We start from the raw sequence: 72,089 nt of genomic DNA on the forward strand, positions 1-72,089 counted from the left end.
GTGAGTTCTGCCCTGAGGGTGTAAATAGGGGAAAGAGGAGAGTCATTGCCCAGGGAACCTGTGAAGGTGCCAGGTTTTCCTAGGAATGCTGGCTCTACCAGTGTCACACAAGCATTCTGCCCTTCACTGGACCACTCAAACATACCAGGTAATGAGGTTTAGAAAGGCAACACTGCTGCAGTAGGAAACACAGGAATCGTTTCATACTGACCCCACAGAATGGATTCTTTGTACCTTGGCCAGGAGTAGAAAAGCCCTGCACAAGCCTTCTTAACACACACATGCTGGAAAACCTGTGGCAGGCTGGGAGAGCACTATAAAACAGGAGAAGCTGCCAGTGTCAGATATCATGGATATCACAGAGACAGAAGGACTGGAGACTGATTTAAGGTCAAATTGCAGCATAGCCTGCTAGGAACACAAAGGAAAAAGTGGATTTAAAGTATTCCTGATTTCCCACATGAACATGTGTCCTGCTTCTGCAGCCCATTGGAACAGCTCAGAAATGCAGGTCTCTGCCCAAGGTGGGCAGCCAACAGCCCCTCTGCCTCTGCCACAGGCACAAGGCACTCCCATGTAAGGACTGTGCTGGAGAGCCCACAGCTCATCCTTGCATGAACAGTGCTGGTATATCTCAAAGTTTGCTCTTTCCAAGCTCTTCACAGCTTCTGTCTCCTCCAGCGAGTATCATGGGATAGTGAGGGGGACTTATGCTGAACTTCTGGTTGCTTTGCCACAAGACTATAATTCTCCCTATCTTTTTAAGCTCCTCTGTCACCAAATAAACTATTTTGTTCTGTCTTATACCTAAAACCAAAAAAAATGTCAAACTAACAAAACCAGGCTAGTAGAAATGGAATTAAATAAAGTGTCACTCTGGCACTGTTTTAATGTCCAGTTATCTCACAACACAGAAGAAATCCTGGGCTTTCATTTCTTTGATGGCTAATTTGACTTGGCTAGGGCAGGCTTATCAGATGCTCAAAATGGCCTGACTGTCTAAAGTGTAAAGTTTCAAGAGGGCAAATGTGGAAAGAAACACTGAACCCGTAGTTTGCTGATGTATGTTAAGCAGGACTATCTCTTGCTCTAAAACAGAACTGAAGGTTGCAGCACATCACATTTCACTTTAAGCTGGCTGAGAGTAAGCTTTGAAAACCCAAACCCCCTGATATACTCCTGTTAATCATTGATACACTCTTTGATCTCTTCTCAGTTCTGTGTAGCTGATTGACTCATCCCCACTTTTTTTTACCAGCTTTCCATTTGTGTGTTTTTTCTCTCAATGGATCTGTTCTCCATCACAGTTTGAGCAAGCAAAAGAAGCCATAATAGCAAGGGTATTTTTATAGTATTTCTGATCAAATGGTATATGCATCTGTGCAAAATTTCTAGTACCATTCCAGAAGACAAAAAGGATTTGGGGTAATATCTGAGCTGCCTAAACTCCCCTTCTCTGCAGTTATTTCCAGCTCCTCTGTGGCTTCAGATAACATTTGCAGGAGAGGCCTCTTACAACTACTCAGTATGGGATTTCTCAAACACATCCCTCTGAAGGCTGGCAGAAAAGCACCATGGCTTCAGGGCTGAAAGGAGTGTGAGGGAACATGACTCAGGCACAAATTTCTCCCTCTCTTTTTCACCACAAAGCTTTCAGCCAAGCCTGCTTGGATTGTTCTATGGGCCCTCAGTTCATCATGCCATAAGCTGGGGCTCCAGGAATAGGTATCTTTAAGAGGGATGCCTGAAGATGATGTGACTCTGCCACCCTGCCAGATTTGGGGGGGCTGGAAGAGTTTGCTGCTGTGCTCTGTCTTTGAGGGCAGTGGCAAGGGCATCAGCTCCTATGAAACCCAGCTTGTGAAAACATGCAAAAATGCATCATATCTTAGTTTTACTAGTGATTTTGGTGATGGTCTCAAGTGTCCACCCTAGGTCAAATTTCTCTGATTTTTTCATAGAACTCAGAAATAGCTTTTGAGTTGTACTGGATGGGTGCTACCTGGCTTGTCACCTGCCATCATGCTTACCATTTCTCATTACACTGGTGCTGCAGACTGTCCCCGCATACTCTGCTGTGGTACTCCAGATAAATTATTCCATGCCATCCCATTCCACCCACTTGACTGTGTATGTGGGTGAACACCCCTTTGGCCCTGTACTCTTCTCTCACACAGGCTCTCCACAAGCTTTTCTGCTTGATGAAACACTTTCAAGTGCAGGAAATGGAAAATTAACATAAAAGTTTGTAAAAAAGTTTGAACCAAATAGCTGGGAAAAACACTGTCTCCTGGACCATGTTTCTTGCTCACTTCTGGTACCATGGCACAAAGATGGATAATGAATGAAGCTGGTCTGTTTGGCTTCTTCTGCTCATCAGAAATTAGCTGTCTGCTCTTCCCTGTATAAGATGGAATACAAATTAGGGGTTCAGGTTTATGTCCATTTATGTGGAGGGCAGTGAAAACACTAAAAAAAACCTCAGCATGGAAAGACCATCACAGAGACTGAGCAATCGGTGGCTTTAAATACCCTCAATTCAGCTCAGATTCTCTGTGGCTGCAGCTGAAGTGAGAAAGGGCTGTTAGAGACACTCGTACATTCCCTGATAAAGCAAATGTTTACCAGACACAGGAACCAGTCTTCCTCTTGTCCTCTTTAGATTAAATTGCCTGATAGAGCAGAAGACGGAGTTAACTCTCTGTGCTATGACCAGGACAGAAAGCTCTTGACAAAATTAAATTACTCAATTCACCGCAGAGAAAACTGCTTGATCATTTCATGTGTATGGGAGGCACAAATCTCAAATTGCGTGTTTGGCAACATATGAGGGCTATATACATATATAGTCAGTTGATGTTGTTATTTTCATTAAATGAGGTCTCTTCTTTTCTCTATTTTCGGTGCTGTTCTCCAGGGAGATTAATTTGTATGAAAGTAGAGCGCTAATTGCACAAAACAAGCTGGGGTACTGCAGGAGCATAATTAAATTAAAAAAAAAAAAAAAAAAAGTAGTGTTAATACAATTGTGGTGCTAATTAAATAAAATTGGTGACAAGTGTCTAAGGCAGACCAAGTGTAAGGAGAAAAACTGACAAAATGATCAATTTAAAAATTCTCGCAGATATTATAGTTCACTGGTAACCGAGCCGAATTAAAAGTAATTGTACACAAAGTGCTGCGCGAGCGCTGGATCTTGCTCTCAGCAAAGCGGGACTTTTGCCAATTCAGACTCTAATGTTCCATAAATTGCTGATAGGAAAGTGATAGGCTTATTTTATTTCTGCGTGTGTTTAAGAGGGGGCTAATTCAGGGCCGGTCAAACGCACTGTGGCAACAGCTCCCTCAACATTTGCGGTTGTGGCTGCAGAAAACTCACCATTCCCTGCTTCAGTAGGAATTTCTGGTGGTCCATGTGCCAGGGGGACTTGGAGAAAGCATGGAGTGGGCTGTGCCAGTGGCACACTGTGGCTTTGACCTCACCAGCCACCAGCTTTCTAGACCTTCACAGACCAAGGGTGCATCATTAGACTCCCTCTTCCGCCCTCCAGGGAGCAGGGGGGCCCTTAATCAGCATCCTGGCTCAGCTCCCTTCCTCTTTGGCATTTATTAGAGGCTCAGAGGAATTGTACGACGCCTACTGCAGCCCCGGCTTCCTCTCCAAACTTGGCTGTCCCCTGCATTTTCCTGTGCAATGCCCTATGATCTGGTTCCCACCTTCTCCAGAAGGTCACTCCCACTACCCAGCTGCCCTAGGGACAGTTTGCCAGCTGCACCTGTCACCCTGGAGCTCTGGTTTCCAGCCTTGGTGCCCATGGGGAGCCCTGGCAAGAGCCCTGATGGCCTTCCACTGCCCTGAGGCACTGGAAAGCTACTTGTCATGTTCTCTGATTTTCCTCACAATTTGTGTTGAAGGAGGAAACCTCCCACTCCTCCTTCCACCCACAAACCAACAACTCCAAGCCATTTCTAGCCTGTGTGGTCCTGAAACAAATAAAAAAGTCCTTTCAGATAGGAAACAAAGCAGCCTTGTCTGCCTGAGTCAGCAGCCTAAAACAATAGCTGTGAGCACTCACCTCAGAGCAATTTCTACCCTCTCTGGGGTCACGTTGTAATACAGTAGACCCCCAACTGTGGTTTTAAAAATGCATTGGCTTGTTTTGGGAACTGACTGGAACAACTTCACTGAGCTTGCAAGAAATTAGTTGTGATCCTTTATACAATGAGAATTTTGCCTTTGACTTTGCTGAGAGCAAGATCAGGACCTTAATGCCTACAGAAGAATTGCCAGCTCTTGCTTGCTGGAGCAGAGGAAGCTTGGGAGATAAGTGATTTCTCTGTGTAGGTGTATCAGCTGAGAAAAAAGTAGAAAGGAAAAAAAGTTTCCTTTTGGCTCATATTTTATGGCTGGGATTGCTGGTCACTGCCCTATGGTATTGCTGGCCAGAATGAAAAGCTGAACACCCAAATGGATGTCCCAATTTTTTCCTGTTCTTACATTTTATTGATAAGCCTCAGAGAGTGCTCCTAATCTGGGATGTGATGCCTCTGCCCTTTTTTGAGGGGGTTTGCTTTGAGCAGGGTCTGCGAGACTCTACCATCCATTGCAGCTTCTGATTTTGCTGGTGACTAACCCTGCCCTGCTATCTGTTCTCCACATGAGCACTGCTGGGCTGCAGGGGGTGTGTCATTCTGTGTAAACATGTTTTTAATCCCAATTTCAGTTTCAGAATAAACAAGAATAAAATTGCTGCTGAATTTCAGCCTGCTGCTTTTTATTCACTTTCCTGAGTCTGAGTTTGTCATCCTTCCTGTCTTCATTAGTGTGGCTCTCGCTTTGTCTCTGTGCTCTCTGCATAATAGCCAACCCATTTCCTCACCTTCATCTGGAAAGCAGAGCTCAGTGCTGTGTGTTAAACACCTCTGGGTTGCTCAGCTCAGTCCTCAGCATTTGGAAAGGCAAGACATGACTGAAGGAAAAAAAGCCCGGAAGGACCCAGAAAAATAGAATTGGCACAAAGTTGTTATTTTCCTAAAAGTGTTTGTCTCAATGGTTATATCATCCACAAGGGTGTGTTCCTCCTTCACAAGAACAGTGTTGGCTCTAGTGTCTGGTTTAGTTTACAGTAAGACTAAGGCCTTTTCTTTGCTGTTTTCTTCCCTTAGGGTGTGTTGTGCCCATTAATTGCCCCAAGGTAGAACATACCAGTAAGACTGGACTGAGATTAGCTTCAACTCAGTGTCTGGGACAGATGTTCTCTGAACATTACACTGGGGCTTGCCCCTGTAGCACAGGAACACAGAACAGCTTCTCTCATGGGAACCAGGCTCAGCTTCTCCACATCACACACAGGCAAATGCAGTCCAGAAACAGCCTCTCTAGCTGGAGTGATCTGTCTAAGTCAGAAGCAATATCCACAGACGTTCTTTTCCACTATCACTGTGCAGCTATAAACATATGAGATGCAGGCTGTGCCTTTAGGCTATGTGTGCAAATTTACCAGAGGGGGAAGCTTTCCATCCTGGCCCTGATCTGCACTTGATGCCCAGAGTGACCCTTGCCTGTGCCATGTGTGGTAAAAATTCAACTTCTCTGTACCTGCCCAAGTTTTGGGCTTGAAAAGGAGGGATTGTGGTAGTGCTGGTGCCCCAGGAGGTGCTTTGCAGCAGGAGGGTGTCCTGAGGTGGCAGTGCTGGTGGAAGAGGTGGGTGAGCAGGGCTGGGGGCTGAGGTGGCTGGTGAAGCTTTTCCAGAAGACAGGGGGTACCAGGTGAGGATATGTTGGTCCTAAATTGATTCTACTAATTTCTAAGGCAAGCTCTGGGTCCAGGCAGGGTCCTGGGTGCTATGGGCTACTTCTGTAGAGAGAAAACTCCCAGCCATCATGCTCACATCCTTTACCGCTACATTTCTGAGAATTCAAGGCAAGAACAAGTGTAAGTGAAGTCTGTGTGTTCAGCAGGAGCTTTGTGAATTCACACTAACAGCTGAGGATGCCTTATAACCTTTCTGACACTGTGAATTATTGGATAAACAGGAAAAATGTAAGTGATGACATATCATAATATTGACTTTTATTCCCCTTATTTCTACAGCTGCAGTTCTGTGTACTCACAACTGAAACAGCAATGCATTGTAGCATATTTATATGTTACATTTCTAAACAAACCAATATTTATGTATACTATGTGAATATAGGTACTAAATATATACATGGTCTGATATAGACAGACTAGATGTATGTGCTTCATTATAATATATGTATGATTGTAATATATTTATGTGGGAAAAAGTACTGAAAGTATAGCTAAATGGGACAGAACTGCAGGATGACTCTTTCTCTAAAATTCTGGGTAAAGATGAATAGCTTCTAGTAGTGCAAAATGTCTGTTATAAATGTGATATTTATGGTTATATTTTGACTGCTGAAGTCAAACAGCAGTAAGCACTGAGTGTCTTTTAGATCCAGGCTCTCTTGTTATAGCAATAAACTATGAAAATTTTATTAATTCAAAACTTTACTCTCTAAAATGAAACTTGATCCACTTTCTTAGTACAGAGACTTGATCACGACTCAGAGGCATTTTGCCATTTTGGGATTAACATGAAAGTTTCTATCTGGTAAGTGAGAAAATAAGGGGAGGCAAAAATTAGGAAAACTTCCAAAACTAACTCCCCAGTTCTCTATTTTCAGTTTATTTTCCAAAGGTGAAGGATTGCCCCAGAGCTGGAAGACCACATAGACATCTGAGTAGGAGACACTGCAAAAGATAAGGTGATGTGAGTCTGAAGCTTACTTCACTTGAATCTCTAGTGAAAAAACATATAAACTCTCACTGTTACCACAGCAAGGCTCCTGAGAGGACTAGTCTTCCAGGTTTTCTAGGGAAGGAGCTGTACAAAAAAAATGGCCAGCATAATTATAAAAAAGCACTAGCAAGAATTTGCTGCTCAAAGTCCTCACTCAGTTCCAATATTTTGACATAGCGGCTCTAATTTATTTATTTTTTTCCCTAAATATACAGTTTTCTAAACAGGGAGATAAATCAAACTGCCAGCAGTTCAGCAGATGTTAGCTAATCATTTTCTGGGAATCCTTTACCATTTAAACAAATACTTCCCTGAGACTGATCACTGATGCATTGCTTTCATCACTCCAGCGACTCAACTCGCTAGATGCAGGGTAGGGAGGCAGCAGCTCTTCCATCAATATGCCTTAGGCCTGGTCGAGGCAGATCATCTAGACTGACAAAAGGAGAAAATTTATGGTGTCCTTTCCAATTAAATCCTCAGTGTCTCTGCTAAGATGGCTTGGGTTGCCAGTGGTATTTTTAATAGTGCAAACAGCTGCTACCTAAAAAGCCTAACAACCAACTCGTGGCCATGAATAAGTGCTGTGTGGTGACTGTGCTTGATAAGGTCCAGGTTCAGAACAATAACCTCACCAGTGAAAGGCTCTCCAGGCTATTTCCATCACCCATATATACCTCTTTCCCGAGAGGTAAATATATACCTCTTTCCTTTCCTCTTGTCTAGTGCTGTCTTTGCCCCTGCTCCCCCACCAGGGAGGATAGGGGATTTTTCAGCCAAGTTGACTGAGTTGAAATGAGATTCACTATCTCTGTGTCTTTTCTCTTGGGGGCAGGAGGGGAAGCAGGAGCCTTTGCTGGTGATGCTGAGGCCATCCAGCCTGCGATTGCTTTTGTCCACAGCATAGAAATGCACATCTGTACAAAACACTGCCAGGTCTCCTTGGTCAGAGCTGCAGTGAGTGTGTGACCTGGGAAGGTCCTTGTTGCCCAGATGAGCCTGAGTGGGCTGCTCTGTGTGTGCTGGCAGGGCAGAGAGTGCTTTCTATTGGTTGGTGTGATGTCATGGTCAGTCTGCAGTGTGTGAACACACCATTTCCTGACTTTCTGGGTTATTGCACATGGCTTGTTGGAAGAAGATCCTATTCAGAAGTGGGACAGAGAAGTAAATATGCAGCCTAACTAACTAAATAAATTTCTATAAATGCACTGGCATTGTGCCTGCTACCAGGTTGGAAAACCGCTCTATATGTCTCTAACAGCTTCTATGTGCCACATGGGCTCCTTCCAAGTGCTGCAGTGTTAAATGTGTTCAGCAGTGACTCAAAAGAAAGCTGTCTGGCAGGTGTATTCTCTATGGTCCTTTCCATCCCTGGGCTCTCTGCTCAGCCTGCCAGCCCCCTGAGTCATGGCAAGGGCCATGTCAGTAGCTCAGGTCTGCATCTTAAATTTGTCTGACTCTGCTTCATAAAACACCCCAATGGCTGATGCAAATCCTAAAGCCCCCAGATGTGCCTAACCCTGATGGACAACAAGATGCCCTGTGAGAGGTGGTGGTTTGAAGCAAAGCGGGGTTGCCTGGATCAAACACCTGTGTGCATGCACAGAGTTGTGTCATTCTCTTGTTTTTCTTACTTGGATGAAACTTTATTTCTCATCCATTTATTTATTTCAAAATTTAGGCCAGGGCCTAAATTTGGTGATCTAATGTCTTGAGTCTCTCTTTTGTCTTCATGGGACATGAGCTGCCTCAAAAGAGCTTTGATAAATTGCCCCAGCCAGTCATTAGTGTTACACATCCACATTATCCTCCTGCCAGCAGGCAGTGGGCTCTGGGAGCTGCATCCCTGGCTGCCCTGGGGAGAGGGTGGCACAGTGCAGCAGGAACACATGTGCAGGGGCACGCTCTCCCCCGCCTTGTGCTGGCAGGACTGGGCCCCTGGCAACACTACAAAGTTGCCCTTCTTCCCAGGGCCCCCAGGGGATAAGACACCTGTCTGGAACAAGAAGAGGCTGAAAAAATGCTGGCCCCAGTCCCTTCATCCTTACTGAGAGAGGCAGTCCACCTAGCTCAGTGTCCAGTCTCTGCACAGCCTACACGGATGCAGCTGGAGTACTTGGCCAGCAGATTGTGTCACGTGTGCACAGCTTCAGTTCAGTGGCCAGCAATTTGTGACTCAAGGACTGCCTCACCAAGGACAAATATAACCATAACTCTTAGCTTGCCATGCATGTCTTGGCTATTGATTTCCCTGGTTGTCTCTTGAACCCCTACCAACCCCTGGTGCCCACAGCATCTCCTGACAAGGAATTTCCCTGCTCCAGCATTAATGGATGATCTGCGGGTACCATATTGTCCAATGTGTGTTAGTGCTTCATCTGTCTTCTGGAGAAGGACCGATGCATCCAAAATGATGCTACAGGGGAGGCAGAGGAGACAACCTGGCTCTCAAGCCTGCCCCTCCTCAGCTGATGCCAAACAAAACAGCTTGGTACTGTGCACCTGCAGCAGAACCTACAGGTAGATTCTGGGTACAGAAGAGTTACATAACACAAGAGAAGAAAGTGGGACAGTCCACGGGCTGAATCCCTGTTCAGAAGATGTGACAGCATCTCAGACAGGGGAGCTCTAGGAGGTGTCAGGTCATGTCAGGAGTGACTTGGTTCACTTCATGCCATGTGTCATGAAGTCTGCTTATCAAAAAATGAAGAAAAAATGGGGGAAATGGAAGAATAATGAGAATATTACTTGCAAGAATACACTCTGGGGTGATGAGTGGCCCTCTGATGTTGGCACAGCCTTTGCTTCTTCCAAAACATGCTGCAGCCAGTGCCGCATGTCACATCCCAATGAAAGAAGGAGTCATCTTCCCAGGGGGGCTTGCTCTGCCACTTCAGCCTGCTTTGTTTTCCCTTCCCTTGCTTGCCACGAGCCTACCAGTGCTTGCTGCTTGTGCTGAGTGACAGACAGCACTGACAGCAGCAACTTCTGTGGCAGCAGGACATGCTGAGCATGGTGTTCTGGCACATGGAGTTTTGTGAGGCAGCAGGCAATGAGGGCATGGGGTCTGCTGAGCAGAGATACTGCATTTTGGAAGCCAGGGCCCTGTCTTACAATGAAGATCAGAGAAAACAAACTGAGTAAGGGTGTGCTATGGCCACAGGGGCTGGTTTTTATGGGGACAAGGAGAGAAGGCTCAAATCCAGGATACTTATATGCCTTCCATCATGTTATTCCTGGGCCAGCTGTGCCATCAATTCCCTGCATGTCCTTGGCTGAGCTGCCCAACCCCTCATGCCCCATTCTCCTTGCCCATATTGGTCTGTTCTCTGGCAGGAGTTGTGCTTGCAGACATGGACTTAACCAGCTCAGAGGCCTCCATTCATCCCTGTCTCTTTCTCTCCTGCTGTGGTGCTGACAACTCATATATTCCCAGCACCGCTCTGTGGTTTCTCTCCAGCTTTGGGAGACCATGTGCCAAATACTGTTGATCAGCCTGCTGACCAGCTACATCTGCTGTATCCAAAGGCAGCCAGAGGCTTTGGAGCGTATGCTCCTCTGTGATGGCTGCCTGTCGCTTGTTGCAGCCTGCAGGTTGGACTGGCACAGGGCAGAGCCTTGCTCCACACTCACATCCTGCTCCATGCTTGCAACCCATGCCCAGTGAGCAAACCGACCCTGATGTGGGGATCAGCTCTTCAGCTGAGGGGTTCACACTGCTCTCTGCCCACACCTGGCACAGCAAAGACTCACAGAAATGGGAGGGTATACGTAGAGCTTTCTTTGCAGACTTCTGCTTTGTCCTGAATGCAGTGTGGCAAACTGGGGAGTTGTCTGGAGAGGTTGATACTGAACTGGGTATATCCATGTCCGATTACAAAGCCAGGGTTAAGCACAGGCCTTCTTTGCTTTTTGACTCTGTGCTGATCTAAACTCTGTAGTAAGCAGCCAGAGAAATTTCTGTACCTGTTCCAAAGCCCACAGTGATGGACGTGACATTTCCATGATCGTACACTGGGCAGAGCATACTGGGGCAAAGGGATGTACTGACCTGTTTTCCTAGACTGTGCTGCTAGTAATTAAGCAACAGATGATGTACCTCAGACTTTGATCACCCATTAATGATGATCATGTGGGTCAACTGAAACAGAAGCTGAAATGTTTTTCAAAAGGCTCCTTAGAAGTTGTTTCAGGAAAGGAAATGTGATCGTTGAGGTGGGCATGATGCTGAGTGATTTAACAGGAGGATTGGACCTGTGGAGTGGAGAAAAGGTCTTCAATACCTCAGAAGGATCTCAGTATCATGAAGAAATGGCAGTACATAAACAGGTTGTTTATTGTATATATTGTTGCTGTTTAGATAGATTAATTTATTGATCTGCTGAAAGCCAAGATTATTAATTGCTTCAGTTTTCTTGTATTTCTGAGACCAGCTGTAATAATCCTCCTGTATGTTAGACTGAAATTCTGGAGAGAAAAACCTTTTCATGTAACTGGAGGTCTTGTCCTGTGAGCCCAGGACAGCTGGGAAGGCCCCTTTCCAGGATAGGGTCTGCAGGCAGAGTGTGTTCCAGAGGGTCCCAGGAATGATGCTGTGCTGGAGGCTGTCCAGGGAAGCCAGAGGCACATGGACATGCTGAATGCAGCAGCAGCAGCCCTACCAGGGCTCTGGAACATGTAAATCACTTCAGTGACAGTAATGTCATCCCTGCTCACGTGCATGCTGTTCTTTATGTATATATGTGTATATATTATGTGTATATGTTCTTTATGTCACTTGGCATGCTTCTGAAGGAACATTTATTTTTTTATGTGTTGACTCTCTGGAGAATTGTACCTTGAGCTGAGTAGAGGAAAAATTGAGGAAATACCATATCCCTCCTCACACCTCAGAATCCTGCACTCCTTAGCCCAACAACCCACCCATTTACCAGACTTAGCTGCTAGTAAGTGAAGAGGGCAGAGCAGCTGCAGTGAATTAATTGGTAACTTCCAGAGCTGGGGTATTACCTGCAAAGCCTTAGAGAGCAGTCACACACAACTCTGTGAGCACAAGCAGACCAGTGTCATCTGCTGCAAAGGGGAAAGCTGGCACAGATGCCTGGCCTGTTGTTTCTACAGCTCTTGAAGAGAAAAAGGAGGCAAATACCCTGGTACAATGACTCTCACTACTGCCCTGGGGTCCTGTGGGGGACTTGCAGGCTTCTGGCATGGGGGCAGTGGGATGCAGCTGCCCTGGAGTGAGCTGAGCTGGAGCTGCTGAAGCCCTGCATTACCATAGAGGGCTACAGTCATTTCTGTGTTCTTCAAGTTCTTCTTGTTGATTTTAGATGCTGGTACTGCAAAAGTGTTATCAGTCTAATTTGGGTGGGGTCGTCATATTCCATAGCCAGCTATGACTGCAATGCATTAGAACTACAATAGGAACATTGATTTAAAACCAAACAAATCAAACCCCTGTCAATAAGGGTTATTTGGTCTAGGTGTTCTTAATTGTTAGAAATCTGATTGATTTTACAGAACTGAAGTGACATCTGGGGATAATTCTTTATCTTCTTCTATGTAATGTAGGAGTGTGCCAGCTTCATTAAATGGATGCACCAGCTATTCCTGTGTCAGAAATACTGAGAAAGTGATGTAGGTGATAAGCTTGCCTGGAAATCATATGTTTCTTTAAATATGGTCAATAAAGGGATTTATCCTCACTGTTAAGTATCTTAAGAGTACTCAGAGTACTGTCAGTACTGTCTGACAGTCTACAGGACCCTTTATCAGTAAATGAGACCTGGGAACTTAAACCCCATAAGATGTCTTGATGGCTTCTCATATTTTTCTCATAAACTGCTACTGCAAAAATAATTTTGGAAGGGCTAGGAGACTCTTGCATGTGCTCTTTGGTTTCATTTTTTTGGAGCCATAATTACTACTTTGGCCTGCACTGCTACTTAGTCAGTTTTCTGTGTGAAGTCACAACCTAGCTCTGGAATGGGCTGGAACTCATTAAATCTGAGCAGGATGTTCAGTTCTGTAGATTTCATTTGAAAATCAGTTGGTGATTCTCATATATTATTACAAATTTACAGTTGTCCCTGGTTGGTAATTAAGTTTTAAGTCTGTCCCTCATATTAATCTGAGTGCATACTTTAGAGTCCTGCCATGGCTTTGCTTTAAGTAAATTACTTACAGGAATGACACATTCGTTGCTAATCCTCCAGCCTCTTATAGCCAAATTCTGTAATTCTCTTCCAGACTGATAATTCTTTCTTATGCAAGCAGACCTACTGACTTCACATTTATTCACCCAGTTTGGACCACCTCTTAAGCACAGGGTTAATTGTAAACATGTGTTTAGGTCCTGTGGACTTCTGTGAGGCTTAAGTGCTGTCTTGAATAGGCATTCTTTTCCAAATCAGAGCCGGAAAATTAAATTTGTCCCCCTATATAAAAGATCAATTCAACTGCTATGCCTCCAATAGAAAGCTGAAAGTTCTGTTGGATTAAGGCAGGATATACACTTAACATGTAATAACTGTTGCTGAAGACCCTGTCAAGTAAACTCCTATTCTGAAAGGAGCATTCACATTCAGAGATGGTAAGGGATAGCTATTTTTCATGCTATCTCTGTATGGATACAAAATGCATCTTAACTATATGTGGAAGATAATATTTTGATTTGTGTCATTATTTGAAGTGATGTGTAACTGGGATGACACTAAGGAATGTAGAGAATATGAAATTTAAGGCTAGCACAAGCAATGCTTTTATCAAGTAAAATAAAATCATTGTATTTTATTTAGAGTGAGTCTCTGCACACACTATCCCTGATGCAAGTCACGATACTGGAGCCACTGGCCTGTCAATTTTCATTAGAAAAAGGAATAGAAAGAGGCCCAAGTTCTGGCTTCCTATTTGCATGGACACATCCTGCAAATTCTGAAGGAGCAGCAGCGTGGTTTCCCTCTTCTTTTAGCTCCATTTTGGTCTGACACTGGAAGCAGAGGTGGGCAAAGGTGAATGTGGGCACCTCCCTTTGCATCCCTTCCTCTGTGTATGTCTTGTGCAAGACAAGTGAGCTGCAAGCAACATCAGAGGGTAGCCTGGTGGGGGGACCTTGCCAGGACAGCACTCGTCCCATCATTTTCATGTTAGGGTCATACAGAGCATGATCCACGTGCTTCTGGTTTAATCCAACTTCAGGATATCAAGTAGTTCTCCCATGGTGTGAACAAGAGTGACCATGCCCTAGGGACGCTGGTAGGCCTGGCTATTAAGGACCCCTTGGGGTTAGTGTGAACTGGAAGGCTCTCGATGGCTTTGCAGTAGACAATGAGTGCTCAGAGAGGAGGACAGCTCTGGCTGATGCGCTGCTGTGTTCAGGGTGCTGGATAGACAGCTTTAGATCGATCTATAAAATGGGAATGAGAACCTTTAGGTAGGGAAACAGGTTAACTGCAAGCAGTAAGTCCAAGGGATCATACTTCTGGCACAAAACCAGTGGGAAGTAAAAGGAGTAAAAGAAAAGGTTAACCTTTGAAAACATTTTCACCAATTACTTGACTTTCCCATGACATCAGTCCTCTCAGTTTCTGTAGTCCGTTGAAGAACAACATTGCTAATAACTAACCTCATGTCTTTCATATAAATCCTAAATTTTCCTTTGAGCCTTCAAGGAAAATCACAATTTCCCCTGTGCAAAACTTTGCTTTGAATTTGGAGTCTGAAATTTTATATTTAGGATAATGTGAGGGAGTCCTGGGAGACCAAAAAATATTTGCAAAACACTTGGCATTAGTTGTGTGGATAACATTTTAAGTGTTCACCAGCACTGCAGATTTATGCACACATGTGATGTGTGTCATGGGCACAATGTGTGGGGATGTACCTAAATATTCAGGTGTATTGTTTTTAATGCACAAGCAGAAAGCATACATCTAGGCTGTATGACAGACTCCTGCAGTTCGGAGGTGCTGAGAAATATGATATTTGCACACAGATTTGCCCTTCTCCCAGCAGCCTGCTTTTAGATATCAGTCATATTTAACTCACTTTTAAAACATCCAGAGGTTTAAGAATACTTCTGTGAGTAGCTGCAGAACGTTACACTCTGCTGGAGTAACCTTGGTAAGAAATGGGGGGGCCTTATCTGAAGAAGGACAACAACACACTCCTTACTTAAGAATAACCTGGATCTATTGTGTCCAGTAAATGCTGAGATGTGGTTGGTGACTGAACCTCGAGCATCCGGGAGTGCTCGAGATGTACCTGAAAGAAGGGCCATGTGAACACGGGGTGTAGAGCTGCTATAGACCCTGAGGGCTGGCTTGCTGCAGCAGTGGCCCTGGAGGGATATGAGGAAAGGTTGGCTGTTTCCTTAGGTCAGCCGTGCTCTTCCTTGCTAATCCACTGGCACACTCAATACGCACTGGCCACGGGAAAGACACTGAGCAAATGTTGCCAGCGCCTCAGATCTGTGTTCCCGTTTGTGGTTTGGTTCGGCGGGTTTTTTGGGGTCTGTAAAAATCTTAGCAGTTTATCTTTTTTGCGTGTGTGATTTCTCTTGTTTTTTTTCTCTCGTGGGTTGATTTATTTATTTTTTTTTTTTCCCCTGTGTGCAAGTTGAGGCTTCTGTTTAAGGCTCTCAAAGAGCAAACAAAGAAGTTGAATACAATTGCTGATGTTCCCCATTTCATGGCCTGTTGATAACTACACGATAACGCTCTCCATTGGATTCTTCATTTAAAAAAAAAAAAAAAAAAAGTAAGAGGAAAAAGAAAAGAGCTTTTGTCAGTCGAGATGGCACTATTCACTGTTTTACCAACAAGTTACAGTGAGAACATCAGCTTCCTGTCCTTTCATTGAAGCCCATTGATCTTTCTCCCTAGTAAACAGAGCGGCTGTAGCTTTTGTTTGACTTGTGCTCCCCATTTGTGCGGTGCATTTCAGGGATGAAAAGTGCAGTTGTGGCTGTTCTGCAGAAGGAGAACTGGGACAATGGAAGTGGGACAATGAATGGGATGTGTGGTGGTTGTTAGAGAGGGACACGGGGTGGTTGGGCTGCCACCATAAACGCGGTGGTCTTTGGGGAAGGGCTGAGGCTGAGCAGCTTGTAAATGAGCAGCAGTAGGAGTTCAGGCTGGGCATTGCCCACGTCTGCCTTTCAGTCAGCCCTGAGCAGGGCAGGACAGCTTGGAGGATGGATGGCAGGACGTGCTTGCTCTAATGAGAAACAAAAACTCTCAAGAGTGGCCAGGAGGTAGGAAGGATGTGGCAAAATATTTGAGATTTCACTCTGGCTTTCTTGTTCATTCAGTTATCAGGTAATTCCAATAAAAAAATACTGTGCTTAAGGTCTCCCAGCTGAGGGAGTGTGCTGGAGCTGCAGGACCAGCTGTGGTCCTTCAGAAAAGCACCCAGACTACTCAGGCCCCTTGGCTGTCAGAAGCTGAGAATGGGGGAAGGCCTTTCTAGGTGGGTGAGGTACCAGCCATGGGGAAGGACTGAGGATGAATTGGCTTGTGCCAGGGGAGCAGCTGGGCCTGTGGGGTGAGAACTCTGCAAAGAAATAAGCCTTTTTTTTCCCCCTTGTTTTTCTTTACAGTCGCTGATGTGGGTGATGCTTTAGGAAACAGCAGAGATGTACAGATCTGGGGTTTCCCTTCATGACTGTAAGAGGGTCCAAGGAGGTGTGGCTACTGGCAGAAAGCAAATGTTTGCTTTTTATGGTCTGAGGTAGTGAGAAATAAAAGGATTACTTGCCCTCTCCTGCCTTTCAAGCACCATTTAAGCAAAGAAGATTTTTCTTGTTGATTTTCATTGTATGCAGGTATTTTTCTTGGTCATGCTGTCTCTGTAATTTGGTAAACTGTAGTGAAAGAGAAATAATATAGCAAGTCTCAAGAAAATATTTCCTGTGGAATCTCAAATCCACTGTAATGGAGACCTGTTAATTTTTCTCTTCTTGTTTTAATTCAATAACAAAACTTAATTTCAGTGGGTTTCTGACCATTCTTAATTGCTCCTCACCCATCTTGCAATGATGTCCAAGAGGCCTGGCTGCCAACCATAACTTTATGATGCCAGGCACTTGGTACCTACAGGACATAAAAATGAGCATGCACTGATGGATATTCACATTTAGACTTCCAAGTCTGGTGTTTTTACTAATAGCCAAGGAGAAACACTGCTCATCAGTTGAGCTCTGAATGTAGGCCATGCTACTTTTCCTCCAGTTGGTAGAAAAACTGCAGTAGGTTCAAGGTGCATCTTTACTGATATTGGTATCTCTGCAGATACTGCTGAGCTGCTTCAATGGATTTGGGTAATTCCTGTTAACATAAAGAAACTTAAGCAGAACTTTGCAATGGTGTGAGTTTGAACAACTTACTTTTTCCTCTTTTTTCCCCTTTTACAACTTGAAGTTGACCTTCTTGCTTCTCAGGCATAGTCTTTACATGTAATTAGCTAATGTATTTTTCCCGTAACTTGTAGCACAAAACCTTTGGAACGTAATTGGTCTAGACTGTTTCTGAGTCAAATAACTTGTTTTTGTGCAGAGTGTGCTAAATATGGGAAATTTCAGAACATATTTGTAAAAAAAAAAAATGGATTGTTCATCATGTACAGTGTCAAACAGGGTTAAAAGGTTGCAGTGACTAAAATCTTGTGTGTCAAAATAATTTTTCAAAAAGCAGAATCTTAACTCTTCAGAGATTTGGCACAGCTTTGTCACAGGATAACCCTCTCTTCACTGAGATGTAGCTTTCATTTTGGGCAGTGTCCAGTTGTCCAAGATAGATTTTGTGAGAAGCTTTATGAGGCTTGGACTCTTGTAAAATATTATGTTACAGCAGAAATTAGATTTTAAAATCATAGACTGTGCAATTTGATAAATAGTTGTACTTACATTAAACATTTGTAAGTTTTTATTTAATAGTATGTTTGAAATATCTCTAATGTGCATGCCATGGTGAGAACTAAATTGTAGAATTTTGTACAGAACATGTATGTCTCTCAGCATCTACTAAGGTAATTTGATGGTCAGTTAATGCAATATGCACCTCTTGTCTTTATGGAGGGTGTGAACCTAGAGCACACACACTTCTGCAAAGATGATGCTTGTCTTGAATTCCCCTAGTGATGCTGCACAGCTGACTTTTGTGGACCTGGGAGTGCTTAGCCTTGACTTGTATGAGTGGCCTCATTGATTTCACAGGATAAATCAGAGCTGGAAAACCTTAGAAATAGGCAGAAGCTTCTGAGCCAGTGCCTAAGGAAAGGGGAGACTGAGGGAAATGCTGGTAATTTATTTCAACAGTACTGCTCAGCTGTTACCCAATTGCTTTTCACTCTTGGGATCCTTCCCTTGCTTCCTGATAACTTCTGGGTGCACAGATAATTTCAAGAATAGCTGCAAAACTGTTGGGCAATCCAGGATGTTTTCTTTGCTTCTCTTCCCAAGGTGCTGGACAGGTGGTTCTGGTCACCTCTGTCCCCTGGGCCAGGCAGTGGTGGGTGGCATCTCCTGCTAAAGGCGGGGAGGAGAGGCTTGTCTGCAGTTATGGAAGAGTGCTTATTCTGCTGGATGTTATTAATCAAAGCAGATTTTGGCCAGGATAAAAGGGTAAACAACCTTCCTCCTCTTCAGCACATGCTGTGGGAGGCTTCCAGCCCACAGAAAGTTAGGCTCTCTGCTATGCCTTTCCTGTGAAAGACAGGGGCCCCTGCAGCACAAAACCTCACTCCTGGATTGTGAAGCAAGTCAAAATCAGGAAGGAAAAAATAAGGGGTTTCTTACATCTATCACAAATCCTCTGGTAGTGCTCACAACTTGAACTGAAAGCATAGTCCAGTGCCTGGCAGGTGATGGACGGGTGGGGGTTTTGGGGAGAGAGTGAGCTGCTGGGGAGCTCCACCCTGTCACTTCAACTTCTCCTGCCCATCCCTCTCTTCTTGATTTTACTTGTAGCCTCCAGGTTGGGACCCCCTGGTGGACATCACAAGTGTTTTTTGGCAAGGGCAGATTCCACATTTTACAATAGCATTGATTTCTAGTTCTGATTGTTTTTGTCCTGAGTCCTCTTTACTCCTGTTCTTCTTCTCTCTCTTTTTTATTGGTATTCCAACTGTGTGATTAAAAATGGACATGGCTTATTAAAACAATGCTGCTTGCTATCAGAGGCTTGCATTAGTATTAGAGAAGGGGGGCTGTAATTTTCTTTCCTAGTGTAAAGAACATGGGTCTGAGGGATGGGGTAGTGATTAAGTCAAGGAAAAGGATGACAGGCGGTACATATCCAGTCATGACTTCTCCTCTTCAAAGGCAGGCTGTTTTCTAGGTGCTTACATTTGCCTGCGGAATTTGGGGGATTAGCACAAATTGTGACCTAATGAAGCAATGAAACTTTTCATGTTGCTGTTTTCCTTGTGGGCAGTTTGTGCTGTAGCCCTTAGGTATGCTCCAGGCTAAGATCCTGTCAGGTGGAGCAGAAGGTGATGGAGGGAAGCAGGATCTCTCCTGTCTGCCTTGCCATCCTGCACACACAGGGTGTGCTTACAAGCAATTTGATTGTATTGGAATTCGCCTTTTTGGTTTTTCTTGCCTGTTGTTAGAAACCCTGATAAGAAAGTGGGGATGGCTACTGTTTCTAATGCATGTTCTCATGCCTTGGTGTTTTTTGGGAGGCTGTATCTGAGGCCTTCTGCTTTAAGTTGATATGTCTCTTCCAGTGCCTTGCTCTAAAAGATATCTGTTGCATAATTTTACTGGAAAGAGTTATTGCTGAAGGGCTGGATTGCAGGGAACAGGGATGTGCTTTAGGGGGTTTAGTGGGAGGGGAGGTGTCAGCAGGTTGATAGAGCTGGGAGGGGATTATGATGCATACAGTGGTGAAAAGCCACCCAGTATTTATTAGGATTGCACCCTTCCTCTTATGGAAGGCCAAGCCTGCTCTGTAAGGAAGAATTCACAGTTGGAAAGTAGGACCCCAGCAAAACTTCCTGCAAATATCTCAGGTTGGGGATCTTAAGGCCTTTGTTTTAAAACACTTCCGTGGTAGTCAACATCTTCCACTTAGTTACCCTGGCTGTGGGCTTATGCAGATTCAAGTTCATAAAGGTTGACCCAGTAAGTAAATCCCTGTGCACATGTAAATCCACAATGAAATGCAAGATTTTCAGTTTTGTTTTTTTTTTTCCTACAGCAATCTCATGCAGGAGTCCTCTGGTACAATACGATGCCTTTGCAGTAGTCTGTAACTAAAATGACACTAATCACGATGCAAAGACTTGTGCATAGAAGTGCATACAACTTACTGCACTAGGCTGAATGGTTTTGATTAGAATTTAAAATCAACTAAAGCTATATTTTGTTTTTTTTCCATGAGGGCCTTACTTCAGAGTCACTAGAGCAATTCTGAATGTATTTAAAGATACTAGTCAAGACCTTTGTTCAAACTCATTTATTGGGAAAGATACGGTGATTGAAGCTGGTTACAGATTGCTAAACAGTAACTTTTAAAAATATTATTTATTTTTGAACTGAAACTTTTAAGACAAATTAGGCTTCTGTTTCTTGATAATGGCAACTCTCTTGTCAGCTCTGTTTTCCTTACCATTTGTCTTCAGGGAAGGCATGCTGTAAGGAAGAGAAATCTATATAAGGTGAGCTGAAAATAATCTAGGATTCTAACAATAGCTTGAAAAACTGCAGAAATTTTCATGACGCTTGAGACATAAAATATTTGTTTTTCACTTGTCAATCTTTCCTGCCTTGCTGTGTTGGTCTCAACTGCTGGCATTGCAGAAGCAGAGAGCTTTCATCACTTATGCTGAAAGTTTTAGGAAAAATGTCCTCCTGTAGAGCTGGATACCATGGGGATACAAATGCAAGTGGGTAGCCCATCTTAGTGCTTTGGATTGTGAAGGAATGGCAACAGATCTCTTAGCACTGGTGTCAGAAAGAAGGCTTCCCAGTAGCATAGAAAATGGTGCTCCTTAGGCAAAGATGATTTATTCTCCTCTTGAAGATTTTGGAGACCAAACTGATGCTTCCTGAGGCAGCAAAAGTCTGAGTACAGGTCACTTTATGCTTTGTATATTTTATAAACCTAACAGCCCAAATGTAAGATTTTAAAAGACAGAAGGCCTCTGTAGTATGTACATACAGATGTATCTCCTAATTTGACATCTTCACCATTGAGCTGGTCCTGTGATGCTTGTGGTGGAATGAAATGCAGACACTGATAAGGCTGTGATTATTTTTAACAGCAGCGCAGTGGGAAGGAGCGGCTGCTTGGATGCGGCGACAGAATCGAAGCCAGCTGTAGCAGTGAAAGTCTCACAGGGTTAACCACAAAGTCTGCCTGCAGCTGCTGCAGCTCAATACCCAGCATTCACATGCAGCCTCACCAAACTGCCTTGTGACATTTTTGATTCATGTCAGGGACAGAGTACCATTGTCGGGGGGAAAAATAACTGTTTTATAAAATGTTCTGCAGGCTTTCAGTCATTTCAGTTTCTATTCTCTCTTCTGTGCCACTCTCAAGGTTCGAAAAAAGTTCTCGCTTTGCTATTCCACTCACTGCTTAAAAAAGTGTTTCTGGCTTGATTTCTTTTATTATAGAGCAAGAGCTGCTCCTTAATGCTCAGGAAGAGGCCAATAGTGTGCCCTATTCTGCCTCAGTCATGTTGCTGTGACCTTTAGGGTTTGAGGGACCTGTGTCTCTTGGTGGTGTAACCAGCAGGAGAAGCAACAGCATGCTTTTGAAAGCAGGAAGGATACTGGGGTTCAGAGGGAAGGGCGTCCCCTTTTGTAGCAGCCAACTGGGAAGGATTTCTTGAGTGATTGCTCTTTGCTGTAAGAACAGGGCTGCCTGCTGCAGGTCTGCTGTCAGACCATCAGCTTGATTGCTCTGATCACACCAGTGCAGTGGGCTCTGGGGATGGAGGCTCTGCTCCTTTACTCTTTTCAGTGCAGAGATAAAAAGCCTCTTTGTTTTTCAGATTTATGGAAAAGTTTTAAATTGTTTGTCACTCATTGCTCTGGATAACCCCATACTGTGCTGCTGGTTGGAGCTCCAGGGCTGAACACCTAGGGCTGGCTGGGACAATGGGACAGTATGAAAAGGGCTTTTCCTATTCTCATTCCTCTGAAGGAAGTGCTACTGAAGGGCCTGAATGAATTTTCACAGCTTTAATGGCTCATTTGCTTCAAGCACGTACAAGTACAAGGATTTGCACTTTGAGAAAACAAATTAAATTAGTGGTGTTTCTTCTTTTTGATTTCACCTTTTCTTTTAAAGGATTCATTCCCCCCCCCCCCCCCCATGCATACAGATGCTCAGATGGGGACAGCTTGAAAAAAATGTCCTAGTGAAAGGTTAGGTTGGTTTTTTTGGGGTGGTTTTTTGTTTTTAAAAAAAGAAAAGTTTGGTGCCAAGGTGACCCTGAGTACAATTTCCCTGAAGCCAAGGTGTGCTGTTAATCCCTTGATTCTGCCCGTTCAGGGCTCCATACAGAAAGATTTCTGGAGAAAGACCATGATACTGGGTCAAGATTCTCCTGACACAGCAAATTCATCTGTGTTTCAGGCCTGATTTGAGCATGGAATTCAAGCTTTCTTTCAGTGGCGATGTGACTTGCAGCACTCAGGGCACAGGTAATGGCCAGCTTTTATTCTCTGGAAGCCCCAGGTGGTGGGGAAGTTACTGAGCACCCTGCAAAATGCAGGACACAGCAACCTGGCTGGGGTGTGAGGGTCTGAGCTTGGTGGGCTTGTGCTCTTCCATCCCTCTGCCTGAATAATGAGCTCTCCTGAGACAGACAGCCCCGGGGAAGTCACTGGTCTGGACCCCTGATCTGCCCACAGCACTTGGGAGCCCGAGGTGGTGATGGGTGCCCACGTGCAGTGCTCCTCTGGTGCTCCTGGTTATGCAGTATCCAGGCCAGCTCCTCAGGGAGCTGGTTCAGGCCCGACAAAGCTTATTAACTCCGGCTCTGTGCTGTTTGAAACAGTCTAAAGTGCCCCAGGACTAGGAGGAGCAGGTTAGCACTTTACGTGGAGCATTGCACCCATCCAGAGCTGGCCTGGGAGTCTCTTCATCCTGCCAGACTTCATCCACAACCTGGATAGAGCACCTGCAGGTAATTGGGAGCTGGCTGTGCCTGACCGGAGGGCAGTGTCAGGTTAATTAGACATCTGCAGGCTGTTCTTAAAGCCTTTTCCTTTGCAGTCCCAAAACGGGGAACTTTTTAATATAAAAGAAAAAGGCTTTTTCCCCAGATTGGCACGAAACACTATTTTTACTTAATTGCAGACTGGTGTGGACTGATTTAATCTCTTAATAATTTCCCTTTCTCAGGTACTAAAACCTATGGCTCAGCATGGCTTTTCTGATTTTCCTGTTCTTTGGTTTGCTTTCCATATTTTGCATTCATGTATTTTCTTCCCAGATTCTTAATATGCTTAGCCTGTTAAGACGAATATAAGATCTTTATAGTAGCATCTGAGATCATAATCTGTCTATATCAAAGGCCAGAATTATTCCCTGTTGTTTGTAAAGGAATTATTTAATAAGTAATCCTTGTAAGTGTCAACATTACACATGAGATGACATAACACTTGGGGAAAGTAAGGACTAAGCCAATATTCCCACACCAGCTTCAAAGCTAAATATGCTTTCACATACAGATGCTTCCTATTTCTCATCTGTGGCTTCTGTTTCCTCCTAATTGGAGTTGACACTGGAAGCACCAGTTCTCCTTTTCCTCCTCCTGGATGTTTTGATTGGAATGTTAATACCATCCTCCTTCATTACCAGGCTCTGTGGAGTGGTGTGCCACGTGGTTTAAGGTATAGGATTGGTTTTCCCTTGGAAGCTTAGCATGCTGCAATGTCAGAGGTGTTAATTTACAGCTGTCTACTTGCTGCACAACAGTCTGAGACCTTGTGTGCCTGCACTTTTGGGAACAATTGAAATCCAGGCTCAGGTTTTGCCATTCTGGCCTATCCGGCCCCAAAGTAAACTTTTTGCATTGAATGAGCTCAGAGAGAATCAGACTGTTCTGCAAGTAAAATAGTGAAATCATGATGCTGAAAATGCACACACACAATTTCTCCCTCAGAGTGTTTCTACAGGTTGAAAATATCAATCTCTGAAAAAAACTGAGTGTTGGCCCCTGGGTGGCAAAAAAAATCCACAATGACTAGAGAAGCCTTCTGTTTCCTGCATAATCTCTCCCCATTTTTGCTTCATGCATTCCTCCCAGACAAATCCAACCTCCCAAGAAAAATTAATACATTTCTGTGGTGTGAATTCAAAACATCAAAATGTCATGGACAGTTAATCCTTTCTGCTAGTAAGGCAAGTCTGATCAAAACATCTTTAATCTTTCCCTTACCAAAGTAACCTCTGAGGTGAGGCAGTAAAGAAAAGGGAAAAAAACAGGGAAATGGTTTGTGCCAGTGTAGATGCTTCTGTCCCAGCTGTGAGTCTGCAGGTCCCAGGGTGCCTGCATCCTCCTGGGGAGCTGTGTAGCTTCCAGGAAACTCTAGTGATTTCTTGAGAGCTTACAAACTTACATTATCTCTTCTCTGAAATCACTGTGAAGATTTTAAATCACTGGCTGCCAAATGCATTTATCCCAAGGGAGAAGATTTGAAATTTCCCTGCGAAGACATGTCTTGCAGTCCATTAGGGTTGGGTGTGAAGCCACCCATGATGCTGCCGAGTCCAAGGTGGCAATCACTGCACCCAGGGCCCCGCTGAGCCCAAATGTTTGGTGTTTGGCTCTGAGCTTTCCTTGCCCGTGGGCTCCCTGTGTGGGTGAAGGCAGATTTTCATCTCCTTGCAACTTTATTGCCCAAATGCAAATCCTCAGAGCTGATCTGAAAACGAGTGTCCTCTAATGAGGGGCTGTGGGGGTCTTTGCAGGTCTTTTGGGTCAAGGTCTCCCTTGCCTTGTGCTGTGCTTGCACAGCTGATCTGGTTGAGACTTTGCTGTCATGTGACACTGCAAAAGCCCTAATGAAGTAACAATGCCTGAATCCAAGAGGGCTGAGGACAACTTTCCCCTACAAGAGTATGGAATAGTGACACAGGGATCCCTGCTGCCCCAGTGCTGACTTGCCAAGTAGAAAACCCTGCCTTGTTCCTCATCTGTTTTTTCAAGATCTCTTTGGTTCTGTCATCAGCACGTGTCTCTAGGCATATACAGGTTCCATAAAGCCTGGAAAGTAAGTAGGCTGTTTTGTAATGTCCCTACACAAGTAAAAACTCTATGAAATCTTAGCACTCACATGAGAGAGATTTATTGTTACTGTGCTTTGCAGACAAACTGGTGGAAAACAGTGATCCAGTATGGACTTCTGATAGAAGATAGAAGGTAGAGGATCCTCAGGATCACTTTCATGGCATCTGTCCTCTTTTCCATGTGGCTCAGAGGTGACGTGGGGCCTGTTATGACCAGGCTCTTCTTGACCTTACATGAGTTGAGGCAAATGCCTTCAGTACTGGTTTACCTGGAAAGCCTGGGTTTGTCCTGGGCCCTTCTTGTCCTTGCAGTTGTCCTAAATTAATCCTTCCTGTCTCCTGCTGGGTGTTAGGTGGGTATTACAGGCCAAGGTGTCTCACAGGGTCAGGACATCATTGGCATAATAAGAGAACAGCAGTTGTCTTGAGATAAAGCTGTTCTTCAGCATTTTTTTAAAAAAAAACCAAAACTTTTGTCACTGGATTCATGGGCTCTCCACCTCTTTTTTAGAACCTTTCTTATGAAGAATATTGTTCCAAAATGGTTGCTCTAAGTGTTCATTTTAGCTAGAGTGAGTGACTCAGGGCTAATTTTTTGCTTTATTATTTAGGTTGCAGTCTTGTAAAATGGCTATTTTTAGAAAGTAGTGAGGAATCCTATACAGATCACAGTGCCTGCTCTCAATTTCTTGTTAAAGCTGAATGATTTTTACTTTGGTGGAAACGCAGGAAAGACAACCAGCACAGGCATAGGAGGCTGTATGCAATCTTTCTTCACATCCCCAAGCTTAATCTGAAACTGTGTGAGGTCTCTTGTGGTCCAGACCTGTTCTTCTCTCTAATAGACACTGTAGTGATAATTGTGTTATTGCTTTGCACGAAGGACAAGTGGTCTCCAGGGACCAAGATGACTTCATCAAAATAATTTCCAGAATTGATCTAAATGGCATTTGATCCAAGTATATTTTTTAGTGGGAAAATACAATGGCATTAGCCCAGAAACCTGGGGGACAAACACCACCTTCCAACACATTTGCATGCCAGCTTATGTGTCTACTGCAATATGAATATGTCAACTACCTCTTCCAAATTTCCCACCTCTTTCTGTTTTCACAGTGTTCTTTCTGGAAATCTAGATGCAAAAATATAAAATAGATGAAGTTATATTAAGCCTTTTGCCTTATCTTCAATTCTTGAGTTCTCAACAGTAGTTTCCTAGAAAAGTGACGCTCTTATCTATTTGTTAATTCCTACCATGTATCACAAGGAATTCCTGCAAATTCCCATCAGCCGTGACAAACTTACCTTGTAGACCTATGTAGTGATTTTGATGGCTTTACAGACCTGTTTGTTTTGTTCTGAACTAAATTAATAGCACTGTGATGGCCCCACTCTAGCATTGAACTTCTAAACCTCCCCTAATATACTAATCAGCATGTCAGTAGAATATTCTTTCTGGATAGAGACAAGCCTGGTGAAACGGATTAGACATTCACATGGCATTGCATAATTCAGAGAGCAGGCATGGTGCATATGATTTGCATTAATAGCCTCTACTGCAGCAGCTTCTCACAGGTCTCTCTCATTAGATCATATGTGGAAGCTTCCAGACTGTCAATCAATTACAGTAATTTCCTTTTCCATATTTATTCCATCACGATCATTGACAGTTACCATTAAGTGACATTAATACAATACAATACCACCTTGCATTTTCCAGTGCTCCTCTTACAGGGTCCCTAATGCATATAAGGCTGAGAGGCTTCATTACATATGGAGAAGGTGTCTGCTCTCCCTAGCTCAGCAAAGTGTGGCTCCCCTGTGACAGGGAGGATGATGGAGCACCTTGTGCCACGGTGTCTGGCAAGCCCTCTGGGGTGCTCAGGTGTGGGGCCTGCTGGCTTGCCATGGAGGTGGCTCCTGTCCAATGGTGAGCATAGGGTGCCATGAGAAGTCGGCAGACTTGGTCAGAATAGAAGAAAACTCAACTGCAACAGGTCGGTGCAGCTTGTGTGGCATGTTCAGGTGCCTCAGCAAGCACCTTTTAGTATGGCTGTGGTTACAGATGCCTTATCTTGTTTGATGCTGTTGGACCCTCCCAGTGAACTGACATGAGACAAGTTTTCATATGTAGCAGCTAACACCTAGGCTTCTTGTCAGAGAAACCAGAAACCAGAGCTCTTTTTTCATCCTTCCAGCCCTCCCCTTTGTGTCCCACTGGCTGCTTAAAACCATCTGTCCTGTCCTAAATAAGCAAGGTTCAGAATTACCAAATCCCGGTAGCAGTAGCATCCTCCACTGAATAAGCACAGGCCCAGCAGCACCAGAGCAGGGCAGTCTTCATGTACTTCAAAAAACCCAAAGGGTTGGTCTGGTCATGCTGTAGCTAATGACCAGGTGGCAGCTGAAGGAGGCTCCTCCTGGATCTTCCTTTGCAAAATCTGTTAGAGTACCTGTGGTGAAAACTGAGACTAGTGGTCTCAGCCTTCCTGTTGGATCCAGAAGATCCATCTTCTGGGGGCCACCTTGAAATTACTCTGAGGGGACAAACTGGGAATGTGAAACTTGTTGGCAAATGTTATCTGAGAAATATGTGTGTAAAAAGCTACTTGAGCAGACACTGCATAATGAGTCAGCTGGAGCACTGCATGTGCTTCTGGCCATTGCTAGCTTTTGTTAGCTGATGTTTGCAAAGACGTTTCCCATGGACTTAGAAAGGCTTTCAGCCACACTGCACAAGTTTTCTTAGGTTTTCTTGTTTCTTAGATCTCTGATGTCCTACCAAAATACTTAGAGACTTAATCTTAAGTTTGGAAGGTGATCTTTGGGCTGGGTGGGAAAGGAAACATATCTTTTTCAGACCAAGAGAAAAGGAACAGGTTCTGTATCCCCTATGGACTCTGCAACATCCCCCCTCAGTCAGTTTCCCCATACTGTACTAAAAGTGCTGTCTGAAGAATGCAGTGAGCATCTTTTTAATTTTTGCTGTCTCTGTGCTAGGGACTGCTTCTGCCCCTTTTCAGTCTTGAGGTGCTTTTCCCAGCTCGCTGAGCTGACATGATGAGATTCTTTTGCCACTCATCAGTAAACACTTCATCAGCAATTCTGCACATGCCCAAGGGTGTTTCCTCTCTTTTCTTTGCTGAATTTTCTGGTGCTTCTTTCTTCTTCATCTCTCCTGCTAGGATGGACAATTTTCCAGTTATTCCCATCTCCCTCTTCTTTGATACATGTCAGAGACTAAGAAGGATCAGTCACCACTGTGTCCCCATTCAAGACCCTCCTAAAGCTATTGCTGCCAAATATGCTGGATGTCTTCTTTCTCACAGTGCTTCACTTCCACTCTTGTCATTCATGGGTAACAGTTCAATGATCTTTCCCCTTCTCTGTCCACTGAGCTAATTTAAAATCCAAACAGTTTCTGGCTGTCAGCTCTCCTGTTTGTGACTTCCACTCTGTTTACTTCTCTCTTCAAAATCTTCCCTGTCACCTCTCATCTTCAGAATTGTCAGTGCCTAAGACATTCATTTCATTGCCCCTCTTTTGTTCTCATCCATGGCTTCTTATTCCTGTCCACGAGTTTGCAATTGATAGGGTCCCCACAGTTTGTTATGCTGCTATCCTATTATTTTAGGTAGGCTTCTTGCTTAAGCTTTTCCCCAGGACTGGAGTGGTCTTGGCTTCTGGTATTCACCCCTCAGGCTGTACCTCCAAAATCATCTTTGTGGCTTTATTATCAGTTCTGTAGCTGCATGAATTTCACATAGTGCCTTTCCACGGTTTTAGGGTGTAAAGAGTTTTGTTCACAATTATAAACAAATTTCTCTCTAGATAGGAAAGGCCTGAAATCTGAATTTCCCTTACGTTGCAGTTGTTACATCCAGATTTTAGGATTCTGACTTACATAAGTACGTGCTAGGAGTGAACTTTGGATGCACTGCCAGACTTTCCCCAAAGGTTTGAGTGGCAATCACATCACAGCTCTTGCTTTAGCCCAAGCTGCTTTTCCCCCAAGATAGATAATGTCCTCAACTTGAGTGCTGGTTAAATAATACTTAGGAATCTATTCAAATGTGAGTTGTTACATCTAGCAAATTATATACTTGGGAGTTTTGAGCACTTTTTATGAAGTTTTACTGAGTTGCATTTGATAACTAGTTGTAGTTGATGTTGTGCATTATTTTCCTAATCATGCAGTTATTTGAGAACTTGGCAGTTTAATTTTGTTGATTCAAAATGCAATCAACATAGTATTTTTTATTTATAGTATGCATCATATTGCTTTCTGACATTTGTTTCAAGAAACATTTCCATAAAATTCAGTATTTGTACAAGAATTGCGTACTTGTCTACTCAAGTAATAAGACAGTGTTTTGTGTAATTGTGATCATTTAATGTAGGTATTAATAAGTCAAGCTCAGTGTATTACAAGTGATTTTGGCATAAAAACCGATGAAACTTGGTATAATAGACGGATGAGTCTTGGAATAATAACTAGGATTGCTGTATATTCTGTGAGTTGAAGAATACTCAAGCTCTGTCCTAAGAATAATTTCTTTCCTTTCAATTATAATTTTATGATGGATTATGGTCTATTGTTCACTGAAAAATTATATTCACTGGAATTACTACATTTCCATTTACACAGGACTTGCTTTAGTGGAATATGTCTTCATGGAACAGCAATATGAAAGATGTGAAGGACTTCCCATGTGGCTGGCAATCTGAAGGGAAGAGACACAGAAGATACTGCACCCTCTGTACAGTTTAGGTGACCTTCTTTAAAGTCTGCTGATGAAAAGTGCTAAAATACTCTGTTAAGTACTGGACCCTGTTAAAGGTTGGATGTTGTTATTGCAATTACCTGCTTTTGCCAAGCTTGATCTAATGCTGCAGCTAGGGGCAGATTTGTGTTGCTTGACAGAAGAGACACACAAAACAGCTCCTCAACAGTTAAGTGGTGTGCCACCCCCTGGAAGCAGAATTATCCTGAAGACCTTTAAAATGGCGTGGGGAGTGCATGCACTGACTGAAGTCCCATAGGATCCCACCAGGGAGTGGGATGCGTGGAGTAGTTGGGTGAGAGCTGTCACGTCCTCTTGGAGCAATTGTGTAATGAGATCTATGGGAGGGCTCAGCGATTTCTTAATGACTCGAGTGCTGCTTCAGGAGAACATTTGTGTGAGCTGCGGAACAATGCGTAGTATTTGTGTGTGATTAATGAGAATTTGTCATCTGAAATACAGTCAGCACAGCGCCTTCGTAGCTGTGTGCCTCAAACTCTCAGAGCCAACCCACAGAGGAATATTAGAAGAATTACTCAGCAGATTACTTCCATGTTGTTTTTGTCAGCTTATTCACCCCGACGCCCATTTGATAAAAGGAAGGGGGTGTGAGGGTTTGTGTTACGCATTTTTGTTGGCATCTAACTTGTGTCTCTTCGAAAGGTCATGGGTACTTGAAGTTGTTTCAGACTGGTCAGACCACGGCTATTAGTCATGGAGCATTATTCACCCAGTCCCTTTCTTTCTTTCCTCTTCCCTGTGCTTTTAGCTGAAGGAGTGATCTTTGGAAAGGAAACAATAGCTGAAGGAAACTTTTTTTTTTTGCCTGGATGTTAAGTTTTTCCACCGGAATTTAACTGAAATTACTGGCACACTATTGGCTACAGGATGATCTGACCTCCCCTGTGACAGTTGATCAGAGCTGAGTTCAGGAGCTGTATTAGTAATTTTGTCCTCTCGTTTCCTGTCATGTCAAGTGCAGTAGTTTTTCTGTGCCCTGCCCTTTACAAGGAGACTTCCCAGGGTTTCACTGGTTTTCTTTTACAGGCTTATTCTGTGACAGTTAAGCACCATTCCTCAAAGTTTCTCTTTCAGTTACTTCTTGAATAACATAGGCTTCTGGGGTTTTTTAATAAATAACTCTTTATGATAAACCACTTATTTTTTTTTTGATAAATAAGTGAATAGCTGGCATGCTTCCCTGGATGAAGACCTCAACTGATACTTGTTAGTGTAACATACCTACTTTTTGTACATGCCAGCTGGTAGAGGTTTATGCTGTTAGCTGTTCATCTTGCAGTAGAGCCTAGTGGATCCACCTGCCTTGAGTGTCAGTTTGTCTTGGTTCTAAACGGATATTAAAAGGTGTTCCTTGCTACACAATTAAGTCTTTGATAGACAACTGAGTGAAAATGAGAAGTGTCAAAAAAGCCAGGGTATTTTGGGAAACTAGTGCATAATTCTTAGTCAATCAGCTGCTGTGATGCTTATATAAGCCATTTGATATCTGAGTGTGAAGACTGGCAAAAAAGAAGAAAGGATGCTTTCTCCAGTGTGAACAAATGGAAACTATTTTATTTTATATACTGTTATGGTCCAAGATGCAATGATAGAACCGTGACTTGTATGTTTTCAGACCATGCCTCAAAAGAAAAAATACAAAGCCATACTTCTGCTCAGATGATGAACAGAAAGACCATTCAGACAATAGACTGGATATAAATTCTTTCTAGATCAAGGTTTTATTTAGGTTGGCATCTAAACTTTAAATATCTAGAATCCAGATCTTATTTTAGTAATTTCTTAGTGTTTATTTTTATGAACAGTAACCCATAAATCTGCTTTTTACAGACTATCCAGCAGCAGATAGGTACCGTGATCTGATCTTGACGTACAGAATCGTTCCAATAACATGATGAAATTATATAAACTAAATAGTTTAAACAGTATCCAAAGCAGTTCATATTTTCATGGAGAGCGCTAGTTTTGTTGGTTTCACAGGACAATTTTGTTGATGACATATTTTTGGGAGGTGTGGGGGAACCTGTGTTTTTAGTGTCTGGGTAAATGACAGTGCAGAACACTTGCTTTTAAAATACTTGTGTTGTTAAAATATCACCTGCTGGAAAATTGGAGCTTTCCCTGGAGGAGTCAGACTGTGGCTGGAGACCAGCATGCCCCAACTCTTATCCAAAGGTTGGGTCCTGGCCAGGTGCTGCCTCCACTGTTCATTCCAGCCACCCACAGCAGAGAGGGTCTTGTCTGGGGTTGTAGCCCTTGGGGAAATTTGAGGGATGTGAAAAGCTGTTGATGATGGATCCTAAAGGAGCATTTTTATTCCTTAGGTATCTTCTCTTTTTACTTTTCTTGGTGGTCATGTATCTTGATGTGCTGGTGAAGCTTTGCAGAAGGGCCCGAGACTTGAACTTTAGTAAAGTTTAAGGTACTCATGTTTCAGGATTTGCATTACTTTGTTTCTCTAAGTGTAGTCTCTTCTGATTTCACCATGAAATAAATAATTCTAGTAGTAGCATTGTTGCTGGAATGGATGTTAGACCATAAGTGAGCAAGGTTTCTCATTCTCAAGGTCAAGGGAGGGCTGTGTTCTTGCAGGTGAAGGTTATGTCACTGTGCAGATATCCATGTGTGCTCTGGAGCCCATGGGCACTTCTCTGGGCATGGAAGAGACAGAGCAAACTTCTAGGAAGAAGACGGCAAAGCCCCCTGCAGCTTTAGCTACCACAATTCATAGAATCATAGAATCACTTTGATTGGAAAAGACTTCAAAGATCATTGAGTCCAAAAGCTAACCCAGCAGTGTCCACCACTAAACCATGTCCCTAACCACCACATCTATGCATCTCTTAAATACCAGGGATGGTCATTCTGGGCAACCTGTTTCAGTGCTTGATAAACCCTCTAGGTGAAGAAATCATCCCTAATAACCAGTCTAGACTTTCCCTGGAATTCCCATTTCTCTGTTTGGAGAGGTGGTTAAGTATTGTTCGTTAATTCTGGCATGCCTCCCTGCATTTCCCCTCCCAACCTCCAAATCCATATTTCATTCTGTTTTACTAGGTGGTGACCTTGCTGGCAGACAGAGCTCAAACTGTACCTGCGAGGCTGGGGATGAGTTTGTGTCACTTGAGAGCATGGGGGTATCTACTACCCCTAAGCACCTCTGTGCTCAGGTGGAGAATTGGGAGTGTTGCGGAAGGGTCCATGTGCCTGGGACCCAGCAGTGCTTGCTGCCACAAGGATCCAAGCAGCAGCCCTTCCTCACCACGGGGTGTAAATCATTTCCTGTGCAAAGGCTGAGTGCCCACCAGGGATGAGCTCCTCCCTGAAAGCTGCACCTGACCACAGCCTTCCCTACCCTCATGGTAAATAAATGATAGAAAGAGTAACAAAAGAAAAGTGTGGGTGTTTTAGAGCAGGCCTTCTGCCTGCCAGAAGGCAGCAGATGTCTACTGCTCAGCCTGGATGTCCTCCCACACCTGGGAGATGGATGTTCCATACTGAACTCTCCTTGTCACCCCTCATGGAGGGTCAAATGAGCTTCTGGTGGCAAGCTTTGTTTGTTCTCCCAAGGAAAAGGCAACTTGCAAGGTGCCTGCAACCTCTCTGCTGGGGAGAGGGACAAAACCTGGCAGTCCTGGCTCCATGTCTGGTCTTGGACAGCCTGAAGTCCTGCACATCATGTTTTCTTGTTGGAAGCTTTGCCTTAGTTAAGGCACAGCCAAAACCGACAGGAGGACCTTGTAGTGTCACCCCCCCATCCTTCTTACGGTGTTTTATGTGCCCAGTTTCTCCAACTCTATCAGGGACTAATACCTCATGGGGACTCATGTCCTTGACTACATTTCTACCTTCTTCTTCTGCAGGGGTTAGTTGTCCCGGTGCTAGCTGGTCCCCGAGTTGCAGGTTTCAGCTATGTGGTCCTCCCTGTATTTCAAACTCCTGGTGCTCTTTGCTGCCATCTCATGTAGGTGCAGGTCCCAGAATAACCTTGACACTTGCTGGCTTGGTGGGAAGCAGATGTGCTGGCAGCAGGTGCACTTGGCTGCAGAGAAGGGGCATGTTCTGGCTTTGTTTTCCTTAGAGTGTGTCTCTTCCAGCTAGTCTCTTCTGTGTTGTTAATGGCAGCCTAAATATATGGGCAGAGGTACAAGCAGTGGACAATGGGTGTCAGTCCACAGGGAATAGACGTAAAGCAGAAGGGCCAGGTGGAAAAATGGCAACGTGAAATACCACCAGATCTCTTGTGATTGAAAGGAATTACTTTTTGAAAATTATTTTTGGTTTAGGGAGTTTCCATTCTTCTCTTGGCTACTGACTTGCAGTTGTGTAATGCCAGCTTTGTACGCAATCGTAAGTGCAGGCATGATTTTGATATTCCAGAAGTATTAGAACCTCTGAAAGAAATATCGCCAAAGGGGATTACATAGATAAACCTCAAAAAGACATACAAATCACATGATGGTTTAGAGCAAAATCCTTAAAACCTCGTATGTTTCATTTAGCAAAGACTACCAAGAAGTTTGATAGGAAAACCAAATTATCCAAAAGCACGAAAAGGGAGATAGTGCAAGCTACGTTAGCTGATTGTCTCCTCACTACACCGTGAGACTTGCTTGCTTCTCTGCCTCCTACAAGGTTTCAAGACCCAGTGGCATCTGTACATCTTTGCCTCTTATCTAGGCATCTGCATTTTTGCATCTCTTAAACTTATGATAGATGGAGGATGATCATTCTGTCTACAGGCAGGACCAAACAGCCAGGTGTTATCTGAACTTTGGATGCAGATACCTGCCAAGCACCTGAGTCCTGATTTGCAGCAACTCGCATTGCACCTCTACAGAGAATCTTCGCACTGTGCCAAGTTGGGCAGGATGGATTTGGGGATGGAAATTCAAATGAACTGTTTCAAAGGGTGTGCCAGGCTCCTTTCAGTCAGAGCTGTAAAAGAGAAAAATGTAACTCATAAGAGGTAAAGGGTAAAGCAGGCCTCAGTTTCGCTTACCTTTACTCTCTCAGCATGTTAATAATTGGTGGGTCCTGGCAGAAAATATTTTCCTTGACTTGTGGATAGTATCCATAAAATACTCACAGATGTAGCAAGCAGCTGCATTGTGATGCTGTTCTTAGAAAATGATGTAATGCTGCAATAATCACTTCTGAATCATTACTGATTTATGAATTGAGAATGTTTGCAAATTACGGGTAAACTTAGCTAGCTTAAATGAAATTCACATCAGCTTGGTCAGGTGGTAATTGACTGGTGCTCAAATTAGGGCTTTTGCTCCATTGGCATGGTCTTTTTCAGTGGCTTTTCGGAAAGAGTTCTATTTTGATGGGCTGTCATGGAGGGAATAGGGAAGGAAAGGTAAAATGTGGACAGCTCTGGTGTGTTGTGCTGGCAGTATTTGGAGCTGTTGGGGGATGAATGACTCCAGGAATCCCTTGTTTCAAACATGTTTCAGCTGTTGGGGCTTTTAAAGAATGAGGGAATATATTAAGAGATAAAATATGTGGGATACAGAAAACCAGGGTATTACTTCTGGAAAGAGTCCTTTCTTCTTCGCATTAGTATTTGCTGTGTGGTCAAAGATTTGTCCCCTGTCCCCCATTTCCCAGGCTTCAGTTAATTTCTTCATACATCTGGAAGGTGATGGGCAGCTTGGAGCAGGAAGTTGGTAGGATCCAGTTTTAAATTCAAGCTTTCACTGGGGAGCTGTTAGCAGATGGACATGTAATTAAAGTAATAATAACATATCTAACATTTACCTTGCACCTTTTCTTAATCCTCAAAGACCTTAGCTGACTTTGAGATGGAGCACAACACACTGATTGTGCATAATAATGTCACAGAATGGTTTGAGAGGAGGGGAGGAATATCTGACCCATGGAGACTGCAGGAGAACATAGTAGCAGTACAGTTATTTCAATGAGAGAGAATAAAGCTTCAGAAAGACAAAACTGCCTATTGACAGGGTGTCTGAAGAGATGACAGCTTCTATACTAGACCTGGTCCGTGTAATTGCAGGAAGTTTTTTGCTATTTGGGTCCAAACTGAATCTCTCTAACCTCAGTTTAGCAGATGTGCTTTCTGGATGTGTTTATAACAAAAAAAAACTTTTTAAAAAAATTTTTCTTTCTATTTTTAGCTAGTCTTGTTTGTTTTTAATGAGATGGTTGGGTCCTGAATTATTTTGAGGCTGGGTCACCCTAATATATTTTGGGAAGAATGACCTTTTGTCAAGGAGTCTGTGGAAAAAGTAGGAAATGTCTAGACTCATGCCAGGTTACAGCAGTCTTATAGATCGTGCAGAAATACTGACTGTGATCAACAGGGGTACAGGGAAGCCAACTGATTATGAAGACCAGCTGAAAAAAGAAACTGCAGATGGAAGATAACTGCTTTCCCAGAACATCCTTGGTAAAGTCTTTCTGGAAATAACCAGTGGGTGCGCAGACATGTGCCTTCGTGTAGGATTAGACTAGTTTGCATGACTGGGTACAGATCCAAGTTTTGAGAAGTGCGGTGTTGCACCCTGGGAGCCCCTTTGCTGATTGGTTTATTACGGAATACTCTGTAGTCTGGGAGGATTAGCTAAAATCAAGAACAAACCATCCTGAAGGAGTTGGCTTTTCTGCATCTGGAATCATGCCATGATCATTTAATATGAGAGAATCAGCCCTATAGTCATGGAGGGAATTTCTTCAAGATCTCTCGTTCCCAGCATAGCTATTGTGCTCAGTTGATGGCCATTAAACCAGAGGCTTATTTCATTTTTATAAGAATTTCCTTGCTTGAAAAAAACAAAAGTTATGAGCTGAGTGCCCTATATTTGCTACTCCCTAAGTGGAATACAGAGATGAAGGAGGGAATTTTGATGATAGCCAACTGCTGATTGAGTGAATTGCTTTTAGCAGCATGGAAAAAAAAGTGTGAGAACACCGTGAGCTATTATTTTACAATTATCCTATTTTTGCCACTGTGGGCCTCTTCAGGGATCAGACTCTGGGTAAAATACCATTTTTCTGTTCCTGTAGCTGCTGGATATAAATACACACCCTCCCTCATTCTTTTCCAAAATGTGGCTTTTCCCTAACAGGCAGTCAAGAGGATTGTGGTAATCTCTGGGGTTGCCTGCACCTTTGTTATATTTTGGGGAGAAATATCACCCTTCTTTTATTTCCTCAGTAGGCAATGCTATGCTCTTTATTACTTTGTTTAAACTGGCTCTGAGATTTATGGATGACAGTCCCTCTTTGGCCTTTGAGAGTACATGGTTTTCCACCAACCCGTGCTGGATCTATTTTGCCAATAGGGTAAAAGGCAGAGGATGTCTTGTAAAAATATAGCAGAGTCTTAGAGTTACCTCCCACTGAGCAGTGGTCTCACAGTGTTCTGGGCTAACTCTTCCTAAGAAGGGAAGAGATGGTGCTTTGTGACATGATGCCCTTATTTTTAAAACAAGCCAGAACCCAATGCCTAGAAGTTAGTCTTTAAAGCAGATAGTAAAGCTGAGCCATCACATAGGTCAAGATTAAAGGGCCTGTGCTTAAAAGTATTGGGGAATTTGTCATCAGAAAAAAAATAAAAATTATAGGTCTAAAAATTCAGATAATACAACATTTTTGTACATCAATACAACATCATTTTTCTTGCTCTGCTTTTTTGTCTGTGTTTGGAATCAGAAATACCAAAATACCACAGGGGAGTCTGCTATCATGTTAATTTCTTGCCAAACCAGGCTTGGAAATACTCAAAATTTCATGAGAAGAGGGTTTCCCTAGGGGCTTCAGTCCATTTGTGCAGACTTGGGTGGTGCTCAGATGGTTCAAATAGTCTAGATAAGGATCAAATCTCAGATGTTTGACTGTCTCCCGAATCTGAACATGTTTGAAGGGTGGATCCTCCATTTGTGGTCTTCCTAAAACTGCATACCAAGTGTTTATCAACACTGTTATATACCTGAACCCCAGTGCTTCTTGTAGGAGAGACAACTGAAAGCAATTTGAGCCTTTAAGAGAGTGGGAGAGGACCTTTTGGGACTTTGAGGGTATGTAACCATCGTGGCTGTAGCCACTGCACTGATTCTTCCACTCGTGCTTGGCTAGTGGCGCGTTTGCTTTCAGCTAGGCTGACACGGATCTGGAAGCATATGCAATGACTGCTACTTCATGGAGAATTTGAGTCAGGCCAGCACCCATCTGTTGTGGGAACAAATGAAAAGCAAGTAGAAAATCTTTTCTCAGTTTGTGTCACGCTCTGTGGTATTTTCTGCCTCCAACTGATCCTGAGAACACGTGCTTTGCCTCTTTCCCCTAAACACTTCCTTTTCCCAGGTACTGAAATTCCCTTCTATTCCTCCTCTTCCTTCACTGAAACAATTCACAAAACCTAAAATCAGGAAAGAGAAGAAAGAGTTGTAGTGGTTGGCAGGAAATGGAAGCAGCACCATAATGTTTCTAGATGTGTCAAGCATATGTTGTGTTGTGCTGGCACAGAAATGTGCAAATGCAATGCTCAGTTTCTGAGTCTTTTAGATTTTAGGAAATACTCGAAGTGGAAATGAGTGGTTCTCTGATTTGTGAACCTGAACCCTTTGTTAGGACCTGATTCTTGTAGAAGATTTCTATGTAAGCTCCACCAAAATAAACTTTCCACGTCTGTTCTCTGGCATAAAGCTCAAAGCTGTTGTGAACACAGTCTCCTGCCAGTCCACTTGCATTTTTAGAGTACATCATGGAAGGGAAACAGGTTGGTCTCCTTTAAATCAGGGCTTATTAAGACATTCATAGTGCAGCAACAAATAAAATGAGGATCTTCCCACAAGTTCGTCTGCTACTTTCAGATGTTTTATGGCTTTAATGTCTGCTTACCTTCTGGCAAACAATCAGGTATTGATACTCCTTCCAAGCTGGTGTGATATTTCCACTGTGTCTGTGCAGCATGAGGTTTCTCCAGCTCAGGAGTGTCCCTGTCTTTTACAGAAATTTGCTCACCACAGTCGTGGTGCCAAACACATCAATATCAGAAGAGATTTAACCAATTAAGTACAGCCAATCATCTTTGCCATGCATAGTCAGTCATCTGAATTCAAGGTGCCCATGAGAACAGAGAGGTGGCTCAGAACTTCTATCCCTTGTTTCCAAAATCTTGGCCATAAAGCTCATCAGTTTCTTGAATCGGAAGCTTGATAAAGTTGCATCAAGCATAAGAACCAAATTGAAGTTTTCCAGCGTACACTGCCTCTCTTGCAGAACTTGAGCTCATTGGTCTGATTTACTGGGCAAACCAGAGAACAAATCCCCCAGGAGTGAACTTCATTCTCAGGATCACACCTCTGTTACAGTTTGCCTTCTTTGAGCTTTAATTTTGCTCTTCGTTATGCACTCTGATTTGAGGGTAACATTTCAATCAAAAGGTAAAGCAGGTCCTTGCCTAAGTTTTATTAACGTCAGTAGGACTTAAGCGTATGTTTTGCCAGCTAGGGAAAGAATGAAATATGCTTGATTGAGACTTTAGTAGGAACTGAAGGGGAAAAAAAAGCTTGAAAAAAATATTTCCCCTGTTTCTGATTATTGTCAATATTCACATATGCATTAGAAATAAACAATTGAGCATTTATGATTTTCTTTTGGTTGTTGTTTTAAAGATAGTGCTAGCGCTTCTGTTTATCCTTCTTGGTGGAAGATAAAATATTTAAATTTGAAGTAATTTTATAAAGCAGCTTCATCAGAGCTTATTTGTTTATTACAGTGTTCATGATTGTTGTGTAAATAAGATGAGGAAGCTATTTTTGTCTTCTGCCTGCTTGTCCTCAGAAGGAGTCACAAGACATGTACACCAAGATGGTGACTGAGTGCAGCTGGAGCACCTGATAAGTCCCATTTGATGTGAGCTGTTTGAGGGGATAATTATCCAGACTGGGGTCAAAGATGAGGCCTCTCACAGTGACGGCCGAAGAGCGCTCTGCTGATTGCAGCAGCCAGCTCTGCCATAAAGTGATGAAAACTGCCTCATCCTTTTCACTTGCATTGATCACTGAGGTGCTCTGCTGGCAGCCTTTCTATGGCTTCTGCTTGTGCTTTTTACCTTCCCTTATTTTTCTATAGCGTAGAAAGTAAAGGGTGCTCTGAGGTAGGCGCTTTGCTCTTAATCAAGACACACAGGACATATATATATATATATATGTTTTTTTTTAAACCCCAAGATAACTGGTGCATATGACCTGCCTTGTGATACAGGGACAACAAAGCTCTCCAGTTTTACCCTGAGGTCAGTTCTGCCTCTCTGCAGCTGACCTAAATGAACTGATTGCACTGAAAATGAAGCAAAAAGGGTCCTGTGGTTCTGGGGTAACAAATACAGTCAGGTGGGAGCCCTCTGCTAAGGCCAACGTGGGTGTTGGTGAAGGCCTCACTTTGCCTTTCTGCTTTCCATGTTCAGACCAGGTTAACTATAAGTGTATTGCTTACCTTGAGACAACAAAAATGCATACACCTGTTTTCTAGCAGTGAAGGAAATACCTAACTGCAAGCAATAGGGTGAGCTGCAATAGAAGAGTTGCTAGAGAGAGGGTGCAGGTAAGTTTGAGGTGGGCTTGCTCTCTACTTTGTTTAGGTCATCAATTATTTAACTGCATAATAAGAAGACAGAATGGAAGAAAAATTACTTTTGAGGGTTATATTCCACTTGTATTGGTCCTGAGTGAAACATCTCCATGACAATTTTGTTAGCTGTAGTTCTTTATGCTCCAAGCTGAATGTGATTACAGCTTTTTAGATCCATCAGAGTGGCTGTGAAGTTGTATCGTTTGCTGAAGGTGTGCTAGCAGTAGGGGAGGCTGGAAGGGAGGGATGTGACAGCACTGGTGCTTGTAAGCAAAGTCAGCTCTGGGTATGGTACTGATTTTGTTGAACTGGAGCTGTCAATCCGGAGCAGTAGAGATGTGTGATGTCCTGTGGTTCTGGGGTAACAAACGTAACCAGGTGGGAGCTGTCTGCTAGAGACACTGCTGTGTGCACGTTGCCGAAGGCTTTGACTTTCATCTTTCATTTTGTGCAGTCGATGTTGGGTGCCTGCTCCAGCTGAAGCTTGAAATCAATGCTCCAGGTTTATTTTTCTGCCTCCAAGGATGTGGGCAAACTATTTTATTAATGATATGAATGTTGCATGCTGCATGTGCATGGCTGACTAATGTAGGCAATAGGAGTCCAAAAGAAAGGGAGACTGAAAATGCATTGCTTCCTCTTACGGTCCAAATGTGTTTTTTTGATGCTTGAAACACTCCAGAATAGTTAAGGGAGCACAGCTCTTCTGTATAAGAGAAGGTTTATGTGAGCACAGAGCTGTGGATAAAACAGGCCCTTCCTGTAAAGGCAGAAGGTCTGCTGCTGAGAGAAACAAGTAAGCAGTAAGGAAAGATTTTTGTGTTGATCTCTGAAGATATTAAGCTTGCAATAGTAGTGACATATCTGATTCTCCTTCTGTTTTTTTACATTACCCTTTTTGGTGATAGTAGAAATACTTTGAAAGGAGGAAGGAAAAGCATAAATTATTTTCACTTTATTACCTTCAATATTATTTTATCTATCTTTTCTGTCTCCACTTAAAGCAGTTAACTTTTCAATAATAACTAAACTTTTAGATCACATAGGGGCCACAGTATGTATTTTTGTTTCATTTTCCCTGCACTCATAGGAGCAAATAGCTGCAAATATCAACAAACATTCATGTTTAAGTTTTATTTTGAAGATGAAGCACTGTTGCCAAAGTCAATTAAATATTAAAGAATCTTATTATTATTATTTTTTTAATATTTAAAAAATATTTTACAGAAAATTCAAGGCCTCTGTACCTGAAGTGCTCTTCTGAGTGCTGTTTTCAATATTAGCTTCATGGTATTTGTCCTAAGGTGATTCAGGAATTTTGTGAGCCAGGGTTCCTCTGGGCTTCACCAAGGGAAGGGACCAGACACTGAAATCTCTGTTTTCTGAGGCACAAACAGTCAGTCAACCAGGTAGGTTAGTCAAATACATAAATAAATGTTGGGGTGGAGAAAGGAACTAAAACAGGCTTCTGCTTTGACTCCAGTGGCAGTGATGGATGTATCATTGTAAGCCTCCTGGTAACTTGGCTGAAGATTTGGCAGAGTTTCCTAGCTTACCTGTTGAAGGAAGGTGATGACAGCAGTGGGAAAGGCAGATCATGGAAAGTATTGTAATACATGTATTCATAAAATCTTTATTTCCTATCTTAAGTGTCTGAATTGCAGGATAAGAGAAATTAAAAGTCTTATATGATCTGTGAACAAAATATGGTTGGTGAGGAGCAAAGGGGAAATGTAATTGTGGCAAAACTACAGATACAAAAACTTTCAAGTGAAGTGCTAAATGCAGCTATGTTTTTGTGATCCTTTGTTCATGACAGTATGGCAATCCCAAATTTCTTCCTTAGGAAAAAAATATCTTGCATAAAGAATTCATTAGTTAGATGGGTGTAGAGAGAAAAACAAGCATTAGGGATGTGGGGGTGTGTTCAGTACCTCTGTCTTATCAGTCTTCCCCTGTAATAGTAGAAATAAGTCAGCTCAGGGCCTTTGACTTGTGATAGGGTATAAGAGCACATTTATTACTGAGGGATGCTATTTCATCCTCTACTTTTCTTCCTGAGGGTTAGCTATGCTCATGAGAGTAGTTGCTATATTTTGAGATTGTTCCAGATAATCTACCATATCTATTTGCCCTCTACATGTAGATATCTCCTTCTCCTTTTTAAAACTTTTGGAGACATGAAGGAAGGAAGTGTTTTCTATACCAATTCATGCCAACTTACTTAAAAGTTAGCCTGATAGAGCTCCTAAGCGTTTTGCTCCCATTTTTAAGTTCAAGAAATGTTTCAGAAAACAGTAGCTCTGATACCTGAAAGATGCTTTGTTTTTCAAATATTCTCTTTCCTGAATTCTGAATGGGATGCCCTTCTGTGGCACACCTGGACTGCTGTTCCTCTGATCCATATTCAAACACAGATTTTTTTTCTTTAACAGACTTTTTCCCCCATGGTGATCTAGGCTTGGGAAGTTGGCTACAGCTGAGGCTGCTTATTCAACTAAAGTCAGCTGGTAAGAGCTCTGTTTTAGGAAATCCTTGGCATGGACTCCAATTTGTTTCCTTTTTAATAAGAGAATTATGTCTGCTGAAGAGCCCTCACTCTCTCCTTGCCTGCTCTGCTGTAACCCCCATGCCATGAAGAGCTCACTCCAAGGAGGAATAAATCCTCCACTCTGCCCTATTCAAACCTAAGGGCTGCCTTTGTGCCACAGCTTTCAGATTCCAAAGGCGTTTTTGGTTAGCAGCTCTGCTGGATGCACAAAGGGTCAGTGCACTAATAGGATACAGCACTGGGAAAGGACTGGGCTTTAAGGGATTCTTTGGAGATTTGATGCCCTGCGTGAAAGAGGTCAGCAATACTGCAGAAACATTTTTAATTTACTTGTGGAAAAAAAAATAAAAGGACACCATAAAAAGGGGGAAGGACACTGGAAATAAGGGACTCTCTAAATCCTCCTATCCTGATGATCCTTACCCCAAATCCATCCATTGCTGATAAACCTAACCAATGCCTTTATAGGACTTAACAACATGGAATAAATGTCCTTCTGCCTTTCCCCACCCCCTACCAATGCACAGCAGCTCCTTATTGTGTGCACAAACTTTAGAGATGCTGGGGGATGGTGATATCTTCTTTACAAGGGACATTTGTCTGCACCTGCTCTCATGTTGATGCTCTGCATAGCAGAAAAAAGCCCTTCGCAGAGAGTGATAACAGCAACTTTCTGGTGATCATTTATGCTGTCCTAAAGATAAAGGAATTGAAGACAGGTACACATGGAGACTGCACAGCCCCCAAACTTCATGCAGGATTTTGGGAAATCCCGTCTTCTCAAGTTGTGTTGTCACATGGAGTGTTTAGCTCTGTGAGTGTTGCTGATGCCTGGGAATCAGAGAAATGCTGATCAACTGTGTTAGGGTGAATGACACTGGAGCTGTGGGAAACTAAAACAAGCTATTTTGACTCTGGCTTTGTCAGTGTATGTATGACTGAAAGCTGTGAGGCACTGGAATCTGTATCCAAACATAACTTGCACATCTGCAAGAGATATCACCAGTGCTTACACGACTTTCTACAGGAAACATATTCAAAATGTTCTCTATTTTCTTTCTTCCCAGCATATCAAAAAGCAGAGGGCAATATGCAACATCATGCTTCAGTGATGGGGAAAGACTTTGGGGGAATCTATTTCTGAGTAGATGCTTTGATTTGTGTTCAAAAAAAGACTGGATGTGCCATTTGCTGCCATGGTTTAGTTGAGGTGTTAAGGCTGGGTTGGACTTGATGATCCTGAAGGTCCCTTCCAACCCAGTGATTCTGTGCATGTGTGATTTATTTATTAGTTTATTATATGAGATTTATTTTTCATTAGGAAGTATCTTTTTAGAGTTACAGTGTTGACTCCAGAACCACCTCCTTCTGGAACCACAACTGAAGTATTGACCTAATAGAAGCTAACTGCTATCTTAACAGCCACACTGTTTCACCTCTAGTTGCAGAGTGGGCTGCTTCAGGGAGCAGAGTTTGCTGCTGTGAGTGGCAAGCCAGGTTGGCACTGAAGTGGATAACCCCAGCTCTAGTGAAGGAGCAAGGGCAAATGTGTGAGTGGGATGAGCACCAGCCTGCCATAAACTTGTCTAGGAAAGATTCAGATCTCCACAGACCTGCAGACTCAGTCCCATCATTACGTTGCATTTCAGGAATGCTGCACACCATTTCAGGGCAGGTAGAATGGACTAGATGTTCTAGCTGTGAAGATGGAGTTAGAATAAAAGGTAACCAAAGGCAACCGCACTTCCAACAACAGTGCTGTGACTTTTTCTGAACAAAGAGGTAGTGAGGATGTTGAAAAGCTGGCTCTTTTTACTTTGGAAGCCTTGATAACTTAGATGCATAGTCAGAGATAAATGCGTTCATCTCCTGCCTCATTTTCTTCCATCCTTGACATGCCTAGTGATACCATCCCAAATTTGTTTACTGACAGTCTCCTATGGTCATGGTAACTCTTTCAGAATGTGAGAATGGCTGTGCTGCTTCTAAGATTTCCACGTTCTCAGTCCCTCTGGTAATATAGCTGTGGTGTTAAGCAAAATTGTATTGTTCTTGCAGCAGTCCTAGAATTGAAAAAGAATGAAGAACTTTTCCTGTCCACGTGCTTCCATCTCTAAGACATGCCCTGCAGTTAACATAAATTATTTTATTATGTTCATATTCTCCAAACCATGCACTTTGCTCTGCTCTGCATCCATTGCCTGGTATGAATTTTTGCTCTCTGGCCTACAGCAATAACTTCCTTGTTCATTGCCACAAAATCTCGGTTTCTATTGTACTTGATAGAGATTCCACCCTGCATTTTCACCCACACTCAACAAAAAGTAACAGGCATTGTGTTGCCTGCTCCCCAGAAAAACCATGCATGCTTGGCACACTGTCAGCTTAGCAAACTTAGCTTCCATCCAGTATTGAGGGTATTGAGCTTGTACCTTCTTTTTTTGATGTAAAATGCAAATTTGGTTCAAGGAAGACTCGAGTTGGGTGTACACTGCAGTAACTGCACTGGGAATGGTCCAGTTAGAAATCAGCTCAGCAAAAACAGGGCTGTAAAAAGTATCTGACTTGGAGGGGAGCAGAAATGAAGCCTTTTGTGAACAAAGGCTCCTTAAACCTTCATGAAGATGGCTACAGCTGGAAAATCGTGTTTCTTAAGATAAACTGTCTTGTGCAAGTGTTTTCAGGCACTTTGAGTTCTTCTGTGGGTTTGGAATACACTCATGAGCTCTGCTTGGCTCCTTTGGTTTTGTATTGAAGCCTAGGCCCTTTGTGGATGAGTTTAGGCTGTCTGCCTTGGGGTTCAGATTCCTGAAAGGCAGTGAAGTGCTGGGTGCATGGCCTATTTGCCGGTGGTGCAAAAATGAGCTGTGACTCATGCTAATCATGCAGACTCTCTTAATCCATCCCTTCCCAGTCTTTCTTGTGTGTTCTGCTGTGAGTTAACAATAGTGACATTTTAAGTTCTAGCATCTGAGTGAATCATCTTGAGATGAGGACAGCAGTTCACAGCTCACAGATGTTTGGTTTCTGAGTGCATCCCAGACACAACTTGATGTGTGCTGATACGTGCCATACCAACTTTGGGCACCATCACTAGCACCAGAAGCACAAATCTGTGGGGTTTCTGGCACCACAGGGCTCAACATTGCCATGGTTTCAGCTCCTTAAATCACATGCCTTTCTCCTGTGAGCCAGGAAGGTGTTGTCCTTGTTCTGTTGGTGAAGAGCTGGGAGGGCTAATGGCTGGCTGATCTCCCTGCCAGGGAAAGGTGGTCCACTCAAAACTGGCCCAGCAGGGAGGCTGCTGAACCTGGAAGAGTGAGTTGGCTGAGCCCTTGGGGCATGTCAGTCCCAGTGACACCTCCTGTTGCTGCTCTACACTGAGAAGAGTCCTATAGAAGCAGGTTATGCCTCACTGCCAGGTGACATCCCAGGGGGGTCTTTCAGGGGAAGAGTTTCTCCATGCAGCAATCATCTTTATTCACTGTATAATATCTTTGCCTTTTGCTGACAATGGCAGGCATCAGCCCCTCTGGGGAGCCATAGTGGCAAGAGATTGCTGGATTTTTATTCTGTTTCAATTTTTCAGCATTGAGGAAGGCAGTGGAAGATGTATTGGAGAAAACTTCCACTAAATGTAGGGTTTTCCTTGTGTTTTATGATTGCTTGGGTTTGTTTTTTTTTTTGTTTTGTTTTTTTTGTTTTGTTTTTTTTGTGGTTGGGTTTTTTTTTTGGTTTTTTTGCTTTTTTTCTTGTTAAGGATCCAACAGTTGAGCTAGATGGCCAGTCTAGGCAATATTTTTGCATCAAAACATTGTCACAATTAAGACTGAGAGCCAATTCTGTAAAGCTATCCATTCAGGGAGAAGGGGATGGAAGGGATCTCTCAGTGGCAGAAACATATCCTTGAGGCCTTTGGACAATTTTGGTCACTCTAGTGCATACTGTAGTCAAAATAGAGATGTGGGGTCTGCACTGTGTGCCCCAGGACCCATGTGCTGCCTGGGCCCATGCCAGTGGGGGGATACACAGCTTCTCCTTCTCTCTCAAGCTGTATTTCTTGGGAAGCAGCAGGGCTAAAATATGTGTAGAAGCTCTATATGTTTAGAGGGGGGGAAAGGAAAAAAATCCCACCCAAATGCCCTGATAGTTAAGGTTTATTCTTTAAATATCTTGTGCTTATGCTAGAACTGTTAACTCCAAGCAAGCAACATGTTTTGTCTACAGACTGACCCATGCACCAAGTTTAGTATTAGCTGCTTTTTATTCCTTTTACATAATCTGTTACTGCTATTAATAGAAATTTATGTAAGCTTTCTGGTGTCCAAAATTGCCTGGACATAACAAGAGATTTTGCCTTTGTGTGTGAAGCTTTTTGGCTGTGTATTTTTGGCCATTGTGCTGGAAACAGCAGAGCAGGGTCCCTTGCAGAGGTCAAAGACTTGTTTTGTTGGATGGAGCTGCTGGAAAACTCCAAGGGGAGAGCCCTCTCCTTTCAGGTCTTCCTGAAACAGGACACTGATGAGTTCCTTGCTGTCCCCAAACCTTACCTGATCCCCCAGCTTGCTCCAGATTGCAGCCTCATCAGCCTGCCAGCTTAGTAGCTGCCCTTGGCCCACTCCTGGCCATAGGACCTTGGTTAGCTGACATATTTCTAACCATGGTATTTCTTAACCTGGCCTGTATGAGCACAGCTGGCCAAGAGAGTGATTGCCTGTGAAGCCACACTGTCAGATATGAGGCGGGGTAAATTTTGATAGGAAGGTAGCAACAAGCTTGGAGAGAACCTGGGGGGAGGGGGGTAATCACGACTCACTTTTTAGCCTGCATCAGCTGCAGCCAGCACAGCATGTCAAACTGCAGCCAGAGCAGTTTGGCAATGCTTACAAACTCTGCTAGTGAGGCTGACCACTAATAGAGCTTATAAAGTCAGTCAGAGTTTTGGCAAGCTTTTAGACCACTGTGTTCCTGATGGAGCTCTTTTAACATCTCCTTAAAAAGTATCCAGCATTATCAGAAAGAGCCCTGTTCTCTAGAGCTGGGCCAGGACCCATGAATGAAACAAAGCTGACAGCACTGAACTGCAACAGCTTAGTGGGGAGGAGGGAGGAAACACACACACAAAGCAGGACTTCAAAAAATAGAATATATTTCTCTGTTTTGAAGTCTCACATCACAGAAGCGATGTTTCCTGCCTACCTCGGTGTACTTCTGCTAACATGTTCTATGCAGAAACCTTCAAAAGGAAAGCATATTTTTTTATTATGAAGTTGTACACCAGGGTTGTTGTTTTATTTCTGAAACATTAATGAACTCAAGAGGGATGAGTCCCTTAGTATTTTTCATTCCTGGGGATTTACATTTGTTGAGATATGGAAAGAATAACCACAAGAAGATCCAAGTGGTAAAATAGAGAGGAAAATCCCATGTGTCGTGGTCCCAAGCCTCTAGGATAATCACAGCAATAGTTTTATATGACAGGGCTGTATTATAGAAGGAAAGCTGATCTTTTCAGCATTTTCCCTCACTTGACAGGTCCAGTCCATTGCATATGATACATGTGTGGTGCCCACTGACAAGCTGAGAAGCTGTTTTGATGACCTGTTGTGCAAAGGAGAATGGCAGTTCTCAGCACGGCTGTGTGCAGCCTGTCTGCAGGGAAATGACATAAAAGGGGCTGGAATAAATCAGTTCCAGTGCAGGCTCACTTGGGATAACTAACAGGGATGCAGTTGCACGCCAGTGCATGTTTTCATGGGTGCAGAAATCTGTAAAAGCTGAGCAGAGTTAAAGTGTGAAGGAGCAATATAACCCCTCTTGGTGCATAGGAAACTGTGGGAAATAAGCAGATGAGAGGAAACACTAACCAGTGGGGTAAAACCTCTGATTAGTGGGGTAAAAAAAGTCTCTCTGTGTCTTCTATCTTTTGGTGTTAGCACAGAGCCTTTACTGGCAGCTGGTCACTGGAGTTCAAATAGGACTTAAGTACTGCTTGAGTGAAAACATTTTGCCTTTTTTTTTCTTTTCTTTTTTTTTTTTTTTTTTTGGCAGCTACAAGAAAATCTTGAAGCCAAAAACCTTAAAGGATTGCTCAGTATTGAAGCACTTTATTTGTGCATGTGTTTCCCCCCATCCCCCCTCCTATGGTCTGTTTATGTGAAATACTGGCAGAAAAGAATAAATAGAGCGAAGTATATATATTCTTTTTATTATTTCTTGGCAGGCTGCTTAGAGTATAGAGCACTTTTGAGGTGAATTTAGATGAGCATGTAAATATAAACAATATCTTAAAAATTCTAGAAGTCCAATTCAGATTTTTTAAGAGAACTTTTCTTGTGCCTTTGTCTCTTATTGCTTATATTCATTGCAAAGCCTATCTTCCTTTCTTTATTTAAGTCCTACAAGCAGGAAATTTGTGCCTTCATTTTGATGCCATTACCTGCCACTCTTTCCATTACAGCAATTTTTATAATCATCTTACCTTTCTCAATATATTATCCAGGCCAAAATATGACTTTCTTCTGGACTCTGAGAGTAAAATTGCCAAAGTACAAAAATTGCCAATTGTGAAAAGTGCTCAGACAGCAGTGATTACTTGCTGTGCTCAAGGTGAAAAGTTTGTTTTTGTTTAAGGCCCTGTGTGCAGAGTTTTATTGCTGACATGAGAGTGATGGCCATATGTCCCTGCAAAGAATGAGGGAAGGTCAGTGACCTACAAGCTAGGAAAAAACTCTATCAGGAAGAACAGCAAAGAACATCTAACTGCAATTACATCCTAAGTACCCCTCCATTTTGCTGCTGTGATAAAACCCTCTGATTTCAGCAGGCTTTTTGGTCATCTTTAACTCTCAGGCATTATAATCATAAAATGATTAATGACTTGTCCCAGATTCAGAAAGTGGGCTTAGTAGGACTTCCAAAGTGTTCTTTTTCTTCCCCCCAGCATGAAGCCCAGTCCCTGTAGGCTGGGAGGCAGCTTGCACTAAGCAAGGCATGGTGCTACCAGTGGGAAATAGCATTTCCCAGTAGAGGGTGGATGGGGTCTGGCATGGGAAGGTACCTCAGACCAGTGCCTGGGCAGGGCAGTGGCACAAGCTCTCCTGCATGAAAAGCTCACAGCTGTGCTCTTCCATCTGACCTGAAGCACCACAGCCTCCTGCTGCTGTGCATGCTGTGCTCCATGGCTGCAGTACTGACCTGGGAGAATAGGGCATGTCTGCACCAAAGATAGGATGACAGAGCTGAAGAAGGCCAGGGGCTGCTTCCAGGTAGTGATGCCCCAGGCCCAGCGAGCCCAGCCTGGGGCTGAGTGATGAGCCAAGGGTAGCACCACACTCATGCTGGTGGAGCAAGATGCAGCACTGCCCTTCAGGCACTTTGTCAGGGGAGGAACTTAAATTTGGTCCCTTTCCGGCAGGCAAAGAGTTTTATGTATATTACAGATGGGCTAATTTTCAGTGTATGGTATTTAGGGAATTTAGTCCAGGCCCAACAGTAGTGAGTGCTTGTGGCAGACCTCATGAAGTTCTCTTGGAGTTTCAGTATTTCTACTGACTTCTGTATAAAACATGATTAAGAAATAGAAGTGGCTAAAAAATAATAATAATCCAACATTGCCTTCTCGAGCCCCAGTAAAATCATAAATCCGGAGGTTTAGCTTCAACCTCCCTGCTCTGATCTTGGCTACTTTTCTGATGTGCAGACATCTTCCATCTAAAAATAGTGAATCTCATTGTGTGGGAGGTGTATTTAAACAGTGCTCTTTAGAATATAAATATTATTATTACTTAAACTAACCCTGCTGCAGACAAGTTCACAAACTTGTGCTCGATGGCTGCCTGCTGTCTATAGGAAGCATCAAATGCTTTCAAACAGGGTCTTTCTGGGAACATTTCTGCAATGAGACATGGTTGTGGGTTTTTGTAGGCAGCTGTATGACACCTTGATGCCTGTGAATTACAGGGGCCTTCAGGAACTCTGCGCCTTACAGGCTCAAGCCATTACAATATTGAGTTAATAATTAGGTTTTAAATACCACTGTAACTTTCATTTGTGATAGAGATAATTTGCAATCATATGCTGCTTTGGATAGGATGGAGCTTAAATTGAATCTAAAATGAGGACCATCACTCAAAACAGACTGAAGGAGCTAATTATTTTAATAAAAATACAGCTGTGCTTGCCGTTTTAATAACCTTAACAGATCAAGGCATATATGCATGGGGAGGCCTTTAACTAGAACTTGTATTACCATGAGACTGTAGCCTTTGATGTGTTATTTCTAGTTTATCAAATGCCTTAGTACTGCTGCTCAGTTTATTTAATGCCTTGTTTGCTGGCTCTTGATTATGAAGTCAGTAATTAATAAACGGGTGGTAAAATTAAGTTCAGAGTTAAGAGACTGTGTTTGACGAGGTGACGCACAAGTAGCAGGGCTGTGCAGAACCTTGTATGGTTGTTCCTTGTTCAGCTGCCCTGCTAAAGCACAGGGACTAATATGAGTGGTTCACACCAAATCTGCATCCTCAAATGCCCACTGCCTTACTGGGTTCTCTGGGATGGGATCATCTAAGGTGGTCCAGGCTCTGAGGCAGAGGAGGGAACTGGAGGTGGGTGTCCTGCCTCCTGGGAGATTGCTTGAGTCACTGGACTGTGGGATGAGAGGCACGATATCATTCCAGTGACTCTGATGTGCTTTCCACCCCTCCTGATCCTCAAAAAGAAGGCTTGGGGGTGTGTGGGGTAGGGAACTTAGCAGGAGCTGTTCCTCAAGCAGAGGCGCTCACAGGCGAGCTAAAACCGCATCTTTCAGATCACTTCAGTAGCGTCAAAAATGGAAAGGCGTGCGCCCGGTACGGGCCCAGGGTGCAGTGTAACACTGTGACTAACGTGCATGTGCATGCCTCGCATACACACCGTGCTGTGTTAGCAGCAGAGCTGCTTTGCTGCTGGGAGTGTTTTTGTTAAGTGTGCCAACACTCTTGGGACCGAAATGATACAGACTGAAATCAGCTCAGGAATCACAGCTTGTACTTTGAAATATGAATAAGCTCTCCGGAGAGTGGTCCTCATAGGATGGAAAAGATTGACAAGTCCAGCTTGCCTTCTGTCCTTTTGCAGTATTTCTGTAAAATATGACCTCCCTTATTTAGTGAACTGTATTAAAGAGAGAAAAACACAGGCCTGAGCTGCAAACTCAGAATGAGCGAAGTATTTCCGTACTCTGAAAAAATTTGGCTGCTTCTCAAATTCTACATCTCATATTTGCCTTTGTGGTACCTTTTTCCAGACAAGGTCAGGGACTGAAAGCTGAGCTGTGCTTGAAGAAGTTGAACAAGTTATGTAGAGCTCCCAGGTTTGAAGAAATGCCATGAGATGGAAGTTTCTCACCAGATTTCAAGTGTTTCTGACATCTGCCAATCCTGGAAAAGCAGTGTTAGCCTTGCTTGCAGCATTCCATCATCTGTGACTCCAGAGGCTAATAAAGAATGGTTTTTAATGGATCCAGGACACTGCATAAGAGGCAGTAAGGGAGTACAGGCTTGGTCAAAGTCCTTGGGGTGTTTCAGTATAACTCCCAAACCATAAAGCAGGGCTAACAGGATTAAAAACACCTAATACAGCCCCTCCAAACCATTTTACTGTTCTGTGTATCCACCTCTCACTTGGGCTAGTAGTTCCATGCATGAACAGAGAAACTACCTGACCTGAACAGGGATCAGCTTTTGCATTGACTGCAGACCTCTGGGAACAGCAAAGACTTTGAGGGTGCTGCTCTGTCACCTGTATGAAAATGTCTGTCCATGGTGGGTGATGGAAAGACTTAACACCTGCAGTGCTGAAACTGAGCATCAAGGATTGCTGCTCCCTTAAGGACATACTTGGCACTACTGAGGGATTTTGCACACATGGAGTTGTGAAAGTTGTCCGTGATTTTGAATTTGTGCAGCATAGGAGATTTTAAATAATGAGAAAAGGATGCTCTTCCTCCCTTTGGGGTTAAAAGAAACACAACTCTAACACTTGGAAAAAATCTATGAGAGCAATTGAGTTTCCCTGATGCATCTATCCCAGTAATTGATGTGACACCCTGCACTAATGGGTAAACGGATTGTCTTTGTATTTCTGCAAAGAGAATACATTGCATATTGAATAGTGACATTGATATTCTTATCAGATGTAGGAGTTAATGCTTCTTTTGGGTAAACAGAGTAGTTTGACCTCTGAGAGCTATTATCTTCCAGATTTGCAGGTAACTTGTCACAACATCTTTCTTTGCTGTATTTGTTTTGAAAGTTTCACTGTAAACATGTAAGCTAGAGTTACCTTTTTTACATGAAATCCAGGATAGCTGGGAAGAAGCACACATCCTTTAAAAGTGGACTATCAGTGTGGCTAGAAATTTGTCATCAATCTGGCTGCATAACTGAACCAGGCTAAAGGCTTCTGATGTTCTGTAGAAGGACACCCACATGCTCCATCCTCTGTCTCCATAGCCACAGAGGACAACTCATCTACTGAGGTCAACATTTAAATGGATGAGCTAAACAAAGTGCGAGAGGAAGAGGGACAGACACAGGGGTAACTCCCTCAAACTCCCTTTTGCTGGGCCATGTTGCCTTTCTTGTGTCTATTGTTTCTACATTAAAGGATATCTAATGTTAGCAGTTGTGGTCCCCTCCCAGTAATCACTGTTACAAACATTGCTGGGGTCTTGCAAGGTATTTATGACTCTCCTGGGAAACACTAAGGAGAATTACAAAGCCACTGTGGAACGGTGTGATAAGAAAAATTCTAAATACAGCCTACATTTGAGGAAAAAATAAAAAGAAATTCAAAAGTAGCGTGCTGCTAGTACTGATCTCTTCCTTTATTTAAGCAAGAAAAAACACATTCAAGAGCTTCAGTTAAAAAAATAAGGTTCTGGGTCCTACTGTGAGCCTATGCTGAAAGTTGTGGTTTCTGTTTTCCTTAGTTTTTTGTGAGTTAACTTTCAACCAAAACAAATGTTTCAGCTGGTTTGGTCCTGCACAGTATTACCAGGACAGGACAGTGGCCAGGAAGGTGTAGGTGCTGGTGATTCATCTAATTTCTTAGACAGCGGAGATGTGTGAGGCTGAGACCAATTCCAGGAGAGGAATTTGTGCCCATCCTCAAAGACACTGTGTGAGGTACTTTGCAGAGGAAGGGAAAAAGAGTGGGATTTACCACTAAGCCACTTTCCAAAGGGATCCTGCATGGTGCTATGCTTTACTCCTACACTGAGCATAGAGTGGAGAAAGGGGGATGAGACCAGTGTCACAAGCTCATAGCATATACCACACAATGAGCCATTACCTGCGGCTGCAATTGTGCATTCATGCATAAAAGAATAATATGTAAATATTCATCAAGGTGGCTAATAGGGTGAGACAAATCATAGACTGTGCAGGGAACTGCTGTTGCCTCTGGGACTTGCCATTCAGAGGCTGTGCCATCTTCACCTTCCACTTGAATCATTCCACTTTTTGTCTTTGTGTCTTTTTGAAGAAAATTCTCAAGTACATCCAGGATGATGAAAATCATGTTGCTTGACAGAGTAGCTAATCATGAAAATATTCCTATCATCCTAATAGGGACTAGGAGGCAGTTCTTGGGATACAGAGTCCTTGTAACCCACTTTAAGCAAGCTATCACTCGGTAAAAACATACCTTTTCTTTTTTTTCCTTTGAACCCCCCCCCCCCAACATATTTATAAAAGACCTGTTTTTATACTGCCTTGCAAGAGGCAAACTCAAGATCCATGTCACTTCTCATAACAAAAAGGCAGAGAATAACCTGTCTGCCCTGCCCATCAGCTTTTCAATAAAATTGATTCTAGATGTGCAAGGTTGCCTGTGCACTACTGCTAAGTGCATAATAGCTGTAGTATGCCAACTCATTATTCTGTAAAGTGCTGTGAAATACCATGATTACGAAAGATGCTACATGAAAACAGTTTCCAGTCTAGTTGGGTGATGGTCAGGTGGCCAGATAGGCTGCTGTGGTACAGCTACATGATCTGCAGTCCAGCGACTTTGTGGCTATAAACATCCCTTAGACTTGTTTGCACGTGCCAAAAATTACAAGTGCCCCTTCAGGGGTTTTTCGTGCTATCTCCTTTTGATTCCCCTCTTTGTCCTTGTGTTTTGGGGTGCTGAAATTTCAGATGGCTCCTGCTGCAGATGCTCTGCTTTATCCATGAGTGTTCCTGTCACTTTTCAGTGAGAGTTGGCTATAAAGTAATTTATTTTGTAAAGTACACTATTGGCCAGTCAGTAACCAAAGGTGAAAAAAAGCAAATGAAAAGCAGATTAGACAGCATGTTGTGGATTGGCAGAAGGGAGGCTCTAGTGTGTGGGAAAGTGAATAGGGACAGTTCAGAAAAGCAAAAACTGAAGAAATAAGGCGTGCACATGTAGCTCAAAGGACTTCATTGCAGCTAATTTAGGATGATAACAAAGGAGGGATGTTAACAAGATCTAAATGGGGAGAAACACAATGGGAAGAACAGAGAGAGCAAGAACAAATAAGAGTCATAAAATGGACAAATGTCTTCAAGTCTTTAGAAAGTATGTTTTAGTGCCTCTTCCCCTCCTCCTTTCCTGTTCTCCAGGAAATGTCTTACCAATAAGAGGAGCAAAAGGGTTGGCAAGTTTAATAATGCCCTCAAGGTGATGAAATGGTGGTGCTTGACAGAACAAAAACTTGGCCATCCAGTTCTCCAGCTTTGCTGAACTGTGAGCCACTCTTTCTTTTTAATGTCATATCAAATCTGGTGAGTCACATGGAGTATTCATTGTGCACAAGATAAGATATCACAAATTCACCATTAGGAATGTAATTAAACTGAGTGCTCAGAAGAAAGAAAGTGTCCTTTCCCCATCCCCACCTCTTTTTTTTTCCCTAGGGGACTTTCATTGTAGAAAAGTAAATATTGCAGCTGTGCTTCTATCATTTACTCTGGAGAGTCCATTTAAGATGGTGATGATTAAGACGTGCATGTTTGTCGTGCTAGTCAAGAGACTGGACAGCTTTCAGCAAGAGGAAGCTGTGGAGTGATGGCAGCAGGACAGGGGACTGACAATTAACTCGCACACAAAGATGAAACCCATTAAGATCCAGCATAGTTCTAAACACTGAGCTTTTTTTTCCAATTATGTCATCTTGTCTGATGCATTGCCTCAAACCAGACTGCTAACATGGGCTTTCCTCTCACCACAGTAAGGCACACATAGTCTCAAATGTTCGTGTGTAAATTTAACGTGTAGTTAAGTGGAGACACAAAGATTCTAAAATGGCTGTGGAGATACGTTTGTCATCTCCTGACCTTCCCGAGTGTGGACCTGGCTGAATCGTGCACATGTTGCTGACTCCTGTACTCCTTTCCCATGAAAACTGAAGCGGAGCAAGGGAGAAGGGCTACAGCTGCACAGTGCTGTGGCATCAATGCAGAGCTTGAGGGTGCTTCCAGGCATAGCCAGAACCCCAAACTCACTGTTGTAGATCAGAAAAATGTACAGATCCCTGAAATAATGTCGTGCAGTTTTGCTTGTTCTTTGTACTGGTGACTCTGTTGTTTTGAGAACAAAAGTAAACTACAATGAATTAACAAAGACAATTATAACCTCAGATTAAACCTTAATTCGGCAAACAGCAATATGACCAATGTCAAAGATGGGCTTTTCACTGGCCTAGAGCAGCATGATTCTTCTGGCTTCAGCAAGGAAATGTTGATTTAAGGCGGGCTAGAGTGTCCTGCCCTTTGCCAGTATGTTCAGAAAGCCAGTGACTCAGGTGGTAGGAGCTTCCTTCTTTTGGTGAACCTATGAATGCTGTGTTGATGTCCATGATACCCTAAGCACGAGCGCTTAATAGTGGATGAGTGTTGGAAAGATTGTGGATTACTTTGTTAAGTAAGCGTGGCTTGTAAGTAATGTGGAGCTGACCCTTCGTGACACTTGCATGACCCAGAAACAAAGCAGCAGGCAGAAGAGCCCTGCAGTAAATGAACAATGTTTTGATATTTTCTAATAATGAAACCTATGAAGTTAACCTTTGGGAAGTATAGTTAAACTTAATTTATTTTCAAATGTGCAATGTTTTCAGTATGTTTGTTTGCACTGTAACCTAATTTTCCACTTCCTTTCCCTTGTCATACAGTTTTTTAGGCCAGGAATGTGGTAATGAATAGAGAGAAGAATGTCAGTTTAGACTGTAAAAAGCTTCTGTGAAAAAGCCTAGTAGAATTAAATAGGGAATGATCGTCCGTCTGTAGGATTTCAAAGCCCATGTCTCCTCTGGTTTAAAGCCACAGGATCATTAATAAAGGATCATTTCATATGTGTGGCCTACTGAGCTCTGTGACTGAGTGTAGGTTGAATAATGCCATTTCTCCCTTTCTTTCCCTCTTTCCTTCTCTTTTTCTTTCATATTGCATTGAGGCTTTCCAGGTGTCCCACACTGGTTGATTTTGTCTATAGGGCTGCTGGAGTATTAGAGTGTGGGCACCCTGGCCCTACAATTTTTGTGTAAACAGGTCTTCCTCACTAGGATCCCTGTTGGGTGAAATCTGAATCCAAATTAATGTGTTGGATTATGTTACCTTCAAAACAGGAGCAAACATTAAGTGGGCAATGAGACCAGCATCAGAATTTGGCAGGGGACCTCTTTCTCTCTCATGAGTTGAACCCCACCACTGGGTCTTCTGATATGTGACCCTTGAGTGGACTTTGAACTCATGCCCAGGGGCCAAGGCTTGTACTCTTCTATGCATTTAACATTTTTTTTTACTTTACTGTCATCTGTACCATCAATACACATGTATGTTTACCAAAGTGGAAACCTTGGAGGCTGACTGCTGTGGTTTTCATCCCCTGAGTTGAGTGGGCTCTGCCAGGCTGAGAGCAGTGGAAAGGCAGGGAACAGTGCTGGGCCCCTCACTGGCTGTGGATGGGTAGGTGTACACTGGAGATGAATCGGGGTCAGTACACTGTGATATGTTAATTTGCCAATAATCATTATAAGCAATAGCTTTACTGATTCATGAGTTCCATAAATTGATTAGTCCCTCTGTTAATGAAGAGCTCTAATGCACTACATGTGCAATAGATCATTTCTTTACTGGATGACTTCATCTGGCCCAGGGAACTCGAGCACACTGGGCTGTGCTGGTGGGTACCATTTCCATTTGCCAAAGTGTTACTGCATAAATACGAGCATTTAATGTTGTGCATATTCTGCAGTGGTTTCTGCACAGAATTAGCTGAGCAATTAATTCTTTGAGCTTTCTGATGCATCACACTACAAAGGCAGCTTGGTTCCTACTGGATCATCTTCACAAAAAACTAATGGGCTGACTCTGCACTCAACTGTGACCACTCATGCAAGAGAAAGTTTTGCTTGTCAAGCAAACAATCTCCAGTTGGAAGAAGGGCTAGTGGGGTCATAAATCACTTCTCTACTCTTACAAATCCTTTATTGCAGTGCAGAAGCAGCCCATGGGGCTAGCTTATTCTGGGACTGGCACTGAGGATGGGCAGGGCAGCTCGTTCATGTGGGTAAAACTGGGGCTGTTGCTGGTGGAGCTGTGGCAGGAGTGGGTTGAATCCATATGAGTTCTGCTGCATGAAGGAGCAACCACCTTTCACTCTAACACATGTGAAATTCTTCAGTGTGTTAGACTGAAGAATGCTCCAGAATGCCTAAACAGTGACAGTGCCCTTTTCAAAATGCCTGTATCCCCAGTGAGAGCAGGGTTACTTTTTCTTTTTTCACATGGACTTTGCTGCAGTTATCCATGCCTTTGTCCCTTTGAGATGTCGTTGCCATAATATGCTCTACATGGGGCTATACGTTGAACCCACTCAGAAACTGAAGCTAATGCAGAATGCAGTGACCCGCTTATTAAGTAGTGTTTCATGCTGGGAACACATCACACTAATGTGCCAGGATCTGCACAAGCTGCCAATACGTTTTTTGGATGTTGGTGTTAACCTATAAAGCTATAAATGGTTTGGTACCTAGCCACTTGGGTCAGGAGAGAAGGCACGGTGCCTTTATTAATTATACAAGCCTCCAGCTGAGAATGAATCTGCTTAGGCTTCTGGAAAAGGTTCACACTGGGCATGTTCAGAGGCTTAATGCAGGCATTAACATACCCTTACATTGCATCATTTAATTTGCATAACAACTCCTAGGTTTGTAGCGATACCTTCCCTTGCATCTACCTTTGATGTTGCTGCTGCCACCTCTAAGCTCTTTGTAGAGTTGGCAGTTTGAGCTCTGGGCTTGGAACCAAAGGGCAGTTTTACTCATCTGCTACATCAGGAGAAAGCCCCTGTGTGGGCCTAGCAGAAAGCTCATAAACTGGGACACATCAGTGTTTGCAAAACTAGTGAACAGGAAAGTAGATCATGCTTAGTCAGAGGTACTTTCTGAATGTGTCTGAGTCTGGGGAAAAAGCTGAAAATTTGGGGCTGGTTTTAGATTTTGATCAAAGTGGCTTATGGTTTACAAAATGCCCCTCCTTTCCAGAGCAGAACAAGTAACCCACAATATTCACCCATTAAATCTGCAGATAGATCTGCAGCTACTTCCTGCATCTTTCTGTGGTGTTTCTCACTGGTAATTACAGTAATATTTATGTCTCTTTGCATTTTTATATGTCCTTTGTCAAGCTGATTAGAGGAGGCACAAAGCTGCCCTTTCATAATAAAAGTATTAAAAAAATAAAAAGAGGCCTCATTAGGAGGCTTGCTGACATCAACCAAATTGAGTTTCACCTCGTATCAGAATTTTAATAAATAAGCGCTGATGCTGAGTGCGTTGCTGTAACACGCACGCTCCACTCACACAGCTTGCTGCATGCTTTGTGCCATGCGGCTTTTCCCTTTTTAATGCAAAACAATAATAAGTGAGTCAAGGGGAAATGCTATTTCATATTCAAGCCTTTCTCTTTCCCTAGCAGACCTTAAAAGAAATATAAAATAATTTGTCTGGTATCCAATCACTCTGACTATACTTTCTGATTCTGCTGTTGTACATATCAGAGCCTTAAATCTAACATTTTCTTTTTGCAGTGCTGCAAATGTGAGGTGCAATTTACATTTGTTTTTCTTGCAGATTAGGAAGAGCATAAAACACAGGCAGCTTTCCTTTCCAGTGCCATAGACTATATAAAGTCAGGCTGGAAAAAGCCACAGGAGCAATGAACGAGCAGGGAAAGAGAGTGACAGAGGATGTTTTGGTAATGTACAAGGCATCTTTACAGCTAACAGACCAAAAGACTCTTGTTCCAGGCTGCTTCTTACTCAAATATTTATGACAACAGTTTATACTCTTTTAATTTCTGGTTTCTCTCTTAGAAATCCATATTTAGGTAGATAATTTTAAAAGCCTGCCCCTGCCAATTGCTTCTAGGTCAGTGCCAAGTCCACGCTCTTGATCTCAGGCTGTTTTAGTAACTAGCTTGGTGTTTTAAGGGGAGCTGTAATTTGGGTGGTTTTTATAGATACCAGCAACAGCCAAGCAGCAATCAAAGCAGCCCAGTCAGGATGTCCTGGCAGGGCTGTGGGCGCTGGGGACACAGAAAGAGAAACAAGCGCGGGTTGGTGGCAGTGCCCCAGCTACCAGTGACTGCTGCTGCCGTCTGCCCTCACTGGCAACAAGTGCTGTTTGGTGGCCAGTGCTCCACATCAAACCCTTGCAGTGGCTGCACTGCCCAGGATCTGCTTTCCTGCCTGGCAGTGCTGCTGTACAGACCTGTGTCCTCGGGGTCCCTCCAGATGGGATTATTTTTTTCCTCAATTTATTTGTTTTGTGCCTGCTCCCAAGGTTTTGAGTTGTTCATGAGAAGCGTCTCCAAAGCAGGTGAAGGGCTGAAGCAGCCATCCTCTCCATGTTTGTGGTTCTGACCTTGGATCCCAGATGGGGATTCATCCCATCATGTGCTAGAACAAATGTGACAAAATGGTGCCAGGCAGGAGGTGCTGTTGAGGAAACAACAGTGCTCCCTGCCATCTCTGGCTTCTCGCTCTGCAGGGCTGAGAAAATCCCAATTGTCCAAACTTTCTGAGCCTTGCAGGCCCACTTGAGATCAAATCCTTATGAGCTTGTCTAATCAGCCCTTTCCCCTCCTTCTTTCTCAGTGTTTTCTATCACTCTTTACTGCAGTGCTGGGACATGCTCCCTGCAGAAGCAGAGTGCAAAACCTGCTAGCAACTTTGGGGGGTTTCTGGCTGTAAGCTCAAGGCCTGAACAGATTTGCAGCTTCAAGCACTTGTGCCAAGAATTGGGTTGCTTTGATCAATTAAATTCCCTGGCAGTGAAAGAATAATAATAAAGGTTAGGGGGGGCCGTGCTCTGAAGCTCTGTCTGCAGAAGAGTGTATCTTCCCACTGACCCTGAATAGCATCAGCAGGCTCTCCTCTACCTCTTTTATGGATTTAATTCTCTTTGGGAAGCTAATCTCACCCCTGCTGCCCCAGTACAAAACCCAAAGTGGCAATCTTGTGAAGCACAGAAAAGCAATTGGGGGGAACCTAGCTTTTTATGGTAATACCCAGGGAAAGTGACTTGCACCACTGCTCTTAAGAATGCAAACATGCTCCCACCAAGCACTGGATAAACAGCACGGCTTGTACCTTTGAGCAAAACAGAAATATGCCGTTGCCAGAGCCAAGGGACTCTCTACAGGAAAGGTTTGCTTGCCAGCAAGCATGGCTTCGCTTATACCCTAATGCCTTGAGGTGTGGAGACAGTTTTGCTGGAGAGTAGAGGATGCTACAGAGGGGCAAGAGGAACAGGGAGGGAAACATGAGCTTATGCTGGGTTTATGAAAGTGATGGAGGCCGACCCTTTCTTCCTGCCCAGTGCCTCCTTGGCTGTTCGTGGCATGGTGTGTGTATGTAACACTGTTGGCTCGCTTGAGTGGGAATCACCAGCCTGGCAGCCCTCAGTCTGAGTAGGCTTTGCTCTCAGATCAGGGATTTATCTGTTTTCTGGCTCAGTTTCAGTGCTCATTTATACAAAAAAGATGAAGGTGAAAACACAGATGAAAGCAGTGTTCATATTCCTGCCCTGGCCTCTGCACTAACCACAGTGGCTGCATGGTGAACAGGGGACATGTCCTATGGAAAATGAAGGGCTCTGGTTAACAGTGCAGATGCCCTAATCTGAGGGGGGTTCTGTCCCCACCCACCCCCATTGCTATGCAGCTCTCCTGCTGTGTCCTTTGTTTAGGGGGCTGTGTTGGCCAAGTCACCTATTCTGTCACCGTAGGGTCAGTTTCCCATGCCTTGGGCTCCCTGACACGGTGTCAGTAGGGTGTTGCTAAGGAGCTGTGATGAGGAGAAGATGATGGGGGGGAGAAGCAGACCAGGTGAAGAGAATAGGGAGGAGGGGGTGCAGGACCAGCTTGTTTTTCAGCAGCTCTACCTGAGATGGAGATAACAGATCGTGACAGATTGTGACACTGCATCCTGGCATTTGGGAACTTCCTGGGGTCCCCAAATCTGTGAGGTGGGCATGGGACCGGAGTGGATGGTGAGCAGCAGGCAAGGCAGGGTTATCCTTATGGTGTTTCTTACTGATGTAGAGTGTCCAAGGATCACCTCCCTTCCTGGTTCTCTGACACAGAGTGGTCTCTTCACCCAAGGTAGCTGGATAAAAATTTGTGTGCTAGCTCCCAGAATATCTTCAGTTTAGCTTCAATTAAATCACCTGTCTTAATGCTCTTTGTCTGGAGATCAAATTTGGAAAGGCAGCAGCTGGAGAAAAATTAAAGCAGACAAATGTGTGTAAAAATGTTTCCCTCCAACTGCTTTCATCACAGGCAATTCCTGACTAAATGATGAGGCTTAGGGCTATAAGTATCTCAGTCATTTCATCTGGAGTAAACTGAAACCAAGGTCAAGTCATAGCTGGTTTGTGTCCTTTTCCCTTCTAATCTTACACATTTCACTATGGTTATTTTATTTGAGTGTCTGCCACTTGCTATTTCAAGCTTCCAGAGTCTGCTCTGCACCCCTGTTTGCCAGCTAAAATATTTCCACACCACTAGTGAACATGATTACATAATTTCAGATGCACTAAGGCCTGAAATTATTGGATTTTTTTCCCTGGTACAAATGAGTTCATGTAAGTTGTTTATTTTTAACTTCACCTCCTGCCTGTGAACTCCAGTAAAGAGAAATTAATTTTTCATGATGGATGAAGCGGGGAGGACAGGAGGGAATAAAAGAAAAGCATCTGACTGTGAGGGCAACAGAAAAAGAAGCGTGCTAAGTTCCTGGGTGAGAGTGTGATGTTATTCCACCTGTTTCTTTAATTACTAGAAGTTGCTGAGCCTCATCAGCTGCCTCCACAGCCCTGGGAGGAGAGGAAGTACTGATGGGATCCCAGGCGTGTGGCTTTTCAAGCTTGTGCCAAGGCAGTGCATGGAGTCATGTTCCTCCCAGGTCTGTTCACCCACACATGTGTAGGTCATCTGAGCTCCAGACTTACTTTGAAGATCAGAAGTAATCTGTGTGTTTTCTAATTTTCTAATTGTTTTCTAATCCACAAAACCCTTTCTCTGAAACATCACTTCAAGAGCAGAATTTACTGAATTTGGTAGCAATGTCATGGTTTCGTAACATTTAGTAAATAGGTTTATTCAATACTGCAGTAAAAAGGGATTAATTTACTTCAACCTCCTCTCCACCCCCAGGAATCTTGTATATTGTCTCCCATGCACCTAGTTAGCTCAGCAAGGTTATTTCCCAAAAAATATTTTAAAATAAAACTAGTTTGCCAAAGGTACTCCCTCGTATCTGTGCACGTTTGAATCCAAAGTGGAAATGTGTTTAATCTGCAGCTTCTGTGATAAGAACTAAGGGTATCCAAGCCCTTGGGATGGAGGTGTGTCTCTGAGCCTCCAGAGCCGAATATAATTGAAAGGCCTCAGGTTTCCAATTCCTGCTTTAGTCCAACCTCAGTGTTAACGCACAGGATGTGTAATGATGGCCCTCAAAGGCCTCTTTGCATTCACACTTGCAATCCTCATGTCGTATTAGTGCAGACTTACTTTGCCCCGTGTTTTATTTCATGCTTCCTTCACCACAAACATTTGCTGCTTGTGGAAAACCAGCTGGGGTGTCTCTCTCTCTCTTTCCCCTTTAATAATCTCTAGTTTGGGACCACTGATCCTTCAACAACCTCTTCTCTTTTTTGATGTGCCCTCTGTTTTCTCTTATTTACAGCAACTGCCATGCTTGGGATTCTCTTGTTTGTCCTCTCCCTCCTCTCAATTTCTCAGAACAAGCTGAAAATGAGATTTAATAGGCCTCCCACTGTTGTTGCTCTTTTGAGATTACTGGGATCAGATGTTCTTCTCTTGAGAACTACATCAAAGAAAATGAGAGAGGGTAAAGACCAGGATGCCCAGGAAGGTGATGGAGAGAGGGGATAAGGCAGGAAAAGAATGATTTTTAGCATGTAATGCTGCAGAGCAGGGCATTTTTGGCTTTGTTGGAACCTTCTCAGGGTTTTACAGAAGTGTCAGTGCCACTATGGTGGGAAAAGCTTAATGATTTTTTTATAAACCTTTTCAGCAAGCCTAGTGCTACCCGAGTGTTGTGGTTTTTTATCATGATATTTTTGTGCTACTTGCTATAAACAACCCACTAATTTTAATGTGGGATTATTTGGCTGACCTATCCATCCCCATGTTCCCAGAAATCCTCTCCATATTAATTGCATTTCACTGCTGGAGGCACCTGTTAGCAAGGGCACAGCTGAACAGGCTCCTAATACTTTAAAGCTCTGATAATACTCCAGTTAAACCTCTCTTGCTTTTTTTCTTTTTCCTTTTTTTTTTTTTAATAAGAGAGCAGCTGGTTGAACTTGCTCCTTAGGAGCAGACTGAAGCTAAAATTTCTGTTCCTCTCTCTAGTGTGAGGTGACTTTGCAGCACAGGATCTGATGGTTTTTGAAGGCTGTCATTGCACTCCCCTTTGCCTCCCTTCTGCACTGATAGGGAGAAGGGTCACCCATGGTTTTCACTGGTAAAAATAATCAGCACAGTATGTATGGTTTTATAGTTGGTCATGAAGCTCAAAGAAAGCAAATATGTATGGCAAGGACTTTTTTGGGTTTTGTTTGTTTGTTTTTATTTTTTTGTTTTGTGTGGGATTTTTTTGTTTGTTTGTTTTTTCTTCTTTTAAGTGCTGCATTTAATCCTGTTAGAAATGTGAGGGAAATTTCACAAAATTCAAAGTGTCTGAAAAAGGAGATAAGCCCTTCATGCTGTTCAGCTCTACGGTGTTTATTCCTTTTCCCCTCTATTTTCTTATCATTATCAGAGAGAGGTGGAAAGCTTTTGTCAGAGTTCTCCTTTAAAGAGAGATAATATTTGAATGTAAACAAGTATGAGCACATGATGTGACCAAGGGAGCGAGCAGTATCTTCAATTTCTGAATTTTCTGGCAATCATGAATGGTGTCAGGATCTTAACATGACTCTTAAGCTGCTCTGAGAACAGGATGGCTTCTATGGAAACCCACTAGACAAGTGATTCAAAAAACATCTTTTCAGAAAATTACTTCATCATATATGAGATTTCTTTTTAAAACTAACTACATGGGAGTTCTTGGCAATGATGGTCCCTACATCTGATGGTCTAACTAGCATGAAATAGAGCTGCTGCTCTCATTTATATACATTACACTATCTGGTTCCTCACTTGTGGTTTGGTAAAAGCATGAATTTTCAAGTTTTCCTCATGGGACTTCTTTGGCTTCTTTCACTTTACCTTTCATTTTCTTCCCAGATATGTAGAAATACAGGATGATTATTAAATGGCTTTAGGATTTTTGCTGTAAGAGGCAAGAGAACATGCAGCATCATAATTTTTTATTGCTGTCATCATAGTTTCTTACTGTCTTTTCAAGAAAGCATGACAATAGTGAGGTGGGAAAATTGTAACCCATGCAGTTTAGCTGGGAGAATTAATTACAGATATTTTCTTGGTGCAATATTTGTCAGGCAGATCACAGAATGCTTCTTATAAATGCCTTTGTGCCTACACAGTCATCAAGAGCTGTTTGATCCGTGTATCACTCAAGACTATAATCCCAGGGTAAAACCCCATGACAGATGTCCGTGAGCCTTGCAGAATCCCTGTTGCAGGGAGGATGCAACTTTGGGTGGAGAAGGGAATGGGATGACTGGAAAAAGGGGTAATGTGGGTACCAGCTGAGTTTTCTTCAGTGGGTTTGTTGCACACAGAGAGCTCCCCCAGCCTCTTGGTGGAGGAACAGAGATGGTAAGGCTGGTCACAGCTGGTCACAGCTGTGGAGGCTCCTTGTGCTGCCCCCAGCCCCGAGGACACGTAGTGAAATTGCTGCAGGCAGCAGAATGCAAGAGAACCTAGGAAGTGAGCTGGAGAAGGTTAGAGACACATCAGGGAAGGGTGGAGGAAGTCTGATGTCCTGAGCAGAGGAACTGGGAATGTGCCCAAGGCTGCGTTGCCATCAGTGCTAGAGACGGGCACAGTAAGTGTGCTACCAGCCCTGCTGCCATTCCTCTCTCATCAGCGCTCACTGGGCCTTTCAGTAGGGTTGGCACACACTCAGAGGGGCCAAATGGCCTCTCACAGAGCTCAGATCAGCCTGCTGGTGTCCCCTTCTGCCAGAGCAAACACAGATCAGCCTCATGCCTGGCCACTGCCTCTGGCCCCTTCCCAGCCCCTCACACACCACCCAGGATATGGCCTGAGGCACAACCTCACTCCTTCCCTTGGAGATCAACAAGGTTTCTGGTGGGTACTGTCACTGCCCATTTTACCTTGGTATTCAGGATTGTTTTTAGTTAAAAGTACTCAGCTGGCTTTCTGTATGAAAGTACATAATGCCTTTCATTCCTTCTGCTTTCTAATTATTAAGTTATTTAATAATTATTCTAATTATTAAATTATTTTAAACTGTTTGTTATTTTTCTGTGATATTTTTAAATCCAAGATGGTTTCTGAGGGAGGCAAGTGACCAAAAATATTTATATATTTTAATTCAGCTTGGTAGACTCATTTAGTTTAATTAGCTGTAATGTGGGAGTTTAACTCTAGTCATCAGATTAGAAATGAGTTTACTAATTTGTATTCTTTTGAATTTTTCTTTAAAAGGGTATTTTTTTCTGTTTTTCTTTTCTATCTTCCTTTCCCTAGTAAATATATTATCTATGCTAAGATTTCATGCCCTCAGTGCTAAATAACTCTCTCCCCAACCTTCTTTTCCTAGCTGGGATTTATAATACACCCCAGAAAAAAATAGGTGCTGACTCTGCTGTGAACAGTGCCCCTTCATTATGAAACAGCCCTTGCAAACTTTTGGAAAATGGACCTACTGTGATAATAAATCTTCTCCCTTGACATACTGCACTGAATGTGGCTCTGACCACATAAACTGCACTCCCCATGATTCTGGGGCTGTTCACAATGCCAACCATTTATAAGCCAGTTGGCTTTACATTAATTAATTCCCAAGTCATTCACAAATAGCAACAATCACCTCAGAGTGCAGGGCTAGGGAAAGTATGGCATTTTTGAAAGGGAGATCTGTATATGAAATTTTACCATGCTCACAATAGGAAATAAACCTAGCCCTTGAAACAACAATGGCTTTCTGCTTTTGGGCTTGGGGTCACAGCTCCTTTCAGTTCAGCTTGTGGTGGTTTATTTATGATGGGTGCTAATTTCTGGTGTTTGATTTCTTCTGTGGACAGCCTTGATTGGGCATCCTGCCCCAAGTGCAGGGTAGGGCTGCCTGCACTACTGCCTGCAGGACAAGGCAGGGGAAATAAGTATTGCTTTGGAGAGAAGCTCAAGGATCCCAGGAGCAGCAGGGAAAGATTTATCTTTGTGACAACCTCTGCCAGATTGCTAGCTGCTTCTCACCTGGATTTCAGCCCTCACAGCCTTCTCTTACAGGGTTTTAGCATCAATCGGTAGAGTTTTATGGTTCAGACATTAATGGGAGTAATTAAAAAAATATGTCCAGGAAAGGTCTTGCTCTCCCTGCCTGTCACAGCTTTTAGGCTTTTAAGAGAATTTTTTATTTTTTATTTTTTCAAATGTGATTGAATTGCATATCTTGTTCCCATGGGGTGCAGTTTCCTTTGGCTTCTGTTGGCTACCTCTTCTGCCATCTCCTTCCCCCAGCACCGGCCCACCCAGCCTGTCCTTGCCTTTGCTTCCAATCCCCTTCCCTGTGCCACTCTGAGCTTCCCCATCTGTGCCTCAGGCTTCCTGCCCTTGGCTTTACCTCCTGGGTGGTTCCCCACTGGCCAGGTGAGTTACCTGTTGCCACTCAGCCCCTTCTATCTCCATTACTTTATCTTGTTCCTTGTGTTTTGTGTCACTGGTGTTTTGCCTTGTAAATGTAAGGCTGTACATTTAGTGTAAGGATACTTCACATTGGAAGTTAACCTAGAGAATGGAAAAGTTGGAGATGGGAACATTATATTCCCTAGTTGTTCACCCATTGCTGGGTGCACGTGGACCTTCACCCCACTCCTGCCAGTCCCTGCTGGGACTGCGGCCAGAGAGGAGCTGCCAGTGCAACTTGGCTGCCCTGCGGAGGTGCATTATGGGGCAGGCTTAAAGGACACCACTACAGATAAACTTCACAGGATGGTGCCTCATCCAGGCCATGGGATTGACAGGGATTGGCTCATTCACTAAGCAGCTATTCAGTAGTTTTTCTTCATCATTTTTTTAGCAGGGGAGGGAGTAGCAGATCCCTTAATTCCAACATCCTATTCAGATACTGCACTGAAGACAGAGTTATTAATTTTCTCAGAGGGTTTTCTGCTGTCATTCAGCATGACAGTATCCTGAATGCTTTAAAAATATTAATGGGTTTATTTTCATAGTAGAACCATAAGATAGAAGAGCACTGCATTCACACTGTAGATGCGAGCAACAGCAAAGAGGACGGGATCAAGGTCAAAGAGAATGCAAGGTTTAGACACATATAATAATTTTTTTCCAGATGACATTCTGTTTATCACCTTACTTCTATGTCTGTGTTTTATGCAGCCCACTGAGTTTCATTTTGGCTGCTGCTGCTCAGTGAATGGCTCTGCCAAGTTCAGAGGTGGTACTGTGTGAGCTCTGCACTGGTGAATTCTTACAAGCTGTATGGTCTATACAGACTCAGTCCCACAACAGGCAGATGTATCTCCTCAGGTGAGCATTTGCTCTACTTTCTCCTACTGTAATCTTCAGTCCCAGTACCATCTTTTGCAACAGGCAAGACAGGAGCAATGCAAGGAGCTTTTAATTCATGCTCAGTGCCTCCCAGCCTGCTGAAGCAGAAATCCTATGGAGAGAGCATGGTAAGTGCTCATGAGAATAAGAATCTCTTGCTCTGCTCAACAAAATCCCAATTCAGTCCATTTTTTCTGATACTGTTCAGGCTTCTCTATAGCTATGACCCATGAGCTCTTTGTGCACATACATTGTTTACCTGCTCCTTTTCTCCATTCCCCATGTGGTTTCTTGTCCCACCCTTCTGACCAGCCAGCAGTCCCATTTGATGCAATGGCAGCTTCAAGAAGTGGTAGTCCTGCTACTACATTTGATGAAGAGTTTGATACTCAGTTCCATAGGTATTACAGTCTGCTAATATAGGGATTAACTGCACTATAAAATAAAGATTCCCTCCTTCTTATGTTGGTTGGTTAGGCACGCCACATGACAGAGCTTATCATGGTAATGGTATTTCTGCTGTATTCAGCAAAGATAGTGTCATAAAAATAAAACACTTTGAGATTCATAGAAATCTGTCTGCATTCTGCTTCCAGTGAAGCTATTCGGGGCCAAATTTTCAAACATCAGTTTCTAGTTGCACCAACACAAGGAGCCCATGCAAAATACAAATATGTACACTTAGGTTCTTACACATGCGGGCAGTACCCATTCTTGCTGAAATGTGACATTCTGAGAACAGATGTTGCAAAATACTTGCACATATTTTGTGGGAGCAACAGTGACATCAATCTTGCTGGAAACATAGCTCCCATTTTTACTTTTCTTTTCTTGGTAGGCCGTTTATCTTGTTTCCTTTGGCGCTGGAAGTCTTCCCCATGCTGTTTTCTGTGTCTGGAAAATCTGCCCACCTTCAGCATGCCAATCACACTTCTTTTTCAAACCTCTTCTTCAAACTTCTCCTAATCCCTTTTATGTTGATCTTCTTATTGTCGTTTTCTTTCCAACTCAAGTCTGAATTGCCTCTTACAAGGAGTTTTAAGTGTGTGTATTTATTCGTAGTCCTTTGTGTAAGCTGTCTAAGTTAGTGCCCCCTTCATTTTGAAGTGAAAAATTAATTTTATGTAGTTGTAGTAACTTAATCCATGCCTTCATCTCCACAATGCAGAGCCCTTTTTTTGACTTGTCTAATTTCTGTTTTAAGGTGAGTTTGTTAAAATGTAGAGATTAAATAGGCTGCTGGGGTCAAAGTTAGAAGGTAACAAATCCACAGGGAGAGCACAAGACTTGTGGTGCCGAGACTAGCAGTTTCAGCACAGAGTAATGCACTATTGGCATGGCTTTTCCTTTTTCCTCCAGAAAAAATTAAAGACAGTAAATCAGTTTGGAAGGCATGGTTTATTTTGGCCTACTGACACTACAAATGTTATTTCTGAAATAGCAATGGTTAATTGCTCAAACTCCTCAGCTGTGAAGACAACATGGAATGTTTCCATGTCCAGTGAGGGATGGGAGTGGGAGCAGGGCCTGGATAGGGAGCTTCTGGAGGAGGCAGGCACAGCCAGGACAAGGACAGAGCCTGCTGTGGGGCCTCCCTGGACTCACTGCCATGGACAGGGAGCCGTGAGACAGCTACAGGGGCTGGGGGCTGCCATGCATCCCTGGCTCTGGCCTGCTGACACAGGCAAGGAAGGATGGGCAACACCAAGAGTCTTTTTGCAGGCAATTGCCTACTTTGCCTGAGTATCTTGCTAACCCTGTTCATAGGAGGTGTGACTCCTAAAATTGTTGTGTGCATATGTATTTTTTCCTTTGTATATTGCTATTATTATTTAATCTCCATGTGGCCTTTCATTTCTGCGACAAGTTTATGAACATCTTATTTTTCATTTTCAGTTACTTTTTCCATTATAACATGAAATTGCAGACATTTTCAGGCCTTCATTTTTAAAATTATCTCTCATTATCATAATTTGCTGCTCTTAATGATTTTTCTGACAGGTTTTAGTAGCAAGATTCCCTAAGTATTGCTTTTTTTTTTCCTGGATGCAGTTAAGTATATTATACAAGACAGTATGGATAATATTAAGATCCCAGTAGTGTAACATTCAGGAGAGTTTCCAACAGTCAGTGTTATCTGTCATCTCAGGATATGCATCACTTGGGGATCCTTTCTATGGAAAGAGTGGGAATAGACACTTCTCCAGACAGCATTTGTCACGTTTTCCTAGGATTTTTGGGAGCTCCTGCAGGAACCCAGAGGTGGCTGCCGTCTGCTTGTTTTGATGGTTTGCATTAGGATCCGGATCAGACTGCTGGAGAAGATAACCTCCAACAGCTACCATGGCCCTGGCAAGGCACAGACTGTGCTCTCTGCACGCCTTCTCCAGATGCTGGGCATATGGGCTTGTCCTGAGAGCTCCAGGATAGTTTGGCTTAGTTGGTTTGGCTGAGAAGGCAGTTGGAGGAGAGAGTATGGAGAGAGACTTATTGCTCTTGCGGATAACAGCCTTGCTGAGTTTGATTGATGGATGCTGTTTTATCTGCCAGACGTAAGCTGAAACTTAGGAAATGGAGCAGAAATATGCAGCTTGGGCAGAGCAGTTGTGTACAGCAGGGAGAAGCACAGTGCTGGTTTGAGCAGATCTGTCCTGATGCACCACAGGCTCCCTGGTGAGCACAGCTGGCTGTGAAGCACCACACCCACGTGTACCATCCATGCAGGGCCCAGAGATGGGGTGCCACACATGCTCTGGCCATGTGTACTGAGAAAATGAGATTTCTTCCTTCCAGTTTTCCCAGTCCT

At 43.3% G+C, this 72,089-nt stretch overlaps 1 long non-coding RNA gene across 2 annotated transcripts; it reads left to right on the forward strand.

Moving 5' to 3' along the window:
* Positions 1 to 11,810: 11,810 nt before the first annotated feature.
* Positions 11,811 to 32,249, forward strand: LOC147655733 (uncharacterized). 2 transcript variants are annotated; one of them, XR_015273820.1, is made up of 4 exons: positions 11,811 to 11,963; positions 22,398 to 22,465; positions 22,822 to 22,950; positions 29,707 to 31,218. It is a non-coding gene; the product is annotated as an uncharacterized LOC147655733 (long non-coding RNA). The 2 variants fall into 2 exon arrangements; XR_015273821.1 differs by lacking the exons at positions 11,811 to 11,963; positions 22,398 to 22,465; positions 22,822 to 22,950 and adding exons at positions 24,739 to 25,042; positions 25,139 to 25,191 and having other exon boundaries at positions 29,707 to 32,249.
* Positions 32,250 to 72,089: the final 39,840 nt, after the last annotated feature.

This window comes from Cyanistes caeruleus, chromosome 1 (assembly GCF_971803275.1).
Source record: "Cyanistes caeruleus chromosome 1, bCyaCae1.hap1.1, whole genome shotgun sequence".
Classification (NCBI taxonomy): domain Eukaryota; kingdom Metazoa; phylum Chordata; class Aves; order Passeriformes; family Paridae; genus Cyanistes; species Cyanistes caeruleus.